We start from the raw sequence: 72,089 nt of genomic DNA on the forward strand, positions 1-72,089 counted from the left end.
TCATTCATTTTCAAATCAAAGCAGATGAGTATTACTGGATCTGCCTAATACAATTGTATTATTGCTCTTGCTATATAATGATTGCTATGCCAAATCAAGCTCCAATAGCCTGATATATGTGATAGGTATGGAGAGTCTAGGTATTGAAGTGGGAGAATACATCCCTCACCCTACATAAACATCTAGAACAGAATTTCTCAACCACAGCAACTTTAAGATGTGTGGCTTTCAATTCCCAGAATTCCTCAGACATCAGAGGCAGGGAATTCTGGGAATTACTGATGTTGAGAACCACAGCTCTATAGAGTTTAGAAGCTTCTGTGATGATGAAAAGCTGTAATGAAATTACTCTAAGAGGATGTCTGCCACAGGGATCAATCCTGGATCTTTTGGTTTTTTAATTGCTTGGGTGAAGAGTTGGAGGTGATTCACACCAGATTTTAAGATAATACAAAACTGATATTTCTAACTTCTAATAGCATAGAACAGTGATGGCTTTTTTGGCTCCTGTACCAAAAGCGGGAGGAGTGCGCACGGGGGCGGGGATGTTGTGCGGCGACATGACACACCCATAATGCTATGCGTGAGACCATGCCTGCATGCACATGTACATGTAATCAACACCCCTCCTGCATTTTTCACGGTTTTTTCACCCTCCACAGACTCCAGAGGCTTTCTAGGAGCCTGGGGAGGGCGAAAACAGCCCCCCTGCTTCCCTGAAGCCTCCGGAGAGCAAATAATGGACTTGTGGGGAACCCGGAACTCCAGGAATGGGGCCTCCCAGTTTGTCCGTAGGGCTCATTTTCGCCGTAGGGAAAAAATGGCCCCAAAATAAGGACGAAGTCAGCTGGTGAGTGTGCACATGCTGACAGGGCAACACCTTGCGTGCCCTAACAAATGGCCCTACATACCACCTGTGGCACGCGTGCCATAGGTTCGCCATCGTGGGATAATATTTTGGAGAAATGCACTGAAAATGTTACAGTGATATTTAACAGTGACAAAAGCAGCATATTTCACCAAGGAAACAAATATGATAAGATGTAGCCAACAAACTTAATAAATGAAATGAAAATCAAATAGGTATGGGATGGCAAAATGCCAGAAGGAACCTGGTAGCATGTTTTCTGATTATCCAATTTTATTAAAAGGAATAAATTTTGTGACTTAACCTGGCTCACAGCTTGCACCTTTAATAGAAGGAGCCAGTCAGAAAAGGGGTTATCTGACTCCTCCAGATTTTTTTCCACCATAAACTAACATGTCTCCTGTTCACCTCCTCCTGGATGGCCATAAAAATTGTGAGAACAACAGACAAGACAGACAGACAATAAACATTTATATAAAAACACTTGGAACAATAGTGGATTATAAACTAAATATTAATCAGCACTGAGAATTGACTGCAAAAATGGCAACAACCATTTTTAGGTTGCCTTAATGCAAGGATTGGACGTGGTGGCTAAGATACTGAGCTTGTTGATCAGGAAGGTTGGCATTTCAGCAGTTCGAATCCCTAGCGCCGCATAACGGGGTTATTTGTCCCAGCTTCTGCCAACGTAGGAGTTCAAAAGCATGTAAAAATGCAAGTAGAAAAATAGGAACCACCTTTGGTGGGAAGGTAACAGCATTCTGTGTGCCTTTGGCATTTAGTCATGCCAGCCACATGATCATGGAGACAGCTTCGGACAGCACTGGTTCTTTGGCTTTGAAACGGAGATGAGCACTGCCCCCTAGAGTTGGAATAACTAACACATATGTGCGAGGGGAATCTTTACCTTTACCTTAACTCTAGTTTAAATAACTTAATCTGAATTTTATGTGTGAGTTTTAATTTTTTAAATCGGCTTAAATCATTTTGCAGAAATTGATTTAAAATATGCTAATCAAATATACTATTAAAAAAGATTTGGCTCTATCTGTGGAATACCCTTCTCTTGAGCCTGTTCCCTGTCCCCTTTGAATAACCTTCTGCCCTAGATTAGAGGAAACCTTTGTAAATGGGATGATGGAGCAATCATTCAGTCAATGTGCAGGAAATTGAATATAATATTCTTGATTATATGAATTTGTTGAGAAGTGTGGCTGAAAACTTGTTTCTTTGGGTTGTTTCTACATTTTTGTTCCATCATGAATTGACCCTTCAGCTTAAAGAGGAGGTGGTCAAACAGCAAAAAAATAAGGCATACTACAATTTGTTCAGTGGTGGGATTCAAATAATTTACCAACCAGTTCTCTGCCCTAATGACCAGTTGGGTAGGCATGGCTCAGTGGTCATGTGATCATGTGGGCGTGGCGAAGTCAATGTCACTCAGGTCAATGGGCACTTCGCCTTAGTTGTTACAATGGTAATAAGGGTTAACTGGAGAGGCAGTTTCTGTAAGCAGGGCAATAAAGATTAGGCTAGAAACAACAACAGAATGTTTCCTTCCTGCCTTCCTTACAGTCCTGTAAAGTGGGAAAAAACAAAATATTTCTTCCAACAACCGGTTCTCCAAACTGCTTAGAAAGTTACCAACCGGTTCTCCTGAATAGGTGCGAACTGGCTGAATCCCACCACTGAATTTGTTGCTACTACCTAGAAGTTGAAAGGTTAAACAGTAAATCAAAGAATAGGACACTCTTGCAAATCTAATTGAAATGAATTTGTTATGGTGGTTCTGTAGCTTATTTGAAAGGAAATTGTCTTCTGAAAGGCCACTGTTCTGGGGAAACCTTTCCCTGCTTATCTTATGTTCTTGGGATGGTTTACAGTTCCTATAATTTTCCCTACAGCAAAACCTCTTTTTCAAATCCAGCTGTCCAAAGGCATATACTGTAACTGCATTTTGTATATACACACAGACACACCAGCCACCAGGTGGCCACCATCGCTTCCTCCACTGTTTCCATATTATTATATATTATAACTGCGCAATTTTAAATAGAATGTTGAGTGTATGGGAGTTGCTTGGAATTGAATGAATGGCCCACTTTTAGTAATTGTTACCTTTGTATTTTATATGTTTTAAATTCTTACGTGGGATTTGTTAGAGTGGATAAATGAGAATGCTTGACTCGGAGGACCTGCTGCGGAAGGCGGGAGGAACCGGGGTGGTTGGGGGGACCATGGACATGGGAGTGGGTCGGAGCATAGCGGTCGTGACAGGGAGAGGCAGATACGGCGGGGACCTTAGGGCTGGCCATTACCGGGGAAGGAGGGTTCGCTACATTACAGAGATCCCTCCTTCCGGCCCTAGGAGTCCCACTCCAAGACCAGATGGCGCGAGTAGTCAGGACCCTGGTCTCAGGCTGTTGTCGCTAAATGCCAGGTCTGTTGTTCACAAAGCTCCCCTCGTCCGGGACTTAATTGTTGACGAGAGGGCAGACCTGGCATGTATTACTGAAACCTGGCTGGGCACAGAAGGAGGAGTCCCCCTTGTAGAGATGTGCCCAGAGGGATTTCAGGTGCTTCATCAGCCGAGAGCCCAGGGAAGGGGTGGCGGTGTGGCTATTGTAATCCGGGAGTCTCTGTTACCTCGTAGGGTCCCTGCTCCGGAGCTTGTCGGGTGTGAGTCTCTGCTGATAAAGTTGGACCTCAAGGGTCAAGTGGGTTTGCTGCTAACGTACCTGCCTCCCAACTGCGTTGCAGCATCCCTCCCCTCGCTCCTCGAGTCAGTAGCCGAGCTGGCAGTTGAGTTCCCCAGGCTTATAGTTCTGGGGGATTTCAACTTGCCATCGCTCGGTGAACGCTCTGATGGGGCGCAGGAGTTCATGGCTTCCATGACAGCCATGGGCCTGACCCAAGTAATTCGGGGCCCAACCCATGCAGCGGGTCACATGCTCGACCTCGTATTTCTCTCGGAGCAGTGGATGTGTGATCTTGGTCTGAGGGGTAATGAGATCATACCCCTGTCGTGGTCAGACCATTGCCTACTGAGGCTTGACTTCCGGAGGCCAAACCCCCACCGTAGGGAGGAGGAACCGACCAGGTGGTTCCGCCCCAGGCGACTTATGGACCCTTTGAGGTTCCAGACGGAGCTTGGGGTTATTCCTGATACCCTCGCCCACAGTTCGGCGGAGACTCTGGCTGCCGCCTGGTACTCGGCGGCGTCGGAGTCTCTCGACCGGATTGCGCCACTACGGCCCCTCCGGGTCAGTGGATCCCGGAGAGTTCCCTGGTTTACCGAGGAACTCCGGGAGAAGAAACGCCGGAGGAGATGCCTAGAGCACCAGTGGAGGTCCGATAGGTCCGAGGCAAACCGAGCACTCTTAACTACCTGCACCAAGGATTATGTCCGAGCATTAAGAACTGCAAAAAGATCATATATTTCTTCCTTGGTTGCGTCCGCCGAGTCACGCCCAGCCGCCCTGTTCAGGATAACCCGCTCCCTCCTTAATAGGAGGGATGCGGGAGACCCCTTGCAGGGTAGGGCTGAGGATTATGCTCAATTCTTGGCGGACAAAGTAGCTCGGTTTCGATCGGACTTGGACTCCACCGCAGTAGATCCAGCTGAGACACAGGAGGATCATTTGCCACATCAGTTCTGGGTTGAGTTCCAGGAAGTTGCCTCTGGGGATGTGGACAAGGCCATCCGAGCTGTAAGTGCCTCCACTTGTATTCTGGACCCGTGTCCCTCCTGGCTGGTGGCCAACAGCAGGGAGGTGACACATGGCTGGATCCAGGCGGTTGTCACCGCCTCCCTTCGGGAGGGGCACTTCCCCGCCGCACTCAAAACGGCGGTGGTGAGACCCCTCCTAAAGAAACCATCGTTAGATCCAGCCATCTTAAACAACTTTCGTCCTGTCTCCAACCTTCCCTTTATCGGGAAGGTTGTTGAGAAGGTGGTGGCCTTTCAGCTTCGACGGGCCTTGGAGGAAGCTAGCTATCTTGACCCCTTCCAGTCCGGCTTCAGACCTGGTTACAGCACAGAAACCGCTTTGGTCGCATTGACCGATGATCTCTGGAGGGCCAGAGATGGAGGCTATGCGTCCATCCTGGTTCTCCTTGACCTCTCAGCGGCTTTCGATACCATCGACCATGGTATCCTTCTGCGACGACTGCGGGAGGTGGGAGTGGGAGGCACTGTTTTGCGGTGGTTCTCCTCCTACCTCTCGGACAGGTCGCAGTCGGTGTTAGTAGGGGGGCAGAGATCGTCCCTGAGGCCCCTAACATGTGGAGTACCTCAGGGTTCGGTCCTATCCCCCCTACTATTTAACATATACATGAAACCGCTGGGCGAGATCATTCGGAGGCACGGGATAAAATACCATCAATATGCGGACGATACGCAATTGTATCTGTCCGCCCCGTGCCAACTCAATGAAGCGGTGGACGTGATGAACCGGGGTCTGGAGGCCGTTAAGAACTGGATGAGTGCTAACAAACTGGTGCTCAACCCGGATAAGACCGAGTGGCTGTTGTGTTTCCCCCCCAATAATTTGGCTAATACACCAACGCTTAGGCTGGGGGGTCAAATTTTATACCCCTCAGATAGGGTCCGCAACTTAGGAGTCCTCCTGGATCCACAGCTGACTTTTGACCACCAGCTGTCAGCTGTGACCAGGGGGGCATTTGCCCAGGTTCGCCTGGTCCGCCAGTTGCGGCCCTACCTAGATCGGGGGGCCCTCACAACAGTCACTCGAGCCCTTGTGATCTCTAGACTGGAATACTGCAATGGGCTCTACATGGGGTTGCCCCTGAAGTGCATCCGGCGACTACAGCTAGTCCAAAATGCAGCCGCGCGAGTGATAGTGGGCGCACCTCGGTTCGCCCACGTTACACCTGTCCTCCGCGAGCTGCACTGGCTGCCTGTTGGTCTCCGGGTGCGCTTCAGGATAATGATGACCATCTTTAAAGCACTCCATGGTAGTGGATCTGGGTACCTGAGAGACCGCCTTCTGCCGATTACCTCCCTAAATCGACCAATCAGATCGCACAGACTGGGCCTCCTCCGAATTCCATCTGCCAGTCAATGTCGACTGGCGACCACACGGAGGAGAGCCTTTTCTGTTGCTGCCCCGACCCTATGGAACGAGCTCCCCATGGAGATCCGCACCCTCACCACGATCCAGACCTTCCGCGCAGCCCTCAAGATCTGGCTCTCCCAGCAGGCCTGGGGATAGGGCTTCCAATTACCCGCCCGAGTGTTTGATTGTTGAATGAAAGTTGTGTTTTATTATTTTTCTTTTGTTCACAAAGTGTTTGTTTTGACCTTGCACTTCCCCTCCCCTGTGGTTGTAAGCCGCCCTGAGTCCCCTCAGGGAAAAGGGCGGCATATAAATCCCAATAAAACCAAAACCAAACCAAACCAAGATATACAAAACAATATAACTCTTTGCTGCCAAAAGATTGGCCCATGGTAATAAGAAATTGGAGAAGGATAGTAGGTGCAAAAGAACAAAGAAAATAAAATGCAATGTACAAAACAACCAGACAATGGAACATGACAAGTGGAGGAGACTTTTCATGTGGAAGATGATGTTGCATATTGTTGGACAACTTCATTTCAAGAAACACTCAATCATGGCCCCAAGCAGGAATTATGTGCATTAAAGCTATATGGACAACAGATCAGCAAGGTCCCATTCCATCAGGGGTGGGTTTCTCGCCCCGTTCCAACCGGTTCGGTTGGAACGGGGCTGGCGGCGTCCTCGTGCATGTGCGCGATGCGCGCGTGCACACGTGCAGCACACGCATGCATACTAGCGTCTGTGCGATGTTCCAGTTGCTCCTGGAGGATCGTGCAGGCGCTGTATGTGTCCTGCGCATGCGTGGAAGCGCAGAACTTGTCAAAACCGGGTAAGGAGCATGGGCGGGCGGGTGCGCCCTTCGCCGTTCCTGGAAGTTACTTACTTCCGGGTTCGGCGACCAACCAGTTCGCAGGGACCGCCGCGAACCAGTTGAAACCCACCCCTGCATTCCAGGTACATAGGAAGGGCAAGCTGTGGGAGAGCAAGATTTGGGGGGGAATCATGATTTTTTTTAGGATGGGAGGGGAGCAGAGGTGGTATTCAACAGGTTCTGACCAGTTCTGGAGAATCGGTAGCGGAAATTTTGAGTAATTCGGAAAACACTTGTAAATACCACCTCTGACTGGCCCCGCCCCATCTATTCTCTGCCTCCCAGACCCAGCTGATTGGGAGGAAATGGGGATTTTGCAGTAACCTTCCCCTGGAGTGGGGAGGGAATGGAGATTTTACAGTATCCTTCCCCTGCCACGCCCACCAAGTCATGCCCACCAAGCCATGCCACACCCACCAAGCGATGCCCACAGAACCAGTAGTAAAAAAATTTGAATCCCACCACTGGAGGGGACCATAACAAAGGAGATGTATAACTATGGACTAACTGCATAATCAGTTTCAACCCTAACATCTTAGTATGACTATATGCATACATACGTCATTAAGTTATTGTTGGCTCCTAGTGATTGCCTGAACTTTTTTTGTTTTTGGCAAGATTTCAGAATTGTATGTCATTGCCTACTTCCTAGGAATGAGAGAAAGTGACTGGCCCAATGTCACCTAACTGATTTTCTGTCTAAGAAGGTACTAGAACTCACCCTCTCCTGGATTTCAAGTCTGGGCTTCAATCACTACACAAAACTGATCTCATTCCTCATTTTAACTTGTCTAATAGATTCTAACTTCTGACCTCAGAGAATAAAATTTTACAATCCAACAGATAAAGCTGAAAACCTGAAAATTTGAGTTTTATGGCTCATAATTGCAGCTTAGGTAACTATTTTAACAGAGTAGAATAGGAAGAGACCTCAGGGCCATTTCCTGGGCAGCTGCAGACACTGATCAGTCAGGAAGTAGTAGCAGATCAGGGTTAGTGATATAAAAAGGTCAGCACTAGACATCTTAGATTCTTCTAGGGCTGAGGCTATGTCTTTTTGAAAGTAGGATGTGTTTATGAAAGTAGGAACCAATAAGTTGGTGAAAGTAAGTTGCAAGTCACACTCAAGTGAAGGCTGATAAGTTAAGAAACTGATATGAGTTTTGAGAAAAAAATCCAAAAGCCATATCAAGGTCACCTTCCTTGCACTGTAAGAAATGGCTAGAATCTTTTTCCTATTCTTTAACGGGGGTGTCAAACTGATGGGCCACTCGCCAGATGCATCATGCGCAGGCCATACCCACCCCAGCTCCGTGAAGGGGGAAAACATCACGATATGTCACATGACGGCAATGTGATGGCATGAGTTTGACACCCATGCTTTAAGATGTTCACTGAAACTGACTGATCTATAGTTACTTGGTTTTTTCTCTGTTTGAAGATAGGACATTTGTCCTTCTCCAATCCCTTTGCACTATTGCCCATCTTCCATTATTTTTCAAAAATTATACAAAAGGGCCCCAAAATAAGCTTCTGAGTAAGTTTATCCAAACTTATGGATGTAGTTGGCTTAGTTCTACCGTTCATTCATGGTAGTCTCATGTTCCCTCACTATCTCTTTCCTCTCTTTGGGATGCTACTCCCCCCCCATCCTTTGTCAATTGTTGTAGTTGAATGAATTTGAACCCATATTGTCCTCTGAGGAGAAGCAAAGTATAAACAGAGGAGCTCTCACTATCACCTGTTAGCCTTCTGCCATTTGTTTTCATTGCCACCTGTGACATTCTGCTATTTCTAATAACAAAATGAAATAGATTTAGCATGATTTTGAAAAAGAAGAGTTTCCCTAACCTGTTTTTTTCTGCTCAAACAGAAGGTAATGGTTCAAGCTTTAATTAGAAGTGGAAGAACAGTGACCCCCAACTCACAAATTCTATCCTTTTATTATTTCTCCAAGTCTCAGCATCTTCCATTGAAGGCACTTCCCCAAAGAGCCTTGCTGCTGTAATGTGAGAGTTATGTTAACTGGAGGAGGAAGATGTTCTTATAGCAGGAGTGAACCAATAAGTTGGTGAAAGTTGCAAGTCACACTCAAGTGAAGGCTGATAAGTTAAGAAACTGATATGAGTTTTGAGAAAAAAATCATTTTGCATCAATGTGATCAAGGAAGAAAAGTTACTATGCCAGAAGAAATGAATACATGGTGGGAATGAGGCAAGCAACGCAGAAAAAGTGATTGGGCCATTCATTGTCCTAAGAACGACTGAGAATGATGAGTATCTGGTTAAGAAAAAAAAAACAATTTACCATAACTCAAGCACATAGTTTAAATATAAGTCTACTCATATGTACATATAGCAGAGGAAATAATATAAGTTTAAAAACATGGTTGGTTTGATTGATTATGATGCAGGAGGAGAATGTGAATCTAAAAATTAATGTTGGAAAGAGGAAGCTAACAGTGTTTGATGGGGGAAAGAGTGAACTATTCAAGTTATATGTAAATGGCAATACATTGGGTGAATCTATACTTTCATGACATATTTGCTCAAGATGGGATAGGAGAAAAGAATGGAGAAATGTTAAGATGGTGCAGATATTAGCAAAAAATAATAGATAATATCAGATCTGTTGCAAATAAGGTTTATTGAAAGAAGCAAAGGTTTCTGTCTAAAAGAGTGCAATTTTGCTCACTGTTGAATGTAAGTGAGAGTTGGCTTTATTAGAGAAATGGAAAAATAAGATGTGCACTGGGAATAGGATTCTGGAGAAGATTGTATGATTAATAAAAAGGATAGGACCTTTTTGAATGAATATGAATAGAACATAAAAAGGAGTGATCAGTACAAAAGAGATACAGTAGATGGAGGTACTTTGGCATGAATGAATAAGCATCAACTTCTAAATAAACATCAATGAATATTAAAATAAATATTAAAACAAATTAAATATTGAATTTCAAAATAAATATATGAAGGGAAAATGAATATGTTATGAAGAAGAGGAAAATGGAAAAGTTGCAGTTGGATGAAATCCTGAAAAAGAGAGGTGAGCCATTAAGAGAACGAAAAACAATATACACAGCAACATATGAATGTGATAGAAGCAAAAATACTTTGCAAAGAAAGAATATTATTGAAGATTTTAATGAATGGTAGTGATGTAAGCTACATTTAGCAATATTTTCTTTCCTTTTTTAATATCGTATTCCTTGATTTATTTGGTGATAATATTTAATGTTCTTTAATGCATTCTCTAAAATGAATAGGGAATATATGCATTAGTTTCTGTAGTAAGATATGGAATTTTAGGGAGGATAGATGATACAGATGCATGCATAGGGAGGGGAGAGAGATATAGATAGATGATAGATAGATAGATAGATAGATAGATAGATAGATAGATAGATAGATAGATAGATAGATAGATAGATGATAGATAGATAGATAGATAGATAGATAGATAGATATAGACAGACAGAATTAACAGTTGAAATATGTTTTCTAGTACTTGTACCTTTCTTTTAGTATGTATTCCTTTTGTTTTTAATGCCTTCTTTGATTATCTTTTATTCCTTAGGCTGCATATACTTCTAATTATTTGCAGTTTGTTGTTTCACTGTTAAACCATTTTTTTGTTGTTGTGGAAGAATAATTTTGTTTCCCCAGGAGTGTTTCCCGCCCATTTCGAGCCGTGCTGTTGACCACAATTATGGTTTTCCCACCCAAATGCTCTAATAATTAGCCATGTGTACAAGAGGAGGCAGAAAAGCAACTTGTGGTTCAGTCATCCTGAAATTAAAAAAAATTATGAAAATTATGATTAGGATCCACCTCCTGCTTTAGAAAATTGGTATCATTTAACAGGGCAAGTATCATTTCATGGTGCTTCTGCTGGAGTTTGCAAAAATGCAGCAAGTGCCAATTACTTGCTTCTTGATTATCTATTAGAGAGAACATCTGCAAAAAAAATTTGATAGATGTTTGGATTGTTATGTTGCTTCCCCCTCCTGGCAAGATAATTAAGGTTCCCCCCCCCTAAAGACAGCACTAGTTGTTTCTTCAGATTAAGACAAAATTGCAGTTTGAAAATTGCTTTCTAATATTTGAGTCATTTATAGACTTAGCAGCAAAAGACAGGAAGAAAGGAGATGCAAGAAGGAAGTGCCTTCTCCAAGATCTGATGGGTATCTCATTGGTAATCCACAGCTATTGAGAACTCCATCTCTTAGCCATTATCTCCCATTGTTAAAACCTAACAGTTTCCTATTGACTGTTAATCAGTAATCTGGCTATGAAAAGAAAGGGCAGCCAGCATCTTTGCAAACTAGGTCTACTGAATACTTTCTGTTAGCTATTCAGTCTTCTTGTCAGTAAATAACAGTTGACAAATACTTCCATGCATTAATCTTTACTATGCTTAGAAAACAGAGAAACTCATCATGTGGTTTTGACTTTTGTTTAAATCCAGTCTTCAATAAATCACAGTTAATAAAATGTGTGGATTCAACAGAGCAAAGTGTGACTTTTCTGTTGGTCTCCTTGCTGGAATGAATTAAACATGCTATAAGGACTGCATCTTTGGGCCAATCTACACCTCCAGTTTTACCCCAACATGATAGTGAAACATCCACCATTTCTGGAGAGTAGGGACATATCGCATCATCTTCAACAAATCCTTAACTCAACTTTTGCCTGTGTTTTCCAGGTCCACATAGTGTACCACACTTCAACCTTAAACTGTCTACCGTGGACCTTACCCCATTCCTAAGAGGTCTGTAAAGGGGGCATACAAAGCACACCAGCGTGCCTAATGTCCCTGTCCTACTGTCCCCATCTACTTGTATTCATTTCTTTCGATCATGTCCATGTTTATATTTATAACTGCTATATTGTACACGTTTGACAAATAATAAACACAAATACTTCAATTCCTTGTAAGCAAACTCTTGCACTCCAGTTGGTGTTTGTACAGCAATGTTTTCCAGGTATGTTGACTTTAGCTCCCAGAATTTTCCTTCGCTAACTATGCTGGCTGTATAATTCTGGGATTTGAAGTCCACATGCCTGGCAATGGCGAAGTTTAGGAAACGCTGCTATAGTAGAAATGCCTCTTACTTTTCAGTCACTAGTCAGTGCCCTCCATTAAAAAACAAACAAGTTCCTTGGTGGAATGTGTTGGTCTGGATTTTTTTTATATATACCCAATGAAATTGCAAGGAAGTCTGCCACCTTCCCTTTTAAGCTCTAGCCACAAATGGTAATCCCATATTCTCTTTAGTCTCTTCTCTTCTTTCCCAGGTCAGGTAAGAAAATTGGAGAATTCTCCAGGGAAGGCAATTAATAAGCATGGCGCATACAAAACATCAAGTAAAAATAAAGAAATGGGTTGAAATCCAAAAAGGAATTTCTTAAGTTGGCCTCATTTGCATCCAGCTTTTGTATGGGAGACAGCAGGCCATGGAAGTCTTCAGTGTAGAAAAGTCCTTTGTCAGAAATCAGCATGCATATTGTTTTGAGCTTGGCTGCCAAAAGAGAAAGGTAGTGTTATAATCCAGGTTAATTGCTGGGAGGAAAGCAAAGAAATATCTAGGAGCATTTTTTTTTCCTGAGAACTATTTTGGCAATGTAAACATAATTATTTCCTCAATTAGCCCTCAACTCATAGAAACTTCATGCACAAATACATGCACATATAGAAGTGGTTTTCTACTGGTTTCTTTTAATTTCCCAATCTAGTCTAAAGCTTTTCCCAAGTTGCTTAAGTCTTGTCTAACCAGACCAGACGATGCTTAACTTTTCAAGATCCACAAGAGAGGGTATAGGGGAAGAAGGCTGCATTTGTTGTATTTTAAGAGAAGGCGATAGGGTATTAAAATTGTTCATACTTGTGATGAAGAAATTTATATCTTTCTTTTTCTTTACTATATTTTCATGTTTTCTTTTTCTGCTATTTTTCTATTTTTCTTTTCTGCACTTTCTATTTTTTTTCCTTTTTTAAACACTTAGTTTGTATAGTTTGTATCTTTTTAGTGGTAACTTTTAATGAAGCAGTAAGATAAACAATGTCCTATTTCTGGTTACAGGATAGCAACCCTCTCCTCTCCCATTTCCCCAAATCTGACACAATTAAAGTCCCATCTGGGTAAATATGCATATGATTGCAACACAGGAAAACAAGCATTTGCAGCAATGCTGGTAAGGCAGTGGAATATACAAAATAGATTGTAATTGGGATTTATGAGCATACTTTGCGCCACTTATGCTATGTATATTCAAGTGTCTTCAGTGTCATTTCCCATAATTGAAATCAAGGACAACCACCTTAAGAATGATATTGAAGATTGTTGGTCACCTGATCTATACTCTTGACAATTTTACATAATATTCCCATTTTCTAGAATCGTAATATGAGATTTCTTATATTGAGCTGGATATTTGCCCATCAAGTTTAATACTGCCTCAGCCGACTGGCACCAGCTCTACAGGTTTCAGATTGGAATACTTCCCAGGGATTAATCCTGAAATTAATACACTTGGCTGGGATTTAGATTTTTTACCTTCTCACTGTAGATTTGTCTTTAAAAAAACACCCCAACTAACGCAATTCACTTCTGCATTACTTAAATTCTATACTATACTTCCATGTAGAATTGCATATTTCTTCTTGGAATGGCAAGTGCTGTGCCTGTTGCACATTTAATTTGAAAACAAAGAGGCCAGTTTTAGTTCAGGTGTGGAGAAGCTTTGGCAACAGTTCTATCAAGCCTGATCTTGAGAAATTATTTTATTATGTACACTTAATTTTAAAAAGCAAAAGTTAATCCAGCCAATATATTTCTGTTTATGGGTAACGTCCTAAAGGATTAAAATCCAAGGATCCCTCCTGGTGAGTTAAAAGGCTGATCAAGGAAATGTTAACCATTATGAACATTATTTTCAGAGGAAAACAGGAGATATATTAAATAAATGAATACTAATGCTTGGTTACCTCTTGGTCTAGCTTGGGATGCATTCTAGGCTCTTCTGTCTAATGACAGAAAGGACAAAGTTTCTTTATTCAAACCTGATTCCTAGTGACTTCATGGACATAACCAAACAGTTCACTTGCCATCAAATCACAATTGAATCTATTTAGTTATTCTGAAGCATGCTGAAATCCAGCAAGATGCTCTCATTTAGGCTTGAACTTCGAAGCAGCTCAAAGTTAAGCTTTGGCCCAGATATTCCTTTTAAGTGCTGGATGTATAGCCAGAAAGGACATGTCAGTCGGCTTCAACACTTTAATTTAAGTTGAAATTGAAACAGAGCAACAGGGATTCTGAGCCGAGAGGTTAGGTCAGTTTATTTTACTGTGATGGTTACATCATGGTAACACTTAAAATACACAGGCAACAGTTCTGTAGTATAGTCTTGTTGGAAGAAATGTCCATCTGGTTTAGTTCCAAGTGGGGAGAAAGACACTGGAAACATGGAATCTGCTTGGAATGTCAGTTTAATGGTGGACAAGACCACATGGTTTGAGATCCTGGGTAAAAAAAGAGCACATGGGTGGGAGAGAAAGATACTGTAGATTTATACCCTCTCTTGGGCCCCGCCTTGGAGCTTCCTGTTCCTGTGTAAGAAATGTATTCAGATTGGTAGTCAGACTCCTATGCAGGGGTAACTTTGTAGTGTTTTGAGTCCCAAGCTTGGTTGAATCTTGCTGGGTGATGTAATCTCCCCAGGTGCCATGTGGTGAGTTCTGTTGCTAGATGGGTAGGGGGGGGGCTAATCCTACCTTTGAAGGATCTTGGGTGAGGATGTTTGCTTATGAATAGACCTAGCTATCTCTTTATCTCTTAAGTGCTAACATCTGCTGTAGGCTATTGAGGAAGGTGGGGTCTATTAAGAGTGAGTCTGCTTCCTGCCTAAAGAAACATGTTTCTTCATTTCTCATCCAGGGAAATATAATATTCTGCCTCTTTAATATTTCCTAGAATATTTCATCCTTCTAGGAAAGGAGTGGGTGCTAACTTCCTACAGTTTTAAACTCTGTTTCAAAATGAAGACCTGTTGTAAGTCAATAGGAAAAGACATCCCCACTCACACACCCACACACAAAGGTAAATGAAAAGTCTTACAGACTCACTTAAGATTGTATACACAACGCATCTCTGTAATATTTAACTTGACAATTGCAAGAGAGAAATTATAGAATTAAATAATTCAAAGATTTATTATTATTATTCATTTCAAGGCCCAAACATTCATGAGGTCAGATGCCCAAAGTGGCTCTACTGACTTAGGGTTTAAACAGGGAAGGAGGGGAAGAGAGAGGAAGACAGATTGGTAACACAGCTACAGGTTATGTGTAAAACAGATTGCAAGTGCCTTATCAATTAAGGATTGTAAGAAGTTATAAAAAACATTGTATTCCTTGGGACCTTTTGAGATTGCCTGAAACAATGAAAATCTTTAATAAGTTACATTGCTACTAAAATCAACTTTAATCTTTCCTCCTCTCTGTAGTTCCTGTCTTTTGAAAGCCACCCACCAACACTACAAGAGAAAAAACGAGAACAACCTTGGAGCTTTGTGCAGAATAGAATTCCACCTGTGGGATAATAACCTTAATAGTCTCCCACATGTTAAAAACATCCTGCCTTTTGAACAATATAAATAATAATCATGTTTTCAGAAGATTTGCCATTTTAAAAAGTCAGATTAAAGTTAGAAACATTGCAAGCTTTGCCACAGCTACTTCTTGTTTCTGGATCATCGCACATTTACTGGCTGTTGTTTCTTCATTGTGCGTGTCCTCTTATTTTGCACTGGGCTTGCTGCAGTTCACCTAATGAAACTATCCAGAGGTCAAAACAGTCATTTTAAAGCACCAGGCTAGAAACCAGGAGACTGGGAGTTCTAGTCCTGCCTTAAGCATGAAAGCCAGCTGGGTGACTTTGAGCCAGTCATTCTGTCTCAACCCAACAAAGTTCACAGGGTTGTCGTTATGGAGAAAATAGGAGGAGGAAGGAGGATTAGGTATGTTTGTTGCCTTGAGTTATTTATAATATATTTAAAAAAACGACAACAAAAGGATAAACAATAAATGAATGAAAAATAAAAATGAGGCACTGCTCTTTTTACTGCAAAGGTAAAGATTCCCCTCGCACATACGTGCTACCCATTCCTAACTCTAGGGGGCGATGCTCATCTCCATTTCAAAGCCAAAGAGGCAGCGCTGTCCGAAGAAATCTCCCTGATCATGTTGCTGATATGACTAAACGCCAAAGGCACACAGAATGCTGTTATCTCCCCACCAAAGGTGTTTCCTGTTTTTCTACTTGCATTTTTACATGCTTTCGAACTGCTAGGTTGGCAGAAACTGGGACAAGTAACGGGAGCTCACTCTGTTACGCGGTACTAGGGATTTGAACTGCTGACCTTTTGATTGACAAGCTCAGCGTCTTAGCCACTGAGCCACCACGTCCCTTTACTTTGCATATATACAAATCGTGTGCCTTCAGTCACATGGTTGTAGCTGTAATCTTGACTTTTTTGACCCTCTGCAGCTCTCAGTGAATGATCTGATGAGACTAAACCTTTGATTGCCTAAATCAGTTTATATCATTGCCTCCATTTCTGGGGCGACAATTACCTTCCATAAAAGGAAGGAGTCTTCCTGTCTCCAAACACTTTCCATGTCAATCATTACTAGGATTGTTTGTTTTTTTACCAAAAATATGTAACATCAGGAGCCTTTTATTTTAAACAAAGGATCCCAGTAGGAATGATGTTTTGCTTCAAATCTAGACTTCCAAAAGGCTTTGAAATCAGCTTTCCTATTCAAAACAAGAAATAATACCGTAAAAACAGATCCAGCCCTAACCATCAGAATTAAAGTGGTGTGAAACTTGCAAAGTGGCTGTAAGGAAATGAGCTGCTTTGTTTAGGACAGTGATGGCGAACCTATGACACGCGTGTCAGTGCTGACACGCGTAGCCATTTGGGGTGACACGCACAGGATTTCATGCGATTCATCCTCGGCTCCTGCACGGCCGCCGAGGATGAAAGAATCTGTGCTGGAGGAACGGGGCGGCGGGACGTGTGATCTCCCCCGCCCACACTCACTTACTGTATCGCCGCCGCCCCTTTCTGAGCGCAGGGGCTGCTGGTAAGGCGTGCGTGCCGTGCGCACACACGTCATCAGCGCGGCGAGGGAGGACCCGCAGGAGAGGAGCGCGGGAACAGTGCGCGCCTCTCTCCAGTCAGGCCGGCACAGAGAGTCTACTCCTGGGACTGTCGGTTACGACCGCACCACAGCAGGGAACAGCGGAGTGCCAATGGGAACTGTGAGCGCCATTATACATTTTTGTAGTTTAAACTATAAATTGCGCAAAATTATGTTTTTGTCGAAGTGACACACAACGCGAGTTATGCTCGATTTTTTGCCGATTTTTGACACACCACGCCAAAAAGGTTGCCCATCACTGGTTTAGGAAATGGACTGTGCTGTCCTGCTGATTATGTTTTTATAATTTCTATATTCTTTCATGGTTTTGGTTTTTGTCATGTCTTTTGGTTATTTGGGGTCGGGTATCCCCCCCCCTTTTTTCTGTGTGTGTTTTGAACTTTGTGTGTAACTTAAGCCGCTCCAAACTCGATTGCAGAAAATATGACTTCAGCAACAGAGTGGTCACTGTCTGGAATTGACTACCTGACTCTGTGGTTTAGTCCCTAAACCCCCATAACTTTAACCTTAGACTGTCTACTGTCTACCTCACCCCATTCCTAAGAGGTCTGTAAGGGGCGTGCACAAGCGCACCAATGTGCCTACCGTCCTTGTCGTACTGTCCCCACTTATTTGTATCCATTTCCTGTATTCATAATTATGTTTATGCTTATATCTGTTATCTTATACATGCTTGACAAAATAAATAAATAAAATTAAAATAAATAATAAATAATAAATAAAATAAATATAATAAATATAATAAATAAATAAAATAAATAATAAATAAAACGTAAGCTCCCCATATTGGTTGAAAGGGGCAGCTGTATAAATTGTACAAATAAAATAAATAAATAAACCGGGGGGGGGGGGAGGGTGTGGACCAAAAATCACGCGCCAGTCTGCTTACGAGTCCACAACTTTCCCAGTTCTGACGACTTCTCCGCTATTTAATGCCAGAAGATGCCCCGGCTTGGGCCAAGCATGTGTTTGATCACTGAGTCCCCCCCGCCCCCCATCGATGGCGTCATTTCTCCCAGCTATGTGCAACCCCCCCCCCCCCCAAGGCTTGTCAAGGTTTTGGGCCGCGGCCACCCTCCCTGGCATTGACGGGAGCCGCATCTCTTGCAGTCTGGAGAGCACCACGTTGGGGAAAGCCTCGGAGCGTCCGATTTGCCGGCCTCAAAGACAGCAACCCATTCGCTGCCGGCCTCTCCTTTGACGTCAGGCTCCGGTTTTTAGAGCCGCGCCAAGGCAACTGGCGCACCGAAACCCGAGAACTGGTTGCAGGAGCCGAGAAGGGCCGCTAGGGGCGCCTGCGGCATTTAAACTCCGCGCACAAGCTAATTCGGAGGCTGCTTGCACCATGACGGGATCCGGCGCGATCGGGCTACAGCTGGTCCTGCTCCTGGCCCTTTGGGGTCCCCCGGAGGCTCAAACTTTAGGTAACTCGTTCCCTTCGCCTACTCGCGGGTCCCCTTCTTTTCATCTGTCGCAGGGCGGTTGGAAGGCTCTGCCAGGCGGAATCATCCTTGGGTCGTCTTCCAAGGGGACTTGCTAAGTCACCTTCGTAGAATCCACTCTCAGCAAAAGAGCGGGGGTGGGGGGAAGTATCCTCCCGGTACGAGCAATAAGGGGAAAAAGACGCTGAGCAGAACCGGTCTCCTACCTTTGCATTGGGGTTATTAGTGCATCCAACCTGCCTCCCTTGCGGCATCGGGACCCGACTCCCGCGCCAGTCCTCGCGGCCAATAGGTCCCCGGGAAACAGATTGGGGTTATGAGCATTAAAGATAATGAAGACTTAGTTGGGATTTATATAACGGTGCAAAAGAGATCCATAGCCCCCAAATCTCGCTGTCTCTAAATTATTTATTAGGTTGCTTGTTTGTTTTTACTTGCATGGGGATTTCTCTGTGTGTGTATGTGCGCGCGCGCGCCAAGGAATGATAGCAATAGCAGTAGACTTATATACCGCTGATGAAGTATTTAAAGATGGGTAACAGTTGCTGAGAATAGAAGATGGTGATCTCCAGGCACCATTTCCTGTGATTTTATCTTAGCAATGCTGTGATAATCACTGGCAACTAGTCTTAATAACTGCAGCTCTTACACAGCTCATTCCTTGATTAGTCCTTCTTTCCTTCCTTCCTTTCTTTCTCTTTTTCTTTTTCTTTCTTAATTTCTTTCTATCTTTCATTCTCCCCTCCTTCCTTCTCTTTCTTTCTCCTCTCCCCCTCCCTCCCTTCCTTTCTTTCTCTCTTTCTTTTTGTCCTCTCCTTCCCTTTCTTTTTATTTCTTTCTCCCTCCCCTCCCTCCTTCTCTCTCTTTCTTCCTTTCTCCTCTCCCCCTCCCTCCCTTTCTTTCTTTCTTTCTCTCTGTCTCTCTCTCTTTCTTTCTCCTCTCCCCCTCCCTCCCTCCCTCCCTTTCTTTTTTTCTCTCTCTCTGACTTACTTACTTTCTTTCTTTCTTTCTTTCTTTCTTTCTTTCTTTCTTTCTTTCTTTCTTTCTTTCTTTCTTTCTTTCTTTCTTTCTTTCTTTCAGTTTAGAACTTTGTTGAACATTTTATTCCACAGTATATGTTCCTGTTGAAGAGAACATTCAATACACTATTGAAATGGATCCTAATTTATCTCTGGCCCATAAAAGCTTTTGTTCTGCAAGCCTGTTGGTTTGTAGGATTCCTCACTTTTACTATTCTAAAGTCAGCATTGGGACAAAAAGCAAATGCATTCTGAAAACTCTTGACTTCTGTATTTCTTGGTGCTTGTTGAAGCACAAAAAGAAAATTAAAAGGTGGCATGATGTGAAAGTCATGGTTGATAAAACAAGCCAACAAATTTGGGTTGCTTGAAACTGGTGGGGGAAGATGTGACTGAAACATAGGAATTGACTTTTCTTCCTAGAGTAAACACCAAGATTTTTTATTTTCAAACTGGGGCAGAAGCAAGACAATATTTGAGATCTCTCCCCACTCAATAATTCTGTGACTGTATTGGGGATATTAAACAAAACCAAAATTCAGATGGCAACACCCAGCTGAGATTTGCTGATCTCGAAATAACCAACCAAGCAAATCTTAGTACTTGAATGATAAAAGACAAGGCTATCCCAGGGTTGTAGCTTAAGCTGGAAAATTAAAATTAATTGAAAGCTATTCTCATATTATTACTTTAGAAATTATAGGGGTTATCCACATTGTTCCTTAAAGTTAAACCAGACTCCCCTTTTATAGAACAAAGGCTGGGATCTCAGCCTTTAATCTCAGGACAAAAATTAATGTTTTCTGAGAATCTTTTCAACCCCTTCTAATCTTTTGAGAAGTCTTCATAATAAGTACTGTTAAAAAACAGATATGCTGCTTTGTTTCAGTTCAACTTTTATGATGTAACCACAACCACAAAAACACAATGACCTGATTCTCACACTGTGCTAAACCTGGGCTTGCTTAAACATGATATATTGATTATCCCAATAAGAGATTACACTGAAAATCCCATGAAACGTGCTTTGGGCTAGTCACAGAAAGATTGAGTTCATATTTGGCTTGTATCATAAAGTGTTTTGTTTAATAGTGGGATAGTTTCGAGTTTCGAGTTTCATTTTTTTTATATGCCTCCCTATTCCCGGCGGGACTCAGGGCGGCGCACAAAACCCAAGGAGGGGAAGGGAAACACAAAACTACACAAAAAGTACAGGGCATATAAAAACAACCAACAGCCACACGATTCGAGAGGGGAAGGGAACTCATCGACCCCAGGCCTGCTGACACAGCCAGGTTTTAACGGCTTTTCGGAAGGCCTGGAGAGAGGTGAGAGTCCGAATCTCTGCGGGGAGCTCGTTCCAAAGGGCCAGAGCCACCACAGAGAAGGCCCTCCCCCGGGTCGTGGACAGATGACATTGGCTAGTAGATGGAACCCGGAGGAGGCCTAATCTGTGTGATCTAATGGGTCTTTGGGAGGTAATTGGCAGCAGGCGGTCTCTCAAGTACCCAGGTCCAATACCATGAAGGGCTTTATAAGTGACGACTAGCACCTTGAAGCGTATCCGGATAGGATCTTATATTCTCTACCCTCAAATATCTATGAGGTTAGTTACCTTTAAAAACAGCTAGTTGTACTGTATATTTATTAACATTCTTTTGGCCCAAATCACATTTCAAAACCTTCTGTGCCTTTGAATGTTGCTTCATAACAAGCACACCCTCACTTACACAATTTCTGACATTTTGCTTTTCCTGTTCGTATCACAGCAAATTTATTGGAAAGTGTCATCATCATTTCCATCTGAAAATGAATGGAGATAATGTTTCATTAAATTTTATGTTAAGTGATTAAAACAAGAAAAAAACTCCTTTTCAAGGAGCAATTCATTAAGGTTCTTTAATTGCAAACACAGTTATTAAAAATGTTCTTTTCATGATCTTTTTAATAGTATATTTGATTAGCATATTTTAAATTAATTTCTGCAAAATGATTTACAAGAAAATAAGCCGATTAAAAAAATTAAAACTCAAACGTAAAATTCAGGTTAAGTTATTTAAACTAGAGTTAAGGTAAAGGTAAAGGTTCCCCTCGCACATATGTGTTAGTCGTTCCGACTCTAAGGGGCGGTGCTCATCTCCGTTTTAAAGCCAAAGAGCCAGCGCTGTCCAAAGGCATCTTTGTGGTCATGTGGCTGGCATGACTAAAAGCCGAAGGTGCACGGAACGCTGTTACCTTCCCACCAAAAGTGGTTCCTATTTTTCTACTTGCATTTTACATGGTTTCAAACTGTTAGGTTGGCAGAAGCTGGGACAAGTAACAGGAGCTCACTCCATTACGTGGCACTAGGGATTCAAACCGCCAAACTGCCAACCTTTTGATCAACAAGCTCAGCATCTTTGCCACTGAGCCACTAAACTAGAGTTATAATCATATAATTAAACCTTACCCAAAGCCTGGTGGTTACCAGATAAAATTTGGGGGACCCTGAGTTTCATTTCTGCCTTAGGCAAAAAGCCAACAGGGTGACCTTGGGCCTGTCATTCTCTCAGCCCTAGGAACCAGGTAATGGCAAACATCTTTGGACAATTTTGTCAAAAAACTGCCAGGATTGTCTAGGCAGCCTCCAGGAGTCAACAGTGACTCAAAGGCAGAAACAACAACAACAACAACAACCACCTCCCCCCCCCACATACATACTTAGAAATAAGTACTGTGAAGCTCTTTAGGAGTTATTTCCAAATAGATATATATATACTATGTGATTCTCTTGGTTTTAATTGGATTTAGACCTCATCCAATTCTGTTGTGGCTGCATTTTTAGCTCTATTACTACTCACAGGATTTGTATGTGACAAAAATTCTGGTGGAACTAAGATTGGTCAAGAAAGAATGTAGGGCAGTAATTCTATTTATCCATTATTCTTTTTAAACAAGAGTCGGTAGCATTGATAGAATTCTTGACTACACCAAGTTCACATGGCCAATATTTATTCATTGCCAGATACATTTGATAAAAAGGATGCTTCAGGATAGAAACAGTGTTAATCTCCCCCAATCAGAATCAATGGCAGTTAAAGATAGGCAATTTTGATTTAACAATCTTCATTAGGTAGCAAGTTAATTTAGAATTTGCTGATCAATGTATAGCTAATGTTGAATTATCAAATCCAGGTACACTTTAGATTGGGAAGACATTAATTAATACAAGAAAATGTTAAGGTGCAATTGAGTTAGGGGGAAAAATCCATGGAGGACATTTGATAGAAGTTATAAACCAGACTTGGTTAGAGAGAACATTTTCTTCTTTCATGCCTATTTTGGGATTGTCCAAGAATTATTCTGGAAACAAAGTTGTATATCTTTGTATTTTTTTAAATGAAATTCACTTTCCCAGAAGGAGGTGACGACCACTGTTTTAGTTATGTAACAAAATTCAGTCACATGGATTGGTCTGGTTCCTCCAGCTGTTGTTTACTTCCCATTTTGGTGTTTACAAGACTGTTGTTGCAGGTTTTTTTCCCTTAAAGAGTAACAAACATCGACATCATCCATAGCCTAAAGAATTTCAACTGTTGAAGAATGAATGTATGTGTTGTGGCCCGCCAGCGGCCAGTAGAGCTGGCAGTGGATTCAGACAATGGGGAGGTTGGGGAGTCCTGGAGTCTGGGGAAGGCTCTGATGAGGGCTCTGTGTTGGAGGCAGAGAGGGGGCTAGAGCCATATGCCAGTTATCAGCTGCCTTCAGAGTCAGACATCAGTGAGGCAGACAAACAGCTGGAGCCTTTTCCCAGTGTGCGCATGCGCAGAGTTGCCAGACGAAGGGAACAGCTAAAGAACAGGGGTTGACTTGGCAGTAAGGCCACAGGTGGACGATGAATGGCCCCCTCCCAGAGGAAATAAAAGAGGAGCGAAAGGGGAATTGAATTTTCCGAAGACAATAATTTGCTTCTCCGGGAGGCCTGTCAGCTGTCCAAGCCAGATAAGGTCTGTGACTGTAAATCCTCCCTTGAAAGATTTTACTGGATGTGAATAAGCAGAATTCACAGTAAATTAATAAAAGGGGTTTTTATTGGGACAAGGAGTGTGCTTCATGCTCTTAGACGGCCTTGGTCAGAACAGTATGTATATGAATAACATAACTTCTCTTTTGTGTGGAGATGGTTCGATTTTGATTTCATAAGATCCCACACCTAGAAAAGGGCTTTATTGTTAGCATACAATATGGATTTAAAATTCAGCTTTATGGTAACTTTCTACTTGCTAAGGCTGTAACAAAACACTTGGTTCAGAAACAGGTTATTTTTAACAGGGGTGGTTGAAAAGCAGAACTAGGGAGAGGTACAGCATCAGATCCTGCTTGCGGTTTATCTTAAGGCAACTGAAGCCATCAAGTGAAGCCTAGTTTATGTAGGGATGTTTAATGTTTAATGTTTGTTTAATGTTTAATAAATTTATAGGCCGCCCAATCCCAAAGGACACTAAAGTGTCCCAAGTAACTATGGTTGGATATTCAAAGCTGCTCTAATCCAGAGGCCCAACCATGTGGCTTTGAGCAGCTGAACAGGAATATAGCAACATTCTCTGGCGGTGTCCTTGGTACTCTCTTTATTGGTATATTCTCTGATGTTCAGTAGTTTAGTTTCGATCAATAAACCAAAAGTAAGCTAAATAATATTAAACTAAATAAAACCAGGTTTAAAAGTTCTTCTAATAACACATTAATTTCAGCAGCTTTAGGAAAGGCCAAGATAGCACTAGGAAAACAGCCTACCTTACTTTGCCAGAGTTTTGTGATAGGTGAAGGTTGCCCTCCAACAATTGGTCAAGTATTTGGATTTAAGATTCTATAACCCCTTCAGTGTAAATGATTTCTTAAGTTTAAACACATTACAGGAAAAGAAAAGAATTTCCTCCCTAGTGCAGTATGTTTGTTAAGGGGGCGTATGCAAAATACCACAACTTTTAACACAAATTTTTATTGGTTAAGAACTTACTTTGCCATTATATGTGTTATAAGTAATGTGACTCTGCCCACTTTACTTGTAAAAATGTAGAGATTAGACATGAATGGTATATTTGTCAAAAGATTGGGGGTTGGGTTCTGCTATTTTTTCCCCTCATGCAGATATCTGTAGCTACACTTGCTAGAAAGATGAAGATGATATATGTATGTATGATAACAGATCATAATAGTTAGATAATAGTTACTGGTAGATAGATAGACAAATCATTTTATTATTTATTTATTTTCCACATTTATTATTTTTATAAATTACCCCAGATGGTGAACATACCTAATATTCCTTCCTCCTATTTTCATCACCCTATCACCCTATCATCATCATCAACTTTTAATGACCCCATAATCCCTTGTGGAGTGGAGTGAATGGAGATAGCAGAGTATTTATTGGCCGGATGCCTTTCCAGTCGCCAATGCAGATTTTTCCTATTGTGCCCAGAGAGAGAAATATCTGCCTCTACCTAGCATCGAACTCACAGCCTCCTGATTGTGAGGGGAGAGTTCCACCTCTAGGCCACCACATCACTCCTCAGAACAACTCTCTGATGGGTGGAAAGAGTGAGACTGGTCCAAAGTCACCCCGCTGTTTTTCATGTCTAAGGCACAATTAGAATTCATACGCTCCTAGTTTCTAGCCCGATTCAGTGGTGGGTTGCAGGCGGTACGCCCTGGTACAGGCATACCGGCGCCTGCCCGGAGCACCAGGTACCATTCCGGTACGGTGCTCCGGAGGGCCCACCCACCCGCCCGACGTCCTTACCTGTTTTTAAACTCTTCGGCCCTTCTGCGCACGTGCATGGCATGTACAGCACCTGTGTGATGCTGAGGAGGCTCATGGAGGCATTGCTGGAGGGTAAGACGCATGCATACACGGTGTGCATGTGCACACGTGCTGCACGCATTCATGTGGAGGACACTGGGCCCCGTTGCAACCCTACCGGTTGCAACGGGATCCGGAACCTACCACTGGCCCAATGCTTTAACTACTGGGTATATAGATAGCTATTCCCATTTACAGTTTCCTTGATTTGACTCATCTACTCACTGCTGCAGTTACTGTTTCAGTAATAGGGTAATCGTACAATAAGGAGCTGGACTGTGTAGAATTATGAGACTTTGCATATTGGAGATTATCTATAGCCATCATGATTAATAATCATGGTTACTAACCCTCTGCTAACATATCTTGCAAAGCTCCTGATCCACATCTATGAAACTCACCTGTCCTTTTTGACATGATGAGAATTCCCACCTCTGACATATTTTGCCACATTCAAAGCAGCAACTACACTATGTATTCACATTCTTTCATGCTTTAGTGGGTGTGAACACTTATTTTTGAAATTTGCACTTTGTCTCCAGTTACCCATTGATTGGTTGCTTTCTTCTGGTTTTTAAAAATGCAAATGATTGAAAACATCATGTGGCCTTGATGTTAAGTTTCTTCTCGTAGCTAGTCTCCGCTGCTACAAATATATGCTAGAATTGCTCTGCAGAATCAGGCTAACATCAATCTTAGTCCAACAGGTAGCCAAAACACCTTGGACATTCAGAAGCTACTAAGAAAGACATTACTTTCTTTCTTGGTCTTGGTCTTCTGGAGTTGGCATTTGGAAGCATGCTGCACCCCAACCCAGAAGTAATGTTGTGTTTCAAGTCTTAAGAGTCCTTGATAGACCTCTCCTCCTTTTAAAGGTGTCCAACAGTCAGTGGCCATCACCATATATGTGGCAATGAATTCCATAGGCTATTTATTGTATGTGCTTTCATATAAAATGATCCCGGAGCAAGTAATTCAGTTGAAATGAATGCAACACAATAATCAGAAACTGACATTGTGTGTGTGTGTGTGTGTGTGTGTGTGTGTGTGTGTGTGTGTCTGTATACATACACATATATACATACATGTGTGTGTATGTATGTGTATGTATGTATATGTACATATGTACATATATACATATGTACATATATACACACACACACACACACACATACACAAAATGTAGTATGTGAGTTTGGGCATATCAGTGCTAGTGTATTCCAACAGTTATAATGGCTATATCCCCCCTCCCCCTTGCATTACGGGTTGTAAATGGCTTAAATATTTTTATATATTTCAAAAAAGTTGAAAGAAAGTCAAAGTGAGATAAAACAAATAATAGAATCCAACATAACAGAAGTTAAATCCTAACAGTTAGCATTCCAAAGACATTTTGGAATGTCCGAAGACATTTTGTTGACTGAAGTGGAGAATGAAATACTGTTCTCTTACTTTAACATTTCAGAAAAAAAACAAACAGATTAGTCTGCATGAAGGCATTCCTTGACATACGACCATTCAAAGTTCTGACAGTGCTGAAAAAAGTGGCTTATGGACCAGTCCTCAAACAACTGTTGTAGTAGTTGGTCACCATTTGTTACCTTCCCAGCTACTTCCAACAAGCAAAGCCAGTCGGGAAGCTAGCAAGGAAGGTTGAATCTGCAGTCATGTAATGTCTTGCTTAACACTAACACCAAAAATGGCCATAAAATAAAATCATGTAATGTCTCGCTTAACAACCACACTCTTTAATGACAAATTTTTTGGTCACTAGCGTGATTGTAGGTTAAGAACTATCTGTAGTCTCCCTAATTCACAGGTACCTCCCATGCTAAAGGGAGCTGCTTGGCTCTGCCTAATGGTAGGTAAGGTAAAGGTAAAGGTTCCCCTCGCACATATGTGCTAGTCGTTCCTGACTCTAGGGAGTGGTGCTCATCTCCATTTCAAAGCCAAAGAGCTAGCGCTGTCTGAAGATGTCTCCGTAGTCATGTGGCTGGCTTGATTAAACACCGAAGGCGCACAGAACGCTGTTTTCTTCCAACCAAAATGGTCCCTATTTTTCTACTTGCATTTTACATGCTTTCAAATTGCTAGGTTGGCAGAAGCTGGGACAAGTAATGGGAGCTCTCTCTGTTATGCGGCACTAGGGATTCAAACTGCCGATCTTTCTGATCAACAGCTCAGCATTTTAGCCACTGAGCCACCACGTCCCTAATGGTAGAATTTGCCTAACTCTTCTTTGCTCATTATTTTTTTTTCTGAATGAGAATCTCTGAGCATGCTGGAAGCTTTGATACATAAACTGATCTATAGAGACCAGGCCACTGGTTTGCCTTAGAAACAAGAAGACATATTCTGTCCAGTGGAGAGCACCAGCTTGATTTAATTTCCTAGTCAGTTATTGATAAAGGCATAATGGATTTTGATGAGACATTCTTTCTTCATTCCACTTTGGGGTCTATCTGTCTGGTGTCAGCAAAAAAATGTTATTTGCAAGCCGGAAGGTGAAGAAGAGAGAAACGGGGTCTCTGGCATTACATGAGGAAGATACTCCAGACATCCAAAATGAATTATTTCCTCTATTCTGTGATTCTATAAAGCAAAATCAGTATTTCAGCCTTGTTAGCAGGCAGATTGCTTCCTTCCAAAAGGTTCACAATCTCTCTCAGTTAGAACATTTGTTCAGGGCTGCTCAGAAGGCAGAAGTCATGCAAAACAGTTGAGAAGAATATTAAGGAGTCCTTAAAATCTCCCAGCACCTTTTCAAGAAATCTTTCCGGACAAAGTGGAAGGAGAGGGAAAAGTTCAAGATTTTTCCAACGTACTGTATGTCCTATGCTCTGTGTTATATAACAAGATGAAATATAGGAACTTCTGTGTCAATATCTCTTTGACAAATTTGTGTGGTTTTCCAAAAATGGAGACATTTTCCAAAATGACTCTTTTATTATAGTCTTGATTAACAAGAGGAAAATACGTACATACCCACTCACCTAGCCAGTCATTGCATCAATACTCTTATTTTCTATATTGTGAGTTATAACTAATGCAGCATTCATTGTTTCATTTTTCAACTTTACAAATAGATTTTAAGAACCCTGAAACATAATTGCCCAAAAAAAGCAGCTTGGAAAAGGAACAGAGGTTTTTCAAAATTAATTCCTTTCCATGATGGCAAAAATATTAAACATATACAGTATATGGTTGAAAAACTGGGTTAGAACCTAAGTTCTGTAAACTTGGATAGAGATATTTAAATAGTTATCATGGAAGTATGGTTCTTGATCCAAGGTAATGCTTCCCAAACCTGGATAAATTACCTAAGATTGTTTTTTTTTTTTTACTAGTAACACAAAAATCCATTACCCATAATAACAGGGACTTTTAAATTGATTTAAATTGATTAAATTGATGAAAGATTGCCATGTCTACTAAAGCATAGTTGAAAATCTCCCAAAATTATTAAACAACCAATTAAATATCAATAGAACATTGCAAGAAATTGATAAAAAGAATAGCAACAATCACCACCAAGTTGTTCTCACCTGTTCTTTACTATAAATCTGTTATAAGAAATACATATTCTACATTGCTGTAACTAATTATGGATTTTATTTTTACATACAACTAGAGACTACTGCTCCATCAGAAAATATCAGTGAGAAAACTACAGGAATTTCTACACCTAAACAATCTTGGAATTCCACAACTTTGGAATTCTCCAGCACAGGTAAAATCCGTAATTTCCTTCCCGGACTTCTCAATTTTCCATCATGTTTTATTTCAAGTTGTAATGACAATTGTAAGATAAGGTAAAAAAAAACCTTGTGATTTCAAATGTGGCTGAACTTCACCTCTTATCATGCCTGACTGTGTCTGTGCTCAAGCCCCATTCCTGTTAACCTGGTCTTCATTCTTGGGAAATTAGATTCTTATGCATTTTCAAAATGAAACCCTTTAAAATTGATGTATGATATTGATCTAAAAATGTTGTAACTCTTGCAGCTAAAGCATGCTCTTTGTCATGTACAGTATGGATGGGCCTGCATTTTTCAACCCAGGCAGGTATATGAAGCAGCTTTCTTGCTAGTACCGTGGGAATTAGCCTCTGGTGAGTTAAAATATCACGTAGCAAAATTCTGAAGGCTGCATAATATACAGTATTTAGATTGATGGACAGACTGTGGTGCTGTCTGGGGATGTCTCCTATCAGTGTAGAAAAACCAGATTTTTAGCTGGATAATTACTGATTTGGATGTATCTAGGGATACAACACACCCTCAGTGATGTGAAAGCAGGAATTTGCCCTCTTTATTTCTCTCATCATGTCCAAAAATTCTTGATGGAATATAGAAATACCCTCAATGCTAAATGGAAATAACCATCAGTGCTGAATGAATGTAATGCATTTACAAGTATTTAGATTTTAAAGTTTTCTAAGGAGTCCGTGCTGGGACTCCTGTGGGTGTGCATCCTCCAGAAAGCTCATTGTCCTTTAGTTTTCGCCAGTCCACATTTAATATAATTTAGTATAGTTCAGGAGTTAGCAACCTTAAACATTCAAAGAGCCACAAAGGTCCTAAACGGAAGCCCCCCATTCAATTCTGGAGCCGACCTGAAGTCCGGTTCCCTCATCATAGAGTCTCCTCCTAGTGCAGCATCCTTTTTCTTCTCCTGGCCGGAAGACCAGTTCCCCCACCATAGAGTCTCCTCCTAGTGCAGCATCCTTTTTCCTCTACCTGTCCTTACCGAAAGCCCTATCAATTGTGGAGCCAATCAGTGACAGGGAGCTGCAGCAGAGGAATGAAAAAGTCACATGCGGCTCCAGAGCCACGGGTTGCTGACCCCTGGTATAGTTTAACCACAAAATCTGCCCTCCATCTTCTTTCTGTACAAAGGGAACTTCTTGTAATTTTTAAGAATTTGTCTGGGTGATGCCACTTAATAATTAAGATGTTTTTGTCTCTCAGCTGAGGTTTTTTTGCTGTTATTTGTTGTTTTCTATTACATTATTTCAGCATCATTTGTCACTTCTGTGACTGTTCCTCTTGTCAAATAAATCTTGAAAGGAATTTCCTTGTGTTGTCTTTCTTTGGGATATAATTGAAGTAAAGAGATATGATTGTAAGGGATACGATTGCTCGCTGTCAAATAGAATCAGTGCATAAAGTCTTCTACCACTCTGCAATCAAGTTTTACCAAAAAGTTGCAAACCACCAAGGCGATTATTATAGAATAATAGACAGAACTTGAACACATGGGCAAGTGATTTCACTGAAGTGGCTCAGATTCAAAAAGTTCTTCAGTTGGTGCTTATTTTATAATGTGGTCCTGGGTACTTTTAGGGGAAGTTTAGATGTTTATGTCACTGAATGGTTTCCTGAGCAGATTTCCTGTCAGTTGCCAGACGCCTTGCCTTCAAACACTGCTTAGAAGCTTCCTGAAAGCACCTATTTGGCCACTGGGCGGGACAGGATATTGGTCTTGAAGACAGGCCTTCCTTCTGACCCAGCAGGGTTCTTTTGAAACCCTTGAACTCTGCTGGGCTTCTCTTCCCATGTGAACATTGGCTGAACAAAGTTGTATATTCTAAAATAAAATACATTTGTTCCCATTAATTTTATCTCACCTACAGGAAGGGTGGAGTATATAGAACAGCTATCCAAATAGCATAGACAATGTGTTACTAAAAGGAGTCCAACTTCTGCAGAATCAGAAGGCTTGTTGAAACTTTTTAAAAAAACTAATGCTATTATTGCTCCTAAATAAGGGTATTCCTATTTTCAGTGGTGTACGCTCAAGGTGGGAGAAACTCGCTCTAATTTATATACTGTTTCATTTCTACAGATTCTAAAGGCCTTACAATAATCCATAAAGAACAATATAAAAACAACAATCAAGTAGTACAATTAACAACCAGTTAACAATTAAATTGTTACTTAACAATTAACAGTAATCACAACCAGTGGATGCACTGCCTGGGAAGTGGGGATAGCATGATAATTCATCTCAAAATATCTATCGAAGAACCTCATTTTTACAGTCCTTCAAAAATTTAGCAAGGTTGGCAGAGCTTGAATAACTGGGAGCAAGTTGCTCCAAAGGAGGAAGCCCACCCCCAAGATTTAACATGAGGTCCATGTAGATGGCATTTCCAGAATCAGCCCAATAAGGTAGAACCAACTAAGAATACATATATAGGTCAAGACTACTTTTATTGTAATATCTGTGGCAGTATTATCTTACAAGTCAATGTGCTTCCCTCTGCTCCTTCACTTTATCATGGCATGAACTGGAGTGGGGGCGGTCCTCTATGAAGTTTTTATTCAAAGAGGTTTCTTGAAATATGCTCAAGCTGCACTTGTATGATGGTTGCTGTAGTAGTGAGTCTTCCTTTTGTCCATCATAGTCATTCCCTATACTCTCCATACCCTAGTCTAGATGCCAATAAATCTGCTAAAGAATCCGTAGTGAGGATTGACATTACAATGACTTTGACCAAATGGTGGTTATGACCCATCCTTGGATTTCTGGCTTTCTCTGTAACCCTAAGGTCACAGGTTCATTCACAATGCCTGAGCATTAGGTTTGCAGTGCCTACAATCATGTAATCAACCTTTGTAACCTTCACCTGTCGGCTTCCCCAGAAAGTCAATGGGAAAGCCAACAGAGAAGGTTGCAAATTACTGTAGTAAGCCTCCCTCACCCTCTTATCCTCCCCCAGCTCGTCTCCACTTACACTGGTCAGTTGTGCACATTCTCTGACATGTGCTACAACCCTATGCACACCATGCATTCTCCTTGATCTGCACTTGTGCACACCATCCTTGCCTCATTGCCTCTTAACACTCCCCCACAGACTCTGAACCTTGCCATGCCCCTTGTGCATCACTTGGGTTTCAGGTGGAGATTGAGACATCCTTGGTTGTTGATGATCTAAGTCAGGATGGCAGTGGTGCAGCCATTTTTGGGTTCCTTAGTTTCTCAGCAATTTTAAGTACTGTCAACCATGGAATCCTTCTTAGCTGGCTCCATGATTTGTGTTTACTGTTTTATGGAAGTTCTCTTTTCTGAAGTTAGTTCCAGTTGACAATGGTTGAGGGGAGAAAGAGATCAATTCCTAGGCCCCTCTTATGTGAAGTTCTACAGGGTTCTACTTTCTCCCTCCTGCTTTTCAACATCTACATGAAACTGTTGGGTGAGGTCATCTGGTGAGGCCATCTGCTGGTTTAGGGTTCAGATTCCTTAGGATGCTGATGATACTCAATTATATCTTTTGACCCTTCGTCAGTCAAGTGAGATTGTTAATAATGTCCCAGTGTCTGGAGATTGGATAGGTTTGAATGGGGGATCATCTTGATTCCATTCTACTTATTTCATTGTGATTACCAATTTTTATCTTTCATTAATTTGATTATAATTTGATTGTTGATTTGATTGTTGCGAACTGCCTAGAGTCATTTAAAATCAAGGGACATACATGTTTAATATATTATTGTTGCTGTGATTGTTGCAATTATTATTATTTGATGATATGGTGTGTTCTACAGTTTATGGAAGGAAAAATAGCTTGTAGTGAAAGATTGTAAATATCCTGATGAATGAAAAAAGCATTTATCATTTATGTATGATAAATGCTCAGTTTATTGGGCTTTAATTTAGCAGACTTCACATACAACAGGTACGTTTCAATGGCCTAATATCTGTTAAATAGAAGGTTTGCCTACGAAATTGAGGCTATGCTATTTACATCAATTAATGTAAGTCTACAAATGATGTACATAGATATAAATGATGAAAATTAAACAGTAGACTTTTAGATTTAACCGATTCTCCCCCCTCTCCCCATTATATTGTTATATTAAATCAATGTTTCACCTGTAATTAGATTGTTGCTTATTTCCAAGGAATATTTTTTTGAGGAGGACTTATTAGAATTATTAGAAAAGATAAATAGATAGATAGACACAGAGAGAGAGGGGGGGGGGAGGGAGGGAGGGAGAGCGAGAGCTATCTCAGAATGAATTATTAGCATTTAAGCAACAAAACTGGAGGTCCTTTGTAATAGTTTAATATTATGTGTGAATCCTAACCTCCATTAGCAATAGTCTTGAGTAGAGGACAACACATAATATAAGGAAATCATAGCATGGACTAATTTAAGAGAAATATGGAGAAGCTTTTTATATGAACCTGGTGAGCATGATCTGTCTTCAGTGACGTTTGAAATAAATCTGGTAACTTTTTTTTAAAGCAGGTCCTTCTTCCACCATGGCAACTGAGAAGCTCCCTTTCTTGAATGAGACCATTATCATAGAGGGTATGTTTTTCTTAATCTTTAATTTGAATATTGACTGATAAGAGAGATGTATACTAACCTATATACTACTAAAGATTACAATTACGTTGTCATAACCTTTACCTGGGTGAAACCCTGCCTCAGAAGGGAACAATTTTTGAACTTAGGTACTCAAATGGGCTAACTTATAGAAAGTGTCCAAAATCTGGGGTCTATAGCCTGGGGGAATGAAATTTGGAAAAGTTGTGGGTACTTCAGTGCTACTGGCTGCAGTTGTGCTCTTGGGCTTCTGCTGTAGTCACATGATCTTCATTTTCAACTTTCTGTGACAGTTCCCCAGCCAATCTCACAATCTCTCTCTTCCTCCTTCACCCAACAGCAGGAGCCACGTACCTGCAAGGACTGAAGGGAGGGAGGGAAAAATAGGGTGGAAGGAAGCCTTGTGCCTTCTGGCCTATGCCATCCCTCCCATATACTCCCCCAATCTTGTCCATCTCAGGTGTCCCTCCCCTGACCTGCATTACCCATCCATGGGCTTGACCTGACCTATGCAGCACCTCCCATCCTACCTGACCTACACCACCCTCCCACTCACTCTTCCCAACTCATGTTGGACCTCTCTCATATTTCCACATACCATCCCTGACTCGCACCCCTTCGCTTCTTCCCTCATTTTGTCTATCCTGCAACAGCCAGTTTTCTCCTGCTGGCTACATTGTTGACTTCTCCTTGCAAAGCAAAGTAAATGTGGAAGTTGGCAGGAATTCAAGGAAGGAGGGAGGGAGGTCTCTGATGCTCCCACAAGGCAACTGGGGAAGCCAGTAGGAAGCCTGAAGTCACCCCACTTCCATTGCTTTTTTTGTCTATCCTTTGTCCTTTTATTTCTTTGTATAGGTAAAGACATATCTCTGAAATGATGACCCAATGGGTCATAGGATGTCTAGTTATTATATTGTTGAATCAGTAAAATTGAGGTAATTTAATAAGAGTGCTTTATTCAATTTGTTTAACTAGCTGAAAGCTTGGGCAGAAATTGATGAGGAAAAAACTGTTTCTATGTAAGGATAAGCATTTCATTCTGTAGGCTGTCAGTTGTTGTTTTTACACAAGAGGTGGTCAAATCAGCATGCAACATTCCATTTCATGGTTGTAAGTTTAAATTTTGCCCACAAATTGAAGCTGTGTAATATAATCAGTTGCAAATAACCAGGAGCATTTATGGAGTTCAAAGCACAGGAGAGTTTATCATTGCTATTACTAACTAGTACAAGAATATAGTCAACTAATGATTAAAGGTAACTTGATGCTACATAAGGGTCAACAGAATTCATGAGGAGGCTGGACTTAGTAGGTCCCTTGTGGCAATGTAATAACTCTAAACTGATGACATATTTAACCCTGCCTTCCAGGTCAGCCAGTTCTTCTCATACAATAGTGTGGCTACCAAAAAGTGGCAGTCCTTTTATTTTATATTAAATCTCCTGATCCAGATTTTGGACTGCAAAAATCCAGATAGCCACAAGATGGCACCATGATTTAGAGTTTTCCTTATATTTGCTTTCACCTTGAGGTTATCTGGAATTCTGTCCTCCCATATGGAAACTGTATTCATAAGAACTTTAAGCTGCTTTGATTTTCTCAGTCAGTTCAATATGCTCAGTATCTCTTTGTTAACTCTGTTAAGTTCCCCTTTTTTGTCAAGGCAGATTCAAAAGGAATTTCACTCTCCTGTTTCTCAGATTGAATATTTGTAAGCAAATTGCACAGGCCAAAAGGATGACCTGTATGGAAAATATCTGATTAATAGAAACTATTTTTCCTCTTTCCCTATAAAGAAAAGCCAAAGAGATTAGCAACAATCAAATTACAAAGAGTTAAAAAAGATTCACAAATAATAAAATTTTGCAAAACGCGTCAAAATTAATCGAATTGCCTCAGCCTCAAAAATGGCATCATAGGTCACATATTTTTATTGAAGGACTACAACTAAATGTTGTGTTTGCCCGAAAATAAGATCAGGTTTTATTTTCTTTTGGGCTCCAAAATAACCACTAGGGCTTATTTTCAGGGATGTCCCCCCAATGTATGGGAGGCCCACTTCTGCTTGCTCATGATGAGGCAGGAGGCCGCGTGGCATACTACTGCCACCATGAGGCAAAGGAGTTACCTCAGGACTGCTACATCCAGGCTACCCATGCCCCAAGACCTGCCTCGCCTTGGTAATCATGTAGCCAGGATAATTTATTTTTAGGGAAAAGATTTACCATATTTTCTGGAGTATAAATGCACTCCCCCTCAAAAAAGTGGGTGGAAATGTGTGTGTGTCTTATACTGAGAATATTGCCAAAGCTCCACCCACCCGCTGACCCCTACCCACCAGCCCCCACCCACCAGCCTTTGCCTCCTTGCAGCAAACAGCATGGTCAGCTTCAGCACAGCCTGATTTAACATGAGCAGTTGATTGGCAATTGGATTGGCCTCCTGGAATACTTACTATCAGCTGTTCCAGGCTGTGGGGATTGCTGCTGCCCATCACCGCCTCCAAACAGATCCCATTTTCAGCCTCCATGTGCCCCATTTTTGGCCTCTGTGTCTCCCGTTTTTGGCCTGTTCCAGATGGCAGGGATACGTGGCTGCAGCAGCGATTTCTTCCACCTGGAACCGGCTGAAAATGGGGTGCATGGAGGCTGAAAATGGGATGCACAGAGGCCAAAAATGGGGCATGTAGGGGCAGTGATAGGTGGGAGCGGCAATGGGCAGCGACAGCACCGATGGATGGTGGCAATTCCCGCAGCCTGGAACAGCTGATAGTAGGTATTCCAGGAGGCAAATCCAACTGCCAATCAGCTGCTTGTGCTAAATCAGGCTGTGCTGAAGCTGACCAAGCTGTTTGCTGTTTGCCTCAAGGAGCCAAATTGCTGGGAGGTAGACTTTTCCTCCTTCTTCTCCTCCCCAAAAGCTAGGTATATCTTATACTTTGGAGCATCTTATAGTCCGAAAAATACAGTATATTTAAAAAAGCATAACTTTTCTGAGCAAGAACCCTGTTTTTTTATATACTTTTCTGTTAGATTTCAGAAATGCACAGACCCACATCCTCTGTGTTGTCCTGAACAACAGACATATAGCTAAAGATATAGATATAGCTAAAGATATAGATATGTATATGGGTCTAGGTATAGATGTATATGTATACATATACCTATACAAATACCTATGCATATATGTATGCATATAGAGATGATATAGATCAGGAGCATCAAACTCAAGGCCGGCGGGCCGAATCTGGCCTGCTGGTGCTTAGATCTGGCCTATGGGGCCACTCTGGAAACAATGAGGGACTGGCCCACAGTGCCTCTGTCAGTGAAAATGAAACTTGGGAAGACCGCATACAGCCCTCGCAACTTCTGTTTTCACTGGCAGAAAGTTGCAGGAGGCCGTCGCAGCGGAAATGGAATTTGCAAGGACCGCGTGCAGCCCTCCTGAGCTTCGTTTTCGCTGGCAGAGGGTTGCAGGAGGCCATTGCATTTGGAAATGGAGCTCAGGAGCCCATTTCGCTGGCCGAGCACTCAGGCCACCACAGGTGCCCCCGATACAAGTGACGTCAAGTTGGCCATGCCCCCCCCCCACAGCACCCCAGGTCAAACACATCCCTGATGTGGCCCCCAATGAAATTGAGTTTGACACTCTTATATAGATATAGCGAAAGATGTAGATATGGATGGGATTTAGCATAGTGTCTTGAATTCCAATCATCTTGAATTGAAATCATCTTGAATTTGCCTGATGCTAAGAACACTGTTTAAGTTGGAAGTCATTTGAGGCCAACGCCCTGATTGAGGTATCTGCTTTTGAACTTGGAAGAGAATGTTTTCAGTTTTGAAATGCTTCCTACTCAGCCTTTGTTTTTCACGTTATAAGGATTTAGCAAAGCCCAAAGTAGCAAAAGAAGATTAACCTCACATTGCTCACACCAGTTTAATCATCAAGGCTCTAAGTTACAGCTTCCCAGTAGCTCTTTTGTGGATCAGAACCATACTGACTGCTACTATTCTATGGTTGATTTTATTGGTAAGTCTCACCTAGCCATTACATCAATGCAATCTTACAGTGATTCTCGGAATTAGTTTTCTTAGCATAATCAAGATCTCCTTCCCTGTCTTCTCCTTTCCTTTATATGGTATATCCCCCAGTTCTGCCTTCTTGGACTCCATTGTCAGAATCTAATCTTTCCTATTGTCTTCATAGACTCCATTACAGCCTTTTTGCTTTCCATGTATTCTATTTCAGCAGCATCCCATTCAGGCATGAAATCCTTCTATTTTTGCTACTGGTTCAGAACCGGGAGCTTGTGCCCGGCCCTTCTGCGCATGCTCAGAGCCTCCATGATGATGTCTGGGTGGGTAGGCGGAGCCTCCTACCATCACCACTATCAGTTCACCCAAACTGGGGCGAACCAGCAGAATACCACCCCTGATCCCATTTCTGATTGCTTCACCGTACTCATTTTCCAGCACTATTTTGACATATCCCACCAATGCGTGAACTCCTGATTTATGTTATAAGAGAATTCTCTCCCCTAAAGGTTGCCATCATTTTCTGTTCAGTGATGGGAAAGAGATGGCTGTGTATAAAGTTGTGCTTTGCTGGTGATGGACATGTAGACCATAGGATAGACACTGATGAGCTGAGGTGGCGCAGTGGTTAAATGCAGCACTGCAAGCTACTTCAGCTGACTGCAGTTCTGCAGTTTGGCTGTTCAAATCTCACCGGCTCAGGGTTGACTCAGCCTTCCATCCTTCCGAGGTGGGTAAAATGGGGACCCGGATTGTTGTTGGAGGCAATATGCTGACTCTGTAAACTGCTTAGAGAGGGCTGAAAGCCCTATGAAGCGGTATATAAGTCTAACTGCTATTGCTATTGCTATAATGTCATGCATGTCATTAGCCGTTATCATACAAATTATGCAAATTATGTAATTTGATTTAATTTGAGCAGTGAGTTCATAATGTGCATCATTCATCCCTTGCACCTGACTGTCAGGGTGTATTCCAAGTGTAAAAGATCTGTGGTTCAACCAGAGTCCTATTCATTTTAGTAAATTATCTAAACTAATAGAAATGAATGTTTGTAGCTCAGGGTTGAACTGTGGGGTCCTTTTTGCTTTCTGAGATTGGTTGTTTTCTTTCTCAAACAAAAGCAATAATTACAAGATTTTGAATTTCTGAAAGTAATTGTATCTTTAAAAATTAATCAGTGAACAATTAGATTTTTTTCCAGCTGTCATTCATTTTGGAAAATTAGCTACATTGTTATTTTTGGTGTTCTTCTAAGTTTGGGTATTAGGGGATAAGAATGAGATTGGATTCATCTCGAGCTGCTTCTCCTTGAGTTGTGGCAGGCTTCCAAATTCAAAGTCAATAGCAAATTCTGGTGCATCAGGATTCTGATGACAGCATGGGTTATGTCCACTGTTAAGCACAGGCTAAAAGGTAGCATAATAGTGCATATAGTTAGAGATCAAGGGGTTATCAAACAGCCAAGATAATTGTTTTATGAATGAAATGTTAGATGTACAATATTCTCCTGACATAGTCTTACTAAGGCCTTTCTAGGAGCCTTGTCTAAAATTCAACTTCTTCTAGAGCAAGAGTATCAAACTCGCAGCCTGTGGGCTGGTTGTGTCAAATACTGGTTCTGCCTCCACCCAGTTTAGCAAAGGGGGGAAAAGTCCCGATATGTCACATGGCGACGGCGTGATGACACAAGTTTGACACCCCTGTTCTAGATTATTTGAAACAAAGTTTGACATAAGTGTGGCATGTGGGACTGCAATATTTTAGAAAACTGAAGTTTTAAATTGCCAAATTCATCTGAATGTGCTCATTGTTTTGAAGCTCATAGTTGATCAAAAAGTTCTTTGAGCAATACACTCTTTTTAAAAAAAAAATCTTTTCTTTTAATCGGGGAAGTGTTATCTCCTAACTGTTTCCATAGGATTTCCCAAAGTTTCTCAGACAAAAAGTATCACATTACACAGTCCAGCTGAACTTGAACTAATGTGTAGTTTGGTCATCAGCAACAGCACAAACACGGCAAAAATGGAGACTGTTTGGAACTCACAAAATGCAACTTTCAACCCGGAGACCATCAGGAGGAATGAAACTCACTCCAAATGGTGCACTCGATATACGTAAGTGGCTTTTATGTTACATGCTGACATAGTTTAAAGTAGAGAGGAACAATCTTTTAGTAGGGAGGGGCACTCTAGGAGGGGCACCTGCAGTGGCTAAAAGACTGTCCTGTAGAACCACTTTATAAATCCTTAGTGAAACCACACCTGGAATATCGCATGTAGTTTTGGTCACCACATTATAAAAAAATAAATAAATGTTGTGACTTTGGAAAAAGTGCAGAAAAGAGCAACTAAGATGATTGGGGACTAAAGACTGGAGACAAAAACATATGAAGAACAGCAGAAATTTGAGTATTTGAGTATTTGAAAATTTATTTATAGGCCGCCCTTTTCCCTGGGGGGACTCAGGGCGGCTTACAACTCATGGGGAGGGGGATACAAACAATAACACATAAGAGCAATACATAATTAAAAATAGAGCACAACATTCATACCATTCGGGTGGGGGTGAGTTACATTCTTTAACCCCAGGCCTGACGGGATAGCCAGATTTTAAGGGCTGTGTGGAAGGTCTGGAGGGTGGTGAGGGTACGAATCTCCACGGGGAGATCGTTCCAAAGGGTCGGAGCTACTACCGAGAAGGCTCTCCTCCGCGTAGTTGCCAGTCGACACTGACTGGCAGATGGAACTCGGAGGAGGCCTAATCTATGTGATCTAATGGGTCGCGAGGAGGTAATTGGCAGGAGGCGGTCTCTCAAGTATCCAGATCCACTACCATGAAGGGCTTTATGGGTGGTATGGCAAGTCTGAAGAAAGGAAGGACTAGGGGTGACATGATAACAGTGTCCCAATATTGGCATGAGCCGCGGTGGCGCAGTGGTTTGAGTGCAGTATTGCAGGCTCCTTCTGCTGCCTGCTGGCTGCCTGCAATTTCACAGATCGCATCTCACCAGGCTTATGGTTGACTCATTCTCCCATCCTTTGGAGGTGGATAAACTGAGGACACAGATTGTTGGGGGGCAATAAAGTACTGTGAAGTGGTATATAAGTCTAACTGCTATTGCTAAGTGCTATTACTATTTGAGGGGCTGCCACAAAGAAGAGTGGGTCAATTTATTTTCCAAAACACCAGAAGGCAAGACAAGAAGCAGTGGATGGAAACTAATCAAGGAGAGAAGCAATCTGGAATTAAGGAGAAACTTCCTAACAGTGAGAACAATTAACCAATTAACAGCTTGCCTGAGTGCTCCATCACTGGAGATTTTTAAGAAAAATCTGGGCGTCCACTTGCCTGAAATGGTATAGGATCTCTGCTTGAGCAGGAAGTTGGACTAGAAGACGTCCAAAGTCCCTTCCAGCTCTATTCTGATGGAAAGAATTGTTCACAGTTGGATTTACTTTTTTTCTGCTTGCTACATTAAAACTGGTAATTTGATAACTTTGGGAAGGTGCTTAGTACTTCAGCCAAGCATTTTAAGAACTGCAAGCAACTTGAGACTATAGGTTGAGGAGTTCATGTTTCTTTCTAATTACTTGACTGAGGCAGGAGACTGATCATCCCAGAGAAGCCAAACACAATAAAGGGCTTGAAAGAAAAAAGAAAAAGAAAATATGGTTGGAGATATTGGGTTTATTGTGGAATGATGCCCTTCAAGTTCAGGCAGTTTCTGGATTAAGAATGTTCAACAGGTTGCCTTTTACTAAAAAAAAATGGCAGAGGGCATTATCCTTCCTTAAACCAACAAGCCAGAGAGTGATTTATGAACTGTTGAAATTACACTTCTTAAATACACAACCTTCCAATGGTTTTCAGAAGTGCAGAAAAACATTGCACGGTTTTTAGTGATTCATCAGCTTGAGGAAAGAGAACACTATCCACCATTTTGAGTAACGGGGAGCCTATTTGTAAGAACAAGCTCAAACAAAACTGAGTTAAGAATGGAACTTGTACTTAACCCAGTAGCTGGCTTTATATGAAGAGCTGTTGCGTAGAGTTTGGAACAGAATTGTTCCACAAGAGAAGCCGAGCTGTGGGATGATTAAATTACAAGGGAAGAGATTTTGGATGGGGAGCAGGAAACATTTTCTAAAGAGCAGCATCCTTTCAATAATGGGATAGGCTGCCTTGGGTAGGGACCCAATCTTAATCTTGTTTGCTGGAAGTGTTTCAATAGAGGTAGGATGACCATTAGTTGGGGATACTATAGGTAATTCTCGACTTACCATTCATTTAGTAACTGTTCGAAGTTCATTTTCGGCACTGAAAAAAAGTGACTTATAATGGTTTTTCACACTTTGCCGCATCCCCAGGGTCACATGATCAAAATTTGGATGCTTGGCAACTGGCATGTATTTATGACGGTTGCAGTGTTCTAGGGTCCCTGTGATCCACTTTTGCGACCTTCAGACAAGCAAAGTCAATAGGGAAGCCAGATCCACTTAACAGCCATTTACTTAACAACTGCAGTGATTCCCTTTAATAACTAGGGGAAGAAAAGTTATTAAAAGTGGCAAAACTCACTTAACAACTGTTTCATTTAGCAACTGAAATTTTGGGCTCAATTCTGGTCTTAAGTTGAGGACTACTTGCATAGTACTGAATTGCTGCAAGGGGTTGTGGTTGGATTAGAGCAGTGTCAAACTCAGTTTCATTGAGAATGGCATCAGGGTTCTGTTTGACCTTGGTGGGTGGGGCATGGCCAGGATGGGCGTGGCCTGCTTTATGTCACTCATGTTGGGGGCACCTATGGTAGCCAAGTCCTAAGGCAGGACTTCCATCAGACCCTCCCTCACTTTCATTATAACTTCCTCCCTCCCTCCCTCCCTCCCTCCTCCCTTCCTCCCTCCTTCCTTCCTTTTCTTCTTTTTCCTTTCCTCTTCCTTCTCTTTTCTTCTTCCTTCCCCTCTTTCTTATTTTTCCTTCCTTGCTCTCTTCCAATCTTTCCTTCTTTTTCTTTGCCTTTCCTTTTTCCCTTTCTCCTTTCCTGTCCTTTCTTGCATGCTCAAATGCAAAAGGGGAAACATTTCTCCTTCTGATTTGTTTTTAGTTTGTTTTGCTAGCCTTCTTCCATTGAAAACTGAGCTCGGGGGTGGGGGAGAGGTCAATTTTTGTTGGCAGAGTCACCATGGGCTAGTCTTTAGCTGTTTCCAGGGTGACCCCTTGGGCCAGATATAAGCACACTAGGCCTGGATCCTGCCCGCAGGCCTTGAGTTAGACACCCCTGGATTAGAGGATGACTGAGGTCCTTTCCATCCGTAGTTATCTGAACTGTGATGATCCATTTGGATATTCCTAATATTTCAGCTATTATAAATTCGTATCTGTTTCAACAAGCTGCTTGCATGTCACCATTTATCAATCTAGAACATTACTGTTATATATTTTCCAATTGCTGTTTTCATATTGTTTTTCTTCATAGCTCAATAGTGTTTATTACGTATCAATTGCTTAACTGTTTTTAAGGATAAAAGTCAGAAACGATGACCAGATGAGGAATTACACATGTGTTTATAAAACTACACCAGAAATAAAAGCTACATTTGTTTTACAAGGTAAGATCCAAGAATTTACCCTATAAAAACTCACTCTTCCCAAATCACACCTTTTATCAGGAAATCAGAGTATTCCCCCCCCCCCAGTGTTTTCTGCTCTGCCATATTAACGCCCCAAAGGTGCTTTTTCCAAAAGGCAACTGGACTTTCTTTTTTTTTAAAAGTTTTTCCTTTGAAAACATTTTGTGTCTCCTCCAAGAAGCTTCTTTAGTTCTCCTGAAGCTTCATGAACTGAAGAAGCTTCTTGGAAGGAGAAAGAAAATGTTTTCAAAGGGGAAAAAATAGGAAAGACCAGTTGCCTTTTGAAAAAAGCACCTTTGGGATAACCATGATCTGGATGATTGAGAATCTCCCTAGACTGTCAGATAGGTAGTCCTTGACTTACAACAGTTCATTTAGTGACTGTTCAAAGTTAAAACAGCAGTGAACATGTGACATACGACCATTTTCCCCAGTAAGGACCTTTTCAGCATCCCCATGATCAGGTGATAAAAATACAGATGGTTGGCAATTGGTTCATATTTGTGACCGTTGCTGTGTTCCAGGATCATGTGATCCTCTTTTATGACCTTCTGACAAGCAAAGTCAATGGGGAAGCCAGATTCACTTAACGACAGGGTTACTAACGTGTTCAGTCCCCCCTCCTTCGCTCGTTAACAGACGACAGGCAGACAAACTTAAAAGGAATTCACTTTATCAGTCCTCGGCTCAAACTGGCTGCGAGCCCAAAATAAACCTAAATAAAGTCTCTGCCTGAAGATAACGGAATGCAAAACAAATCTCTCTTATGGCAAAACAAGGTATACAAAAAGAAAGCAAAGCACTTCTCCAAGTGTCTCTTCGAATCAGGGTTACAGAAAGCAAATCACTTCTCCAAGTGTCTCTCACAAATAAACCACGAGCTAGGATCAATGAACGAATGAATGAACGTTGACTCCTGCAACCAGGGCGTGGCACCATCCGTCCTTTTATCACCAGAAGACCCCACTAACGAGCCCCAGCTGCATTGTTAATCTTGCATCCCGAAAAGACTCACAGGAGACTTCTGCTGAGTCACAACACTAACGTATTAAGTTCAATGATTTGCTTAACAACTGAGGCAAGGAAGGTCATAAAAATGGGGCAAAAGAACCTTAAGAAATCTCACTTAACAACAAGAATTTGGGGTTTAATGGTCATAAATCAAGGACTACCTGTATTGGCGCTCTCCACCATCCCAATTAAAAATGAAAAGATGGAAAAAAAACCTCAAAAAACAACAGGAGTTCTCAATGCTGTCAACATGTACATTTTTTTAAAAAAGCTGGGGAAAAGTTGATTGTAATAAATATGAAGCAATGGCAAATCAAACTAAAATAAAATGATATTTTTCTTATTAACATGAAAGAGGAATACCATCAAAATAATAAGTTCTTTTAAGACGTAATTTTAAAACACGTCAAGACTGGTTCCTTTAAATCTAATTTCTTTTCTTTTTGTTCTTCATTTTAAGACTATTTGTGCTTCTCCTCAAATCTGCATGGAATGTCACAGCAGTTTTTCTTGCGGCTTTTTTATTGTCCCTTTTTATTGATAATACTGTATCATCTGCTGTAAAATGCTGAGGATGCAGTGTGCTGAATTATTGATATGACTAAATATAGAACGATGATGCAGATTAATGGAATATTAAACTCCTTGCCTTTTATAAGCAGCCACTTGCTACTGATTTTTAAAACTGAACAAATGCATTTTGAAGAATCACTGCTGGGGCTGAAAATGAATTCGCTTTCAGTGGGGAGAAAGATTATTCCACTTGTCTCTGTGCAAAATGATGTTTTGTAGGATTAGAGTTTTTGCACTGTACAGTTCAAATGTGAGTCTAAGACCTAATCAAGCATCAGACCAGTGGTGGGATTCAAATTTTTTTTACTACTGGTTCTGTGGGCGTGGCTTTGTGGGTGTGGCAGGGGAAGGTTACTGCAAAATCTCCATTCCCTCCCCACTCCTTGGGGAAGGTTACTGCAATCCCCATTCCCTCCCCACCCCACTAACCTGCTTTCCAGCTCCATTCTCCTGTTCAGGCAACAAAAGAAGATCAGCTGGGAGGCAGCGGGGGCGGAGCCAGCCTATTTGCTGGTTCTCCAAACTACCATATTTTTCAGAGTATAAGACACCCCTTTTCCCTCAAAAAAGAGGGTTAAAATTTGGGTGTGTTTTATACACTAAATACAGCTTTTTTGGCCTCCCGAAACCCCGCCCCCTTCACCAAAATGACCATGCAGAGCTTTAGAAGGCTTCCAGAATGCTCCTGGGAGTTAGGGAGGGCAAAAATGAGCGCAAAATGGGTCACTTTTACTCATTTTTGCCTCCCACCCCCTAGGAGCACTCTACAAGCTTCCTAAAGGCTATGCATACCCTTTTTTTGAAAAAAAATGGGCCCATTTTCATAAAATTTTTGGGAGGTCTGCAGAGTGCAATTTTTTTTAAATTTGTCTCTTCAAAAACTTAGTGCGTCTTATACTCCGAAAAATACGGTACCATTATCAGTTCTCCAGATCCTGTCAGAACTGGCTGAATACCAACTCTGCATCAGACACCCAGATGAATTCAGCTTCGCTGCTCTTTTAGTTAGTTCTTGAAGTCTGAGGTAGTTACAACCCCAAGGGAATTTCTGATCTGAGTAGTTTCCTACAGAGCCCTACTCATTTGCAGAAACAGCTAAACATTTCCAAACTCATTTGCAATATTCTGATGGGAAAAGCTCTATCACTAAGAAAATTGTTTCCGCACGATAACATGGACATTTAAGTAGTAGAAAATTGAGTACATAAGGATTAAAGATCAACCCTGATCATCAGGGATGTTTAAATTTGCCCGTCTGTATGATAATGTGTATACTGTAGTTTTGGCAGTGGAACTGCTGCAAAAGTGCTAAATCAAGAAGGATGTAATTGGTTGTTGTGTATCTATCATCCTCACGTAATTATGACGATGTGTTCTGCAGGCATTGGTTCCATTGCTTATTGTGAGTCATAAAACAGTGCATGTTAAGAAGGAAAATTTCATTAGGATAAAAAAAAATCCAACAATATTGCACTCTGCAGCCGAACGTTAATGAGACTGGAAAGTGGTAATGATCAACTACATTTTATTTCATGCTGTATTTGTTCAGCTCTAATCTTATCAATGAGACACGAGCAATATATTTCATACTGCTATATTTTGTGGCTGGGTAATGGTGTGAGCAAAATAAATTTGCTCAAACCAGGATGTTCTAAATAGCATACTTGACTTTGGCAAGCTCAAGTTTTTGGTTTGTTTTGCTTTCTTTTGGTCAGGAATTTTAACAGTTAAGTTTGCAAAAACTGCTTTTTCTTTTTTGCTTGCTTATTGTTTTTGAAGGAGAAAAATAGCAGAAACTAGGTTTCCACAGTTATTGGCTTTGGGTACAAAAATTTGGTTCATGTTAAATTTGATTACCTGCATAACAGTGAAAATATTCAGGCCAGGGTAGGAGAACCCCATTTAACTGGGAATGAAACATAACTTGCAAGCATGATCCTTTCTTACATACAGTGGCAAATTTCTACCTTAATAGGAAATGATACATGAGCTTGCACATAAACCTCATCTTCAGTTGTTGTACGTCCCTCAGCCAATCATGTTTGCTCAGAAACAATCATTAACAATTAACAATCATGTTAATTTTGAGTTAAGTTATTTCCATGTGATTTAATTATTCCCAGGGATGTTTAGAATCACAGCTATTTCCAGATGTAACCAGGGACATTATTTCCATATAAATCATTAAGTGCGGAAGACAAAATCTACCTTGAGCCTACTGCCAATAGCTAGAAGTTTGTGTAAAATAAAGTATCCTGAAGAACATTCTAACCTTAACCCTTAAAATTGTATCTTATGATCTAGAGCAGAATGGACAATTTTCATGCAGCCAGGGCCTGTTTGCTAATTATTTTGGGCTGCTTGGATGGTTGTTTTGATATATAAAAAAACCCAAACCTTTTGTGGGTTTTCAACATCTCTCTATAAAATCCTTTCAAATTCTCCAAATGCAACAGAGAAGGGAAATAATCCATATGAGAGAATCTCTGGGGGCTCAAAACAAAATTGGTGGATTCAGGTAGCTGCAGAAACAGCTTTTCTCATACTATATTGAAGTCCTCTCACTTCTGCAAGTGACAATTTGTTTCTGTTCCTCTCAATTCTAGCTGTGTCAAGGGAGCAAACTATCAGTTGTGTATAAGAAGATCCATATTAGTCTTCTGAAAGCCTATAAAGTCCCATCTTCTATTTCTACAGTGTTGAGTCAGAAGCTTATAGGTAGCTCAAAGCTAATGTGCCCATAACCCCCACAGAATGTTATAAGAACAATGATAGCTTCTCTGATTCCATTCTAACTTGTACTGACTCAAGAGGTGACTCAGGAGAGTTGGAAGGAGAGACAAGCGGGTGACATCTTGATAGCTCCCTTGCTCAGAAGAAAGAGGAAGAGGCAGAAATGGTTTCCTGATGAAATAGCCATGTTTTAAAGGCCCTCCTAAAAATGTTGCTGTTCCACAGAATGAGGGACAGGAAGGGGAGAGAGAAGGGTTGATCCTGATCCCGAAAACATCAGTCCCTAGAATAAAAACCATGTTCTGTCCAATTTTTCTTCATTCATTGATTTTCAGCCTTGAATCTACCTTCTTCTATTTTATCATTTTAAATTGGAAATGCATTTAATTATACTTAATTTACTTAATTTACTTTACTAAAATTGCCTGCAGGAATTCAGGAGGCAATTGAAATTGCACAAAAGAGCCTTAGGCATCTATTTCAGACAAGTGTCGTGCCCCTTCAGAGATGCTCTAGATCGGAGTGTCTCAACTTTGCTGACTTTAAGATGTGTAGACTTCGATTCCCAGAATTCCCCTGGCAGCGTGCTACGTGAAGAATTCTAGGAGTTGGAATCAACACATATTAAAGTTGCCAAGGCTGACCAACACTGATCTACATGGTAGGCAAGAAACAGCGGGGACATCCATCTCTTTCTGCTATCCCCCTTTTTTTTCTCTTCTGATAGCCTTTAGTCCCTGTCCCAAACAGAGGGATACAGGCAGGGAAATAAAGTTCCTGCTAGAAGTCTGAATTAACCCTTTGCATAAAACCACATTAAAATTAAGCCTAGGGATATATCAAAGTGGTCCAAAAGCATCTGGAGCCTGGGGAGGGTGAAAAAGAGGCCCAAGGAGTTAACCGGAAGTTCAGGAACTATTACAGAATAGTTGCTAGTTGTTCTGCTTCGAAAACCACAAAGTCTCCCCTGGGAAGGTAACAAAGAAAACTAGTCATGGAAAGGATGTGTAACATCTCTGACAATACTGTGGACCCTGGTCAAGCATCGCTTATATGCTATGTCCTGGATAGAAGGAAGCAAACTTCCAATAATCTTTTCTGCCGTCCTTGCCATTGTCTGCACAGCTTTCGTGTCTGAAGCAGTAATGCTTCAAAACCACACAGGATTACAATACAACAGGATGCTTTCGATCATTCCTGAATAGAAAGTGGGAAGGATGGGGGAAGGAAGATGCCCTCTTCTCATACTGCATTACAGTTCTTTTTTCTTTCCCCTTAGTGCCTCAAGTCTATGTAAAGTCTGAGAATATAATCAGTTATGTGGGTGACATTGTGGTCTTGACTTGTGATGTTGGCGATGGGAAAACCGAAGTTAACCCAAGTTTTTGGATCTGGTATTCAAATAATGGAAGTGGAGAGGTAAAATTCTGTTTCATTTATGGGAGGAATCCTACCCCCACTCCCACCTCATTATTTCAAGATAATTTTCAAGATATGCTTTTGTAATATAGACCCGCTCTTACCCCAGCTAGACTATGAATCAAATGTTCATAGATTTCCAAAGATTGTTTGTTTTTTAATTTCCCTTTCATATGTCTATTTCACTGTTATAATTTTCCGGTCAGAATCTTCATTTATATATTTAAATATCTATATAGCTTTAAATATATATATTGGAATTTGTAATGACTTATGAGTGTATGATGAAGATTCTTCACTCTTTTTTCTTCTGTCAGGTGGTTATTAATTCTACCCTGATGCCAGAGAAGTACAGCTTTATCCAGACACCTGCAAACACAACCAAACTGAAGATCTTTGATCTCTCTGAATTAGATACCAGTTCTTACTGGTGCAAAGCTAGATTTCCACTAGGTGAAAGCAAAGGAGAAGTGTCCCTCAAAGTCCTGACGTATCTGGTACCTCTCAAACCATTTCTTATAATAGCTGCTGAAGTTATCGTTTTAGTATCGCTTGTTTTTATTTTTGAAGTGGTCTCCAAAAAGAAACAAGGGAATACTGGTAAGATATGAAAGAATAACATATTCAAGTATGCTTTTATTTGGTACTTTTTGTGCATTAAGAATGGGACGGCAATGAATGGTAAACTTCTGTTTGAGTGGAGTTTCTTGGGGGGGTCTTGGGTAAAGGAGGTTTATTAATTTCTTGCATTATATCATTGTTAGCACACAAATTATGCAGGTAAACTAATTTGCAGAGCTATAATTTGTGTCATGATTATGACATGTGGAACATCAGTATGTCTTCTACCAGAGCCTGTGATGATATGTTCCCATTGTGTTGGACCTCAACTTCTAGAATTCTTGAGCCAGGATACATAATGTAAGAGGAATTGTAGGAACAAGTCCAACAGAATGGAGCATGCAAAGTTGGGAAAGATTGCACTAAACCATAACAAGAGGTAAACTTTGTTTCCTCTGTTAGAATTTCTATTATTAGAATTTAAAAACAAAGTCACAGGGTCAAGTAACCTTCTATTGGCCGAGGGCTGCATTTTATCTTCATGTGATGGATCCAGGGATACATTTAAAAAGTGAACATAGTTCTTGGGAGCAAGAGGGACACACACAACAAAAAGTGACTACACCATGACACAAATGGCATGGTTTAGGTACATTCACCAGGCATCAAAACATAAGTGTAAAAAACAACGTTATGTGCATGTTATCATTTTGGTATCACTGCATAATGCAGATGTTGTTGACAGGGCATATAGCCTGACTTTACCATTGTACACAGGACAAAACGATTTCCCCATAAAAATGATTTTCAATTTTGAGCCAGCAAGCAAAATGATTCATTTTGTCCATCTGTGAAATTGCTAGCATGTGTTGCTAGCGAATTCTTTTGCTGAGTTTGCTGATTCCACCACCACCCAGCAATTTTTGCAGGAAAAACATCAAACAATACATTATGCCCATAAATCCTTAACTGCCATCCTTGCTTTATTATAACTAACAAAGAGTTGCTTTACCACAGGATTTTCTTCTTCTTTTGAAAAGCCATTCATAGAGTCAGGACACAAGTAACTACCTCTGCCTCTCAAAACATCTCTAAGGAAATTTGGTATAAGTATTTGGTATTTGGTATAAATTTATTTATAGGCCGCCCTTTTCCCTGAGGGGACTCAGGGCGGCTTACAACTTATGTGGGAGGGGATACATACAATGACGTATAGAACATACATAATTAAAAAATAGAGCAACATTCATCATTCGGGTGGGGACGGATTATAATCTTTAGCCCCAGGCCTGACGGGATAGCCAGATCTTGAGGGCTGTGCGGAAGGTCTGAAGGGTGGTGAGGGTACGAATCTCCACGGGGAGATCGTTCCAAAGGGTCGGAGCTACTACTGAAAAGGCTCTCCTCCGCGTAGTTGCCAGTCGACACTGACTGGCAGATGGAACTCGGAGGAGGCCTAATCTATGGGATCTTATAGGTCGCGAGGAGGTAATTGGCAGAAGGCGGTCTCTCAAGAAATGGTGCTTACTTCAAACTATCTGGGTTTATTTGCTATTCAGTAGAAAGCTAAATGATGAGTGGAATCGCACAGGTGCTGCCAATTACCTCCCTGCGACCAATTAGATCGCATAGATTAGGCCTCCTCCGAGTACCATCTGCCAGTCAGTGTCAACTGGCAACCACACGGAGGAGAGCCTTTTCAGTAGCAGCTCCGACCCTTTGGAACGATCTCCCCGTGGAGATTCGTACCCTCACCACCGTCCAGACCTTCCGCACAGCCCTTAAGACCTGGCTAGCCCGTCAGGCCTGGGGATAAAGATAATCTGCCCCCACCCGAATTATGAATGAATGTTGTTTACTATTTTTACTTTTATGTACTGTCTTGTGTCTATTGTCTGTACCTTCCTTCCCCATTTTATGTAAGCTGCCCTGAGTCCCCTCAGGGAAAAGGGCGGCCTATAAATACTAATAAATACCAAATACCAAATAGGTGCTATATATTTTTGAACAAGAACATTAAAGGTTTTGTATGTGCTCCAAATATTTCATGTTTTAAAATTGAATTCAACAAAGAGGTTGAGGCGCAGTTTCGTTTGGTGGTTTTGTTGCATATCAGAAAGGAATGTGGTGGACTGGGAGAGAAATGTTGCGAATCCTAAAATAATATCTGTGGCCACTGAAAGGGAGAACTCATGTCCTCCAGTTGGTCTCCAAGAAAAGGCAAAGTGCCTTGGTTGCAGATTACAATGCAGAAGAAAACTTTATTCTCCATACATACCCAAGGGTGGGCTGCTGCCGGTTCAGACCAGTTCACCCGAACTGGTAGTTCTTATTCTGTGCAGTTCAAACAGGCAATTCAGACCACCGGCTGGCCCCGCCCCTGCCCATTTTGGGGGCCAATTTCAGGGTGATTTTGTCTGGGAAAACAGCCTTAAAACATCCAAAAACAGTCTGTTTTTTTTGGATGTCTTCAGGGCATTTTTCAGAACATTTTCAGGACATTTTTCCAGCCAAAATTGGCCCCCAAATCAGCCTGAAAACGTCCCCCAAAACATCCCAAAACACTCTGTTTTTCATGCTGTTTTCAGTCTATTTTTCAGTCCATTTTCAAACCATTTTTCAAGCCAAAATAATCCTAAAAATGACCCCCAAAATGCTGAAAAACAGTCACTTTTTCAGGCTGTTTTCAGTTCATTTTGGGGCTGTTTTCATGCAGTTTTTCCATCCTGAAAATTGGCCTGAACCCCCCCCCCCCCAAAAAAAAAGCCCTGAAAATGCCCAGAAAAAACCCCCAAACAGTCTGGTTTTGGGGCTATTTTCAGGCTGAATTTCAAGTCAATCTCAGGCCTTTTTGGCTGTTTTCAGTCCGTTTTTCGGGCTGTTTTCAGGCCTTTTCCAGCCATGGGTATCATGACTTCATCCTGCATAAGAACTGCATGCTTTGTGTCATTTGTGAGATGATGTCATGATGTTCTTATATCTTTGGTCAAATGCTTATGTGTGCTTCTTATCACATTGGAAGAACTGAAACTTTTCCAAAAGATGTTCAATACATAGCCCCATTTTTATAAGGATAATTATTACATATCAAGAGTTTTAATTTTTTGCTTTATTTTTATTCCTTCACTTCAACAAAATTATTTATTTTATGTTTTATTATCTTATTATTTCTTTATTATATGCAACAAAGAGATTTCATTAGTTGGCAGTGTTTTAAGAAAGTAACAATATTTAAGTAAGTACAAAGCAAAATCACCTGGTCGCACTCTAAGAGAGGAAATGTATTGACATTAAATTAATGTGGCTGTTAACTATACTCATAATTAAATGGGTAAAGGTCTTCTGCACACTAAAGGAAGAAACAGCAGCTTTTTATCTTGCAGTATTAGTGGGAAAAGTATTTCACACCATGTAATGTGCTTCCAGCTGCAGTATTCCATTTTTGAAAATTTGTGCTTTCCATATTTCCACCTAAGGCATGATTCCTTTCGTAGAAAGAATTTGTAAGCAGTCATGTTAATCAATTATATTAACTATACAATTGATTATAAGGTAAAGGTAAAGGTTACCCTCGCACATATGTGCTAGTCATTCCTGTCTCTAGGGGGCAGTGCTAATCTCCGTTACAAAGCTGAAGAGCCAGGGCTGTCCTAAGATATCTCTGTGGTCAAGTGGCTGGCATGACTAAATGCCGAAGGCATCCAAACTCTGTTACCTCCCCACCAATTTGCCTATTTTTCTACTTGCATTTTTACATGCTTTTGAACTGCTAGGTTGGCAGAAGCTGGGATAAGTAACGGGAGCTCACTCCATTATGTGGCACTAGGGATTCGAACCACCAAACTGCCAACCTTTTTGCTCAACAAGCTCTGTATCTTAGCCACTGAGCCACCACATCCCTAACAATTTAATATAGAATCCCTTAAACTCATAAACAAACAAACAAATAAATAGCAATAGCACTTTTTTACCACTTCATAGTGGTTTACAGCTCTCTCTAAGCTGTTTACAGAGTCAGCATATTACCTCCAACAATCGCGGTCCTCATTTTACCAGCTTCAGAAGGATGGAAGGCTGAGTCAATTGCCAAACTGCTGGCAGAAGGTGATCAGCAGAAGTAGCCTGCCGTAACGGCACTCTATCCATTGCGCCACTATGGCTCTGGAATAAAACTATACACAGTTTGGTCTAGTGTTTAAGGCACCAGGTTAGAAACCAGGAGATTGTGAGTTCTAGTTCCACCTTAGACTTGAAAATCGACTGTGTGTCTTGGGCCAGTTTCTCTCTCTCAGTCCTAAGAAACAGGCAATTGCAAACTACTTCCCAAAAATGAAAACATGTAATCCAGACGGTCACCAGGAGCCAAGACTGACTCAAAGGCTTGAGTCAGGCTTGAAATCTTAAATAAGTAAGGAAGTGAGTAAAATATACCAACACAAAATAAAAATCATATTGGTTTCTTTCTCTTTGCAGAAGTTGAAAAAGAATTCGAACAAGTGGAAACATTGTAAGTAATAACATTGTAAGTAATAATGTTCTTGTTGTAAAGTTAGAGCAAATCTGTTTCATGTTACCATACAAAAATAGTGTAAAGTTGAAACAATAACAGGTGACAACCAACACCATTACAATTGAATTTTAATGGGGGCTGGACTTCAAATATTACCATATTTTTTGGTCTATACGATGCTCCGGACCATAAGACGTAACTAAATTTTGGGGAAGAAAACAAGAAAAAAAAAATCTGCCCCTGCCTTCCAGCATAAACCAGTATTCATCTGGCTAGCATCCTTGCAGCAAACAGCAAACAGCCTGGTCAGCTTCATGTTATTGCAGCCTGATTTAGCATCAGCAGCTCATTGGTGATTGGATTGGCCTCCTGGAATACCACCAATCAGCTGTGGGGATCGTTGCCGCCTATCACTGCCTCTGCACATCCCATTTTCGGCTTCCATGTGTCCCATTTTCTCTATCTCTGCCCATCCCATTTTTGGCCCGTTCCAGGCAGCACAGCAACGGGCTACCTGGAATGGGCCAAAAATGAGACATGTGGAGGCTGAAAATTGGATGCACGGAGGCTGAAAATAGGGCATGTGAAAGCCAAAAACGGCTGAAGGGTGGAGGTCAACAGGTGGGTGGGGCTTCGGCAATATTCACTCTATACGACACACAAACATTTCCACCCACTTTTTGGGGTGGAAAAAGTGTCCCTTATAGTGCAAAAAATGTGGTAATTCTGTCTCATTTGTTTAGTAGTGGAGTGGGAAGATGGTTGGCAGGGAACTGAGCCTCAAACATATACCATGTAAAAATACAAAGTTGTTTATTCTTCTGCTAATGAAAGTGAGTATGAACTGCTATGTTTGAACATTGCTGACTACTTGCAAAATAGGGGGGAAAATATATTGCAAGCTTCTTCTAATATAGTCAAGTTTGATCTTTTTTCACATTTACCTATTCTGCTTAAAATAGTAATGGTAGTATCAGACTGTTTGTCCCCATCATCCAACCAAAGTAATAGGAAATAATTTCAAAAAGGAGATTTTTTTTTTTTACCACAAAGCACTTGAATAGAGAAAGTACACTTTGGTTCCGTGCTGCAAACTCATATCTGCATGTACACATTTCCAAAGACTTACTGAGAACGAAACTGTTACAGGGAATGGTGGTTTTTTCCCCTAGTCCTCTTGTTATACTATGCTCTTGGGTTATTCCCATGTTCAACCACTCACTCAGGAAACCTAAATACAATAATTCTTAGGTTTTAATTTACTGTGCTTGTGAGCTAGCTAGTTGCTAGGATGGGTATGCAGGGGAACAAACTTCAATAACCTATTTAACCATCTAACTTCTGTCAGTCCCACATCTTGACTCGCCACTTGGTATCTGATGAGATAATTTATAATTCAACCATCAACCGGCTTTGTTTCAAATCGGTGCATTAAATAGAAACATAATACAAACTAGCCAAATTAGAATAGAACACTCATGCCTCACAACAGCTTTCTGGGAAATCCCACCAGATCTTATCAATGCCTCATATGCATTTTTGTGAAACCACAGGCCTCTAGCTTGTTCAGAACACTGAAGAAATTCTCATTTTTATTTTTTCCCATAGGCTGAAAAAGGTCACATATACAGTTTGAAGCTTGGAATTTTTCTCCCTCACTTGCATTTTTGTAGAAGGAAATGTGAAGGCTGTCTTATTCATTTACAGATATATACAGATATAGTTTCAATTATATAGTGTATTTCTAGAACAGGGGTTTCCAACCTTGGCAACTTTAAGACTTGTGGACTTCAAGTCCCAGAGTTAAAGTCCACCGTGACCCGTCAAAACCACGGAGGACAAAATCGCGCTCGACGAAAGCGCGCATTTGACGTCATCACAGCGTGACGAAAAAATTAAAAATTGAAATAAAATTAAAATTAAAGCAAGCCGATTCACATAAAGGTAAGGGTTAGGGTTAGGGTTAGGTTAAGGGTTAGGGTTAGGTTTAGAGCGTTAGGGTTACGTTTAGCGTTAGGTTAAGGGTTAGCGTTAGGTTTAGCGTTAGGTTAAGGGTTACGTTTAGGGTTAGATTTAGGGTTAGCTTAAGGTTAGGTTTAGGGTTAGGTTTGGGGGGGGTTAGGGTAAGGTTTTCGCTTTATTTTTACATTTTTCGATCACAGCGCAATGTTTTCGTCGCGCTGTGATGACGTCAAATGCGCGCTTTCGTCGAGCGTGATTTTGTCCTCCGCGGTTTTGTGGTGGAACCAAAGTCCACAAGTCTTAGAGTTGCCAAGGTTGGAGATCCTTGTTCTAGAAGATATGAAGCCTCACCGATAGCTAGCCTCTACTATTAAAACCATATCTTATATCTCTGTTCTGCTCTATTGCTGGGGACATTTTGCCAAGCAAGAATTAACAAGTGAGGAAACCCATCTAAGCATAAAAGTCCATACTGAACTTAATACAAATCAATCCATGATGGGAAAAAACCTGAACCTCCCCTTCATTATTCTATACAGGAAATCAGAAGACAGCAATGGTGTGGAAAATAGCACTACCCGACACAGGAATGTCTAAATCCCTTATTAAAAGTGGTAAGTTAAAAGGTAAAACTGAAGGGATCCTGTATCTATTAGTGTCCAGGTTGTTGACATTTTTGGACTGTCAGGTTTGATCAGGCTGAACAAGCATTTAAAGAAATGTTGGGATGCTGGTCTATTTTATTCAGTTTATTTGCACCCACCTCACAGAGGCAGCTTTGGGTGGGAAACATAGACCATTATCAAAAACATTTGGTTTAAGAATAGAAACTGAAAATTAAAAATGAGACTGGACTGCAATAAAATGAAAAAAAAAAGGAAACTGGGGTAGCTATCAACTACCGTATTTTTCAGAGTATAAGACGCACCGGAGTATAAGACGTACCTTAGTTTTTGGGAAGGAAAATAGGGGAAAGAATTCTACCTACCAGTTATTCACTTTTATTCCCATAACACCAGAAAAGCAAGCAAACACAATAGTATAATAAACTGACACTTTTTGCCACTTTTTTTTTCTCCAGGCAGCTGGGGAAACTCTTAATAAGCTTAACTAGATGTCTGGGCATTCAGCCAAAAGCACTCCATGCCTATAAAAATGTAACAAAGCTGAATCAACAAACCAGCCCAGCTTCCAATATTTTTACGGCATCATACTGTTGGAAAAATTTCCCAGCCGACCGAGGATGAAAGATTTGAAGATAAATAGTATCTTCAGTGTATGCACCAGGAAAATCTGGGGAAGAGACATACATGGAGAGAAGAAGACTCCTACTGATTCTCTTTTTGAATATATGAAAACTCCCTTTTTGTCTTCTTACCCAACTCACACACACACACACACACACACACACACACACCGTCACCAGCAGTGTTCACACTGGAGAAAAAGTTAGGTGGGAATTAGTCAAAAACATCTGAAGAGCACCAGATTTGGAGGTGTCTTGTCTGTCTGAAGTGCAGGTTATATAGAAGACACTTTTGCCATGTCAATTGAAATGTTGACTGGGAACGGTTGCAAGGAATAACACCAAGTAAAGGACTTTTGATTAGCCCACAAAAGACATATCAGATACTGCTTTAATATGCAGCTGTGCGTGGGTGTTGCCAAGGAAAGCAAAGAGAGGAAGTAATATCATAGTTGTCCAGATGCCGTTGTGGCTTCTATCAGACAACTGTGCAGGTGAGCAAATATTTTTTGGGTACCTCTGCACACATCCCCCCCCCCCAAAAAAAATGCCAGTGGCTGGTAAAATGGGAAATGGGACGTTTAAAACTCTCAGCTTTAACCAGCAGGCGAAAGGGGTACTCATTGGAATCAGATGGTATTACGACTGCATTTCTTTAATCTTTCTGTTCTTTTTAATTTAGGTAAGATGAAAAGAAATGCCAAGACTGCACTGGATTAAAAAAAAAAACTTTCTGAAACAGTGGAACTGTATATACTTGGTTTCTAATGATGGACTTCTAGGTGTCTTAAATATATTGCTTTAAAAATGCCTTTTTATAAAAAATATAATAATGAATGTATTAAATAAAGCTAATGTGATTCATATTGTCCTAAAAGTTTTAGCTAAACTTATGCTATAGACTCTTTTATATCTGTTCAAGCCTTAGTCTGCAATTAACCCTAATCTACTATTAACTTCCATTCATTTATCTGAATATGTATAGAATGCATTTTTGTATATGATGATCAGCATCTAGTGGAAATACAGGTAGTCCTCAACTTACAATAGTTCATTTAGTGACTAAAGTTATGTCACTGAAAAAGTGACTTATGACCGTTTTTCACACAACTATTGCAGTATCCCTATGATCATATGATAACAATTGAGATACTTGACACTTGCAGTATCCCTGGCTCATGTGATCACCTTTTGTGATCTTCTGACAAGCAAAGTCAATGGGGAAACTAGATTCACTTAACAACCAGATTGCTAATTTAGCAACTGCAATGATTCACTTAATAACTGGCAAGAAAAAAAATCATAAAATGGGGCAAAACTCACTTAACAAATGTCTCAGTTAGCAACAGAAAGTTTGGGCTTAATTGTGGTCGTAAGTCGAGGACTACCTGTATTCTCCTGATTTGTCTGCTAGTAAAGTAGTATTATCAGAAGAAGCCATACAAGCCAAGATTTAAAAGGAAAAATAAATTACAAGGGGTTGAGCCTTTATATTGAGAATATATATATATATATATATATATATATATATATATATATATATATATATATATATATATATATATATATATACACACACACACACACACACACACACACACACACACACACACACACACACACACATATATATATATATATATATATATATATATATATATATATATATATATGTAGCTGCTGACTACTTCAGGTTTGGTGTTTCCAGGAGTTTCCTACTCCTGGAAACACCAAACCTGAAGTAGTCAGCAGCAGCCTGAAGATGACGAATGTGACTTCGTCGAAACGTCGCCAAGACATCTCCAATTCTACGCGGGAGAAAACCCGAACAACTAGAGACCTACATACTAACACCCGTGAAAACGTCAGAAAACTATATATATCAGCACAAATTGAACAAAAATGTAACAAAAAGGCAACAGTAAAAATATTGGGTTTCTGCCTGGATGGTCTCTTGTGACGAGCCGAAGGACAGAGAATGGAAGTAGTGATATTCCTCCCATATTTTGGCATACCGGGGGTTGTAATTATCTTATATATATATAATTTAGAACCAGCTTAAATGGCAAATATCTTTAGCCACCAATATTTTATGTCTACCAAATGTCACCCTTAGAATCTCAAAGCATTTTCTCTTTTCCTTCTGTAAAGAAAGAAGTTGTTGGTTTTCTTGGAAGAGGTTATGTGACTGGTGGGCTGGTGTAAGAAATATGATAACGAAGTAGAAAACAGATACCAAATGGTGATATTCAAAGCTTGGATTTTGTTAGATTACTTGTCCAGAAGTACTACAAGTGGACAATAGCAATACACTTAATGATATGCCTTGTTAATCTCATGGTTTATCAGTAACTTTACCAAAGAACTGAGAAAGTAAACACATTTTCCTTTAAAGTAACTAACGAATCCATAACGTTTCTAATTTGTTGTAACTGTATTTCCAGTTCCCTGTGTTCCCTTTATTCTTTCTATTGTTTGTACAATAAATGTCACCAATAAGAGAGATGGCTGTCAAATGTTTGTGACATGATTAAGCTTTCATTAAGTATTAACACAAATCAATTATAACCACACATTTGAAAGAGTGATTTTTTTTTCCTTTTCAGGCAATATTGGGGCTGAACTATTCTTTCCATATCCTAAGGGAATCTGCACAGGGCCAGAAGAGATTTTAAAAATGCAAAGTGACTATCAAAGCATGTACTCAAAGTCTTTTACACGCATTGTCTTAATTCTGCATCTGGCACCACAACTTTTTAAACTTTGAAAATGAGGTCAAACGAAAGCATCAAAGTACCCCAATAAAGCCAAATAAAAACAGTGTTTTATTTTACCAATAGAATAGATCAGTGGTTCCCAAACTTGGCAACTTTAAGACTTGTGGACTTCAACTCCCAGAATTCTCCAGCCAGCTCTGCTGAAGTCCACAAGTCTTAATGTTGCCAAGTTTGGGAACCACTGGAATAGACTAATGAGATGTTCATTACATTATAGGCAAAAAAATAATAAAGTTGCTGTTTGTTTTTTAATAAAATGAAGGGAAATTGGTTTTAAATATTTTACGTTAATGAGCATCATTTTAAAACTTAAAAGTGCCATAAACAGGACATGTGACAGTGCCCAAGTTATTGTCTCACTTTGTACAAAATCACAAAGATGAATTGATTTATACAATTTACTAGTCAATATAATAGTTACTGCTCATCTTCAAATTAAGGAACAGTTGAGCAGTGCACTTTTTATAAACATATATGGCTTCTCTAAACTAGAACATGTGTATTGGACATTTCATTTATGCATGGCCCATCGTTTTGCAATGGATAGACAAATGACATTGTATAAATATCCTTTAAAAGCCATTGTGAGATTATTATTCCTAAATCCCATCTGCCTTTCATCGGCAATTTGATAGTGGCTATAGATTTAGAAAGGGATTGCGGTAGCTCAGTGGCTAAAATGCTGAGTTTGTCGATCAAAAGGTCGGCAGTTCAGCGGTTCGAATCCCTAGTGCTGCATAATGAAGTGAGCTCCCATTACTTCTCCCAGCTTCTGCCAACCTAACAGTTTGAAAGCATGTAAAAATGCAAGTAGAAAAATAGGGACCATTTTGGTGGGAAGGGAACAGCATTCTGTGCTGTTTAGTCATGCTGGTCATGTCACCACGGAGAAGTCTTCAGACAGTGCTGGCTCTTCAGCTTTGAAACGAAGATGAGCACCACCCCCTAGGGAACGACTAGCACATATGTGCAAGGGGAACCTTTACCTATAGATTTAGATAAATATTCAGTTTATATGAATTATTGCATATAGTTCGGGTGAAAAACAAGAAGAAAAATAAGTGTTTGCGACTATTTGGAAGCGAGGATGACCTTACCAGGATTGTGAAATGATTCTGATTAGCAATTCCACTCACTAAGGTGGGGTAGAGAGATATGCATTCATGGTTTGGTGCAATTCTGAACTTAGTCTGCCGATTTTGGATTAAATTACATGACCAAATCTGGATTAGAAATGTGAGTTTATAGCAATAGCAATAGCAGTTAGACTTATATACCGCTTCATAGGGCTTTCAGTCCTCTCTAAGCGGTTTACAGAGTCAGCATATTGACCCCAACAACAATCTGGGTCCTCATTTTACCCACCTCGGAAGGATGGAAGGCTGAGTCAACCCTGAGCCGGTGAGATTTGAACAGCCGAACTGCAGAACTGCAGTCAGCTGAAGTAGCCTGCAGTGCTGCATTTAACCACTGTGCCACCTCGGCTCGGAGTTTATGTTGTATCATCCTGTCTTGATGCAACCAGACAAGCTTCTACAAATCCTTTTTGTAATTTTTGTTAGATCTTATAACCTTGTTCTTTCTTGATTGTATATAGGTGGCATTCAGCAGGTTCTGACCAGTTCTGGAGAACTGGTAGTGGAAATTTTGAATAGTTCGGAGAACCGGTAAATGCCACCTCTGACTGGCCCCACCCCCCTCTATTCTCTGCCTCCCAAAGCTGATTGGGGGGGGGGGGGAATGGAGATTTTAGAGTATTCTTCCCCTGCCACACCCACCAAGCCACCAGTATTGAACCAGTATTAAAAAAAATTGAATCCCACCACTAGGTAAATAATAGGCAGGCCAAATTGTACTATATTTCTTCTGAAATAAAAGAGAAATTTAACTGTAAAATAGATCTGAATCTTATAATAATTTAGGAATTAGTTTCTCAACCTTTTTTATATCTGAGAAAACCTACTCCTCCTGGACTTACTTCTAGAATGGTAAGATTGCCTGACCCTCCTATGGAAAAAAAAGATGGCAATAAATTAAATGAATATAACAACAGTGGGAAAGCAATAGTATGTAGGTTTTCAGAGTAATAGCATGCTTTCAAACATTCAGAGATTAACATTTCCTAAATAAACAATAAAATAAAATTTTCAGACATTCTTCCTGATGCCATTCTAAGATAGTTTATCATGAAACCAGTGTCTGACACTGTTTGCAGTTCTCATTCTAGGGAAGGAAGCTCCTTAATATCTAGAGATTTCATGGACAGATGATAATAAGGAAATAGCACTGCAGGATCTTCTAAGATCTAGAGATTTTTCTGACGGAATAATAAGAAAATAGCACTGCCAGGAACCATGATTATCGCAGGAGCATCAAAAAACAACACAGCTGGAAAACAGTTGAGGTAATTAGGATAAATTCATCAAACCTTCCACCTGCAGCCGGTCTTTTTTCCCAACGTAAAGTTTCCCAAAAGGATACTAGCTTTTCCGTCACAAGCGTTCCTTCCATGAAACGTCTGGTGACTGCACTGATGTAACCATGTTCTTGATTGGTTGCATTTTTTTTATATGCCACACTAGATCGCAAAAGAACTTTGGGCAAGGTACAAGAGTATATATACTTTTTATACACACACACACACACACACACACACACACACACACTAATGAGTATGCAAGTAATTGTCCTTTTTTGTCTTTTTTTTCTGAACCAAATTAATGCCTGTTCATCTTGCAATGCAATCTAGACAAGAAGTGAAGGATTACAAGCTCTGTATTTATTGCAAGGTTACTTTAATACAGAGATGTCAAACTCAACTTCATTGAGGGCCACATCAGGGCTGTGGCTGACCTCGGGGGTGGGAGGGGCATGGCCAATGATGGGCGTGGCCATCTTGATGCCACTCCCCAAACTGTTCCTCTTTGCATTGGGTAGACTGAGCTGAAGCCACGCTGGCCCGATCTTTCTTCTTTGCATTGGGTAAACCAGGCTGGTCCACGGGCCTTGAGTTTGACACCCTTTGCATTAATGGAATCTTGCAAGTCTGAAAGTATTTCTCCCTTTCTTTTTACTCTCCAGAAATCTAGCAAGGGTCCCTTCTAAAACATTTTCCCATGCCTCCCCTCCTCCTCCTCCCTCCTAACACACTACAGGCCAGTGGTGGGTTCCGGTTTCTGTTCCAACCGGTACAGTTGGAATGGGCCCGGCATCATCCACATAGACATGTGCAGCGTGCAGACACGTGCACAGCGCATGCATGTATCATACCTGCCAGCGATGCCTCTGCAATGCTCCAGCTGCTCTGTGGCGGGTCAAGCAGACGCTGTACATACCATGCACATGCGTGGAAGCGCCGGAGGCTTTAAAGAACAGGTAAGGAGCTCAGGCGGGCAGGTGGGTCCTCTGGAGCACAGTACTGGAACTGGTCCCCGGTGCTCTGGTACGCCCGTACCGGGACATATTGCCTGCAACCCACCACTGCTATAGGCAGTCCTTAATTTACAACCACCATTGAGCCCCAAATGTATGTTGTTAAGTGAGAAATTTGTTAAGTGAGTTTTGCCCCATTTTATGACTTTTCTCACCCTCTTTGTTAAAGTGAATCACTGCAGTTCTTAAATTAGGAACACGGTTGTTAAGTGATTCTGGCTTTTCCATTGACTTTGCCTGTTAAAAGGGGATCACATGACTCTGGGATACTGCCACCATTACAAATGTGAGTAAGTTATCAAGCATCCCAATGTAAATCATATGGAGATGCTGCAATGGTCATAAGTGTGAAAAATGGTCACAAGTCATTTAATAGCAATAGCAATAGCAGTAGACTTATATACCGCTTCATAGGCCTTTCAGGCCTCTCTAAGCGGTTTACAGAGAGTCAGCATATTGCCCCCAACAATCTGGGTCCTCATTTTACCCACCTCGGAAGGATGGAAGGCTGAGTCAACCCTGAGCCGGTGAGATTTGAACCGCTGACCTGCTGATCTAGCAGTAGCCTGCAGTGCTGCATTTAACCACTGCACCACCTTGGCTCTTACATTTTTTGTACTTACAGTGTTGTTGTAGCTTAGAATGGTTACTAAGTGAACTGTTGTAAGTTGTGGACTACCTGTAGTTGCGTCGTCTGATGCTCTCCTGTTTTCCAAGTCATTTCCACATACCATTGCACAGCGTGGGATTTCTTGCTGATGCTCTCCCACTGGAACACTAATCATTATCCAGACCTGCTTAGTGTTTCCAAGATCATCCCAATTATGATTATTTCTATTAAATTATTTCACAAAACTTTGACAGTGCCTCCCATTTAATGAACAAAGAGTTAATCATACACTAATAAGCTTCATGGTATCATTAATCCCCTCATTCCCAATGTCATGCTTGTCAAGGAAATTCCCTGTGATTCTTTGACATTTCCAACAAAACTGGTGTATTAAAAGCCATTAATGTAGTTTCTCTCCCGCTTAAAATTGCTTCATATGAAAATTATTACTGTATCTCCGTCTAAATGTCAACATTAATGTATTTTTTAAACGTCTTCTTTTTAATCTACAGTTACTTTAAGTTACTCCATTTTATAATGAAGTTTAGGAGAATAGAATTTGTTATTGCTTCATTTCAATGTAATTGATTTTCAGAGTTGATGACTGTGTATTCTTTTTTTGAATGTATGATTTAATCTATGCAAATTTAAATAATTCATTATTCATTTATTATACAATTTTTTCCATGTGCTTAAATACAGGTTCCCCTTAATAATTTTTGAAGTCATCTAGTGGAAGTTGGAATCATATAACTTTGAAGACTTCTGGTTGAAGTTATATAATTTCTTGCAGTAATTCCATATTTTTAATACATTATATTAACATGATTTATAGAAACTGTTTTGTTGCCCATCTCTATATATAAAAATGGCTCTCTCTGTGTGTGTATGTTCCAGCATAACTCTGGAACGCCTTCAGCAATTTCAACCAAACTAGGTACACAAATGACTTAGTCTCTGGAAAAAAGAATACTATGGGGGTAATACACCCCTAACACCCCTTGGGATGTGTGTTCTGTTAAGATACAGCCTGTTATGCCTTAAAATGGATTCTACTGTACTGACATAAAATGGCTTCTACTGTACAGCACAGTGGAGTTGCCATGGTAACGGCTTCACAGTACTCCACAAGGGGGCTCCCTCTGGTAAGGGGGAAAATCCAACATTAGAAATTACATTTGGCTCGCACATTTTCCCCCTATAAATAAATGCAGCCAATTCCAGGTTATCAGCTAGTAGTTCATAAAAATGACAAAGAAAACTGGAATGCTTGAATCCAATGCTCTTTCTTTCTTACCTTCTTCTGAACAACCTCTTTTTACCCTTTTCCAATATTTATAATATAGCAATATAGCAGTAGACTTATATACCGCTTCATAGGCCTTTCAGGCCTCTCTAAGCGGTTTACAGAGAATCAGCATATTGCCCCCAACAATCTGGGTCCTCATTTTACCCACCTCGGAAGGATGGAAGGCTGAGTCAACCCTGAGCCGGTGAGATTTGAACCGCTGACCTGCTGATCTAGCAGTAGCCTGCAGTGCTGCATTTAACCACTGCGCCACCTTTGTAAATCCTGAATTTACAAAGAATCAGTTGGCGTTTGATATTTAGGAAAGAACGAAAAGCAGAAAAATGCCACTTTTTAGAAGTCTGAGCCCTGTCCTGATCCCAGAAGAAATTATTTGATATATTCTGTGATCTTAATGACTGTTACAAGACAATTGGATTGCAAATTTTGAATGGGTAATCAAAATTAATTAAATTCAAAATTTGGATCAAAGAAGATGAACTCACAAATAATATTAAAAGTCCAAACATTTATAAATGTGTTAATAATTACTAGATAAAGCAGCAGATAAAACAAAAGTAGACAATTCGACAGAAACACATTGAGAGAAGAATGTCTTCAAGACCGAAAGGAAGCAATAATGAACTCTTGAGAAAGGATATTGCAAAAGTTCTTATGGACAAGAACTGAAAAACATCTTTTCCCCACTTGTGATTTTATTGATTTTGAGCTGAATTATGTTAACACTATGGTATAATTGCATTCTCTCTTGGGAATGGTTTTCGACATGGCATTAATCAAACTCTGACTACAGAGAAGTCAAAGGACAAAGAAAGCATCTCCAGAATCACAGAGTCACCAAATTTGGAAGGACCTTTTAGGCCAGGGTTATCAAACTGGATTTCTTCGAGGGCTGGATCATCATTGTAGTTTTCCGTGGGCCAGCCAAGTGGAGAGGGGGAGATGGGATGGATGCCTCCTGCTGGCCAAAAACAGGGTGCAGCCCCTCCCGAATCCCGTTTTGGTTGCCAGAGGCATGGGCCAATCCTTTGCTATTTCCAGGTTGCCCCGCAGGCCAGATTTAAGCACCCCACAGACTGGATTTGGCCTTTGGGTCTTGAGTTTGACACCCCTGCTTTAGGCTATTCTCCGACTCAGTATTCATCTAAGAGACCACATGGAAAGGTTAATAATTCCACAGGACACAATTCCAAAAGTATAGAAAAAGTGTTATGTTTATGGTGCCAGTGAATGGACTGTTCATCTTGTTTCAGGACTAGCAATCACAGAATGATAGGAAATAGTGAATGGAGAAAAAAAAAGTATTTCTTCCTCCGTTGTCTTTTTAGCTGCATATAATACCTACTTATCTACAGTACTGCTCACGTAATTCTGGGATTTACTTCTGACCCTATATATAAAGAATTGTATTTTTGGTAATTTTAACTGAAACAATGTTACCATTGATACATTAATTTTCTCCACTTTTTATTATAAAGCTTTAAGAATATATGTAGAAAATTTCATCATAGTACTTTTTACACATCTTTTATCACTTTTTTGGGATAACTCCATAAATTCTTTACAACAAATTTCACTTATAAAACACTTTCTACTATCTTTGATCATTTATGTATGTCCCAATCAGTTCAGTTCAATTAATTTTTGAGTCTAGCCATCTGCCCATATTGTACCAATGTGTTTGATTACAGATAGCCCTTGAGTTACAACTTCTAATGACTGCTTGGCATTACAATGCCACAGAAAAAAATGACTTATGACTATTTTTCACATATATGACCATTGCAGTATACCCATGACCAGATGATGAAAATTCAGATGGGTGGCAACTGATTCATATTTATGGTGTTGCATGGTCCCAGGGCAGGGTTTGGCAACCTGCAGCTCTGGAGCTGCATGTGGTTCTTTCATCCTTCTGCTGTGGCTCCCTGTCACCGGTGGGCTCCACAATTGATAGGGCTTTCGGTTAGGACACGTAGAGGAAAAAGGATGCCACACTAGGAGAAAACTCTGCTAAATACGATGGGCTCTGCCCAAGAGTGTCAATCTAACAAAGCGTGCATTCAGATTGGTTCCAACGCAGCTGGCATTCTGGCGGGAGAGCTGCCATCTTCCCATTGGTTGTTAACTTGACAGCTCTATATAAATAGAGCTCTCAGGCTGTTTCATGTTGGTTCTGTTAATAAAGTTAGTAACCGTTACTGCATTTACTCTGTCTCCTTGGTTGCCTCATCGCGAAACTTAACATTGGCACTGAGGTGGTGGGATCCTGTGAGGAATCAAGAAGCTCAGCATATTACTAACCGCAGACTTAGTAAGATGGCAGCAATTCCACCTTTCGTGGTGTTCTCACCAAAAAAAGAATCATGGGAAGCGTTCATGCAGCGTTTTGAGTGCTTTGTTATAGCACACACTTTCACTGAAATACCCAATGATAGGAAGAGGGGAATTTTCCATAGTCTGCAGTCTGGAAATGTTTTCGACAGCCAGAGCTTTGGCAGCCCCAAGTTCAGTTCGTGAGGTAACTTGAGAGGTGCTGATTACCAAACTAAAGGGACATTATGCCCTAGCTCCATCCTGGTTTTCCAGGCGGTTTGCTTTCATACAAAATTCATACAAAAAGAGACAGAAATGGTCAGCCAATTCATGGCTGCACTTAGACAAGCCACTCTTTATTGTGAGTTCCCAGACCTTGAAGCGTTATTAGAACAATTGGTCTACAGAACAAAAGATCTGCAGCTATAGCGCCAGCTTCTAGCCAGGTCTGATTTAACACTGGCTACTGCTCTTGATGAGGCTAGGGCAGTTGAACAATCAGAATGGTCCACAGCAGAATTTAGGAAGCATCAGGCTGCCTATAACCAAAATTCAGTACCATCAATGGTGAATCACAAATGGCTGAGGAAGAGCAAAAGGAAGAGCCGGGGACAGCTGATGAAGTGAGCTGACTGAAATTCACTCAGTCAAGCTGCGGGCAAATGCAAGGTGTCAAGTTACCTCAGATGGGCTGCCTCAGTTGCGGAAGTAACCACTTGTGTTCTAATTGCCGTTTCAAGTCCGCTACTTGCCAGCGGTATAGCAAACTAGGACATTTATCTTATGTTTGTTGAGTCAATTTGCCAAATTCTGAGAACAATTGCACCACTAATTGGCCAAAAGCTAGACGCACCGTACTCACTAGAGATGACTGCCATACCAGTGAGGAAGACATTGCAGAAAGCATCATACCGCGACAGAAGAAATGAAAACCAACAAAAATTGTTTATTACCGTACTCCTTGAGGTAGTTCCGTGTAAAATGGAACTCTATACGGGATCAACTAAATCCATCATTGCTCTAAAAAAAACAATTCTCCAAAGCCAATTTGATCCCTAGCCACTGCTGTTTAAAAGATTATCAACAGCAGCCTATTCCTCTTATAGGTAGTGGGGTTTTCACAATTGAGCATGGGGCATTAAAGGTCCCCTGCCATTATTAGTAGTGGATGGCCCTCTAGCATCCTTGTTGGGATTAGATTGGTTTGGGCCCCTGGGGTTTTCTATTGCAGGGGTTAGTTCTATCGAGACGGCTGCTGACTTCAAGGACCTGTCCAAGGAGTTTGAAGGTGTATTTAGTGAAGGCTTGGATAAATATACTGGGTCACCCATCTCTTTTAATTTGGACCTGGGGTTACCCAAATTAGGTTGAAGTCTAGAAGGGTCCCTTTTGCATTACAAAAAAGTAGATGCCGAATTGGATAAGTTGATTCTGCAGGGAATTCTTGAATGCAAAGTGGGAAACTCCTATTGTAATAACCATAAAAGCAGACAGATCTGTTAGGAGCTGTGCAGATTTTACATCAACCATTAATAAAGCCCTGCAAGCACATCCTTACCCAGTGCCAGTGGTGCAACATCTTCTCCACTCACTGGGGCAAGGACATATTTTTGCCAAGCTTGACTTGGCTCAAGCTACCAACAATTGGTGGTAAATGATGCAACGGCGGACGCTCAGATGATTGTCATCCTTTGTGGAGCGTTTCATTGCCGCAGGCTTCAATTTGGAGTCTCCATGGAATATACTCTAACAGTTGGGTTGCAATATATAAATCATGTAACAATGCTATACCTGTTTCTTTAAATCATACTGTAAAATGTGATTGGTTGCTGTTTTCCACAATCGTCCATAAGAGGGAGCCAGAACGACTGTTAGCTCTCTGTTTGTTAGATGCTGATCTGATCTGATCTGATCTGAGTGTTTTGGAAGCTGGCTGTTAGAAAGTGCCATGAGCTATTGTAAGTTTTTGCAACTGCTAGCAAACTTTGAGTACTGAACTGATTATATGATACTGGACTATGTTATCTGGATTATCCCTTAACTGAAAGACGTTGATGACTGACTGTCTTATCCGTGTATGACTTGGACTGTTTGATGGACTCTGACATCTCTATTTCCACGAAAGTAAAATCCTATTTAAACTCAGTGTCTCTGTATGCTGGTTTGTGTGTTATCCAACACAACTCTCACAACGCTTCTCTGAATGCACTCGCTCTCTCAATGGGGAGCTTACTTAACAATGGCCCCCAGCATTTTCCAAAGCATAATGGAAAGCATGCTCCAAGGCTTGCCAGGAGTTCTACTATATTTTGACAATGTGCTTATTGCAGCACAAAGTCATCATGAATTGCTCTCTAAACCTAGAGCAGTTTTAGTCCAGTTCTGTAAGGCAGGACTTAAATTTTTTAAAAAAGCCATTTTGGAGTGGAAGCTGTAGAATTCCTAGGGTTTCACATTGATGCCCAAGGCATTCACCCAGCACCTTCAAAAGTAGAAGCTATTAAAAATGCTCCAGCTCCTAACAATAAGTCGGAGCTGCAGGCTTTTTTAGGGTTACTAAATTTTTATGCCATGTTTTTACCGCATAAGGCGGTAAAGGTTGCGGAACCTTTGCACAGGTTACTAGACAATTCAACAGTATGGAGATGGGGCAGCTGCGAAGCACATGCGCTCGGGGCTGTCAAATCTCTGTTGACATCATCAGCTGTGCTGTTGCAGTACAGCGAGTCTTTACCACTAGTTTTGGCCACAGATGCTTCTCCGTATGGGGTAGGCGCAGTATTAATTATACTTGCCCGAACGGCACAGAAGTTCCTGTAGCTTACTTCTCCCGCTCCTTGTCCAAATCAGAAAAAAATTATAGCCAGTTGGACAAGGAGGCACTAGCAGCGGTTTCTGGAATCAAGGGATCCCACAACTACCTTTATGGCTGTTCTTTTACATTACAAACTGATCATAAACCTTTACTTGGGATTTTAGCGGGTGACTGGCCATCTCCTATTATTTTATCCCCTCATATGTCTTGCTGGACTGAATTCCTTGCGACTTACTGTTACCGCTTGGAATACAGGCCAGGGAAACATATGGGGCACGCAGATGCCTTAAGCCACTGCCCTTTGCCGTTGAAAGCTCAAGATCCATCTCCAGTAAACAAAATATTTTTGATTGATGATTTAGAACTGCCCCTGTCTGCTATGGATATAGCAGCCCATTCTAAGAAAGACCCACTCCTACTGGAGGTATTGAACTGGGTTCGTAGGGGCTGACCTAAGAATGAGGTGTCAGATCTCTTTATACCATTCTTTATACCCATGCCAAATGTCTTGTCCGAATCCCCTGTCTGTTCCTACACAGACTTGGGAGACATCTCAGGGACTGTGGGTCCGCATTCATATAAATTTTGCTGGCCCTGTGCTTGGGCGCAATTTTCTTATTGTGGTTGATGCCTTTTCCCGATGGATGGAAGTCATTCCCATGCCTTCTACCACTTCTGAATCTACAGTTAAAGTGCTTCAATCCTGTTAGCTCCTCATGGCCTACCGGACACTACAGTGTATGATAATGGCCCACAATTTGCCTCTGCTGTATTTCAAGCTTTCCTTGCCACATTAGAGATTAGGCATGTTCTGATCACCTTGTATCACCGTTTTGTCAACAGTCACGCTGAATGGGCCGTCCGCTCCACTAAGGAGGCTTTAGAGCGCATGGGACCTGGCCAATGGCAATGTAAACTCTCCCAGTACTTGCTAGCTCAGCATACCACTCCCTGTCCATTAACGGGCAAAAGTCCAGCTAAACTCCTCATGGGGCGATGCCTTCGGACTCTCCTGGATTGGCTTCACCCTACGTATAACACGGCTGCACCCAAATACTCTATGGGACAACTTAGAACTTTTGAACTGGGGGATAGGGTGTTTGCCAGGAATTGTGTAGCCAATCCAAAATGGGTTCCTGGACATATAATACAAGTAACTGGCCCATGTCCTTGTAGGGTCCAGTTAGAGGACAGACAGCAGTGGAGGTGCCATGTGGACCAGTTACGGCACTGAGACTCGCAAAAACATCCGAAAGTTACATCTACCCTGCCAAATTGGCCAAACATTCCCGACCATCCTGTTGCTACCCCCTGCCGGCCAGAATGCAACCAACCTGTGACCAACCCTCTTGCTACGCTCACCTTGTTCTCATCAGGTCACTTACCTGTTGTTCGCAGTAGTCCGGTGAGGGCGGCGTCTCCAGAAGGCACACTCGATCCAATGCCAG

General features: G+C 41.0%; 1 protein-coding gene across 2 annotated transcripts; it reads left to right on the plus strand.

The window, feature by feature from the left end:
- Positions 1–18,362: 18,362 nt before the first annotated feature.
- On the plus strand, positions 18,363–56,750 carry EMB (embigin). Of its 2 annotated transcripts, none has more exons than XM_032212445.1 (9): positions 18,363–18,480; positions 28,991–29,089; positions 33,614–33,679; positions 39,656–39,851; positions 43,258–43,346; positions 48,964–49,103; positions 49,421–49,703; positions 54,138–54,171; positions 56,676–56,750. In XM_032212445.1, the coding sequence occupies exons 1-9, from the start codon at positions 18,402–18,404 to the stop codon at positions 56,731–56,733; spliced, it is 1,044 nt and encodes a 347-aa protein (XP_032068336.1). In that variant the 5' UTR covers positions 18,363–18,401; the 3' UTR covers positions 56,734–56,750. The 2 variants fall into 2 exon arrangements, with proteins under 2 accessions (XP_032068336.1, XP_032068337.1); XM_032212446.1 differs by having other exon boundaries at positions 33,617–33,679.
- Positions 56,751–72,089: the final 15,339 nt, after the last annotated feature.

Source organism: Thamnophis elegans, chromosome 3 (genome assembly GCF_009769535.1).
Source record: "Thamnophis elegans isolate rThaEle1 chromosome 3, rThaEle1.pri, whole genome shotgun sequence".
Taxonomy (NCBI): Eukaryota; Metazoa; Chordata; class Lepidosauria; order Squamata; family Colubridae; genus Thamnophis; species Thamnophis elegans.

Coding starts and splice junctions, on each gene's coding strand:
- EMB (XM_032212445.1), top strand. CDS start 18,402: ATGACGGGATCCGGCGCGATCGGGCTACAGCTGGTCCTGCTCCTGGCC. Junction 43,347..48,963: donor AGCTACATTTGTTTTACAAG/GTAAGATCCAAG, acceptor CTTTCCCCTTAG/TGCCTCAAGTCTATGTAAAG. Junction 49,704..54,137: donor AAAGAAACAAGGGAATACTG/GTAAGATATGAA, acceptor TTCTCTTTGCAG/AAGTTGAAAAAGAATTCGAA.